This window comes from Glycine max, chromosome 17, assembly GCF_000004515.6.
Source record: "Glycine max cultivar Williams 82 chromosome 17, Glycine_max_v4.0, whole genome shotgun sequence".
NCBI lineage: Eukaryota > Viridiplantae > Streptophyta > Magnoliopsida > Fabales > Fabaceae > Glycine > Glycine max.
In genome coordinates, this window is record NC_038253.2 from 26,821,669 (window position 1) to 26,893,757 (window position 72,089).

Below are 72,089 nucleotides of genomic sequence, written 5' to 3' on the forward strand. Positions count from 1 at the left end.
GAATTGTCTGTTTGCTTGGCAGGTAGGGGGGTAATTCTTTGATTGCTCTATTCACACGAAACACCTACACCTTTTTTCACACACTTTGAGATAGTAGGCCCTATACCTGGGTCTGTTTGAGCCATAGGGAGTGGAGGTCGATCTGTGGTCATGCTGGGTCTCCGACTCGCTTGATAACAGTGAAGCCTCATCTAGAGTTTTCCTCTTTTGGAGATGCGTTGTCGCTAGTAGTCCCTACCGCCACAGTGTTGTTACCTAAGAGGACGATATCTCTAGAAACCGGTAAAGTTGTATGAAACCACCCTTAGGAGTTGTCACTAGATAGCAAACTTTTGTATCTCTTCCATTAGGTTCTTGGTTTAGGGACACGGAGCAAGCTCACCATGTTTTGTTTCCTTGATCGCATCATGCATCTCCTCATAACGTCATAGTGGACATATCATTCCTGTATCTACCATTTATCATATTCACGCATTGCATTTTGCATAAGTCATTACATTGTCATACATATTCGTTTAGCATGTTTTTGTTCCACCAATAACATACCTTCTGTTGTCGTTAGTTGCATGTTATGTTCACTCATGCATACTCCTGCCATATAGTTGCTCATGCCTTATGTTCTTTTCTTTGTTGTCAAAGTCACAATGAAGCGTGAAAATCTGCACCGCATTCTTAGTAGCATGTGTTGGGTATCATGGTAATAAACAAACCATGTTGAGGTTATACATTTCTTTCTTCCGACGATGATTGAAAGTTGCATGAACATGGTACCCAATGCATTGTTAATAAGAGATAGTGGTCTTTTGGGCGTCTTGTGTCAGTTTGATAATTATTTTTGTCATGCATAGCATAACCATACCCTGATCATTCATTATATCTTCTCTATGATAGGGTGTTGAATTATTGGCAATTGAAATTTTTATTCTTGCGAACATAAGGTCGAACCAAGCACATGCTTTTAAGAAAAGGTTTTCATCTAGTCAAGGTCAAGTATGGAAGTAACCAGCTTGCAAAAGTTGGGGCAGAAGATGGATCGATTTTACATAGCTTCTTTGGTTATTGCCAACACATGATTGAGCTAAATAATTTACAAAATTAGGGATTGTTGATGTCCATGTTTTATTTCTAGTTGCACTTTGACTCTGATAAGATGTGATGAATAATGTTATTTTAATGAAAATCTTAATTGATTCGACCCTATGTTCTACTGAATGTCCTATGTAAAATTTGCAATACTTCAACAATGTATCATTCACATACATCCATGCTTATTTTTCTTTTCACATTGGTTGCACTGCTCATTACATTCTTTCCTTGAAATCAGAATTGTGATCATTGTAATCAAAAGGAAAGAACGCGCTTTACAGCGCCCTTACCGAATGTGTGCCAAAGCTAGAGTGATGAGTGAAATAGAGAAGGTACATGAACAGATGAAGGCCGACATGGAGGCCATGAAAGAGCAAATGACCACAATGATGGAAGCCATGATGAGTATGAGAAAAATGATGGAGGTCAACACGGATACCGTCGTTGCCGCAAGTATCGCCACTGAGGTGGACCTGACTCACCCATATGGCCTCAATCAAGTAAATCGTCCAGTCTCGGATACGGTAGGTCAGGGAGGCGAAGCATTGGGAAGTATAGGCGGCCCCCATTTTGTGCAGGTCCAGAGCAAGCATTCCTTCCCACCATATGGCTTGCCTCCCAACTATACACCACCCAATGTTGCACACGCTCCCAATGAGAATGTCGATAACAACCCCAATCTGGTCATGCACAGGTCCCTCAACCCATGGGGGAGACACATGAAGTACCTTGAGACCACACTCTAGCCGACTTCGAGCCTCACCTCGGATATGCCATCGAGGGGCAGGCATTTTGTGGCATGCCCCTACCAAACACTTTGGGGGGGGGGGGGGGGGCTCAATATTTCCCACAACCACAACCTTTGCATTTTACGGTAGGAAGAGTGCCTCCTGCCATGGTGGAAAGGAAAAAATTTGATCATATAGAAGAAAGGTTGAGGGAGGGCCATTGAAGGTGGCAAAGATTATGCTTTTGTTGACATGGCAGAGCTGTGCCTAGTGCCTGGCGTCGTCATACATCCGAAGTTCATTGTGCCAGATTTTGACAAGTACAAGGGGACTACTTGTCCCAAGAATCACCTGATGATGTATTGCAAGAAAATGGGGGCATACGTGAAGGATGAAAAACTCTTGATGCACTTTTTTCAAGAGAGTCTGGCTGGGGCGGCTATCACTTGGTACACCAATCTGGAATCTTCCCGGGTCCATTCCTAGAAAGACCTAATGGTTGCCTTCCTCAGGTAGTATCAATACAATTCTGATATGGCCCCAGATAGAATGCAGCTGCAGAACATGTGTAAAAAGGAGCATGAATCTTTCAAAGAATACGCCCAAAGATAGAGGGATCTAGCGGCTCAAGTAGCTCCCCCAATGATGGAAAAGGAAATGATAACAATGATAGTAGACACATTACTTGTGTTATACTATGAGAAGATGGTGGGTTACATGCCTTCAAGTTTTGCAGATTTAGTGTTTGCCGGCGAGAGGAATGAAGTGGGTCTGAGAAGAGGCAAATTTGATTAAGTTGCCTTGATGAATAAGAAGCCTGGGGCAAATGGAGAGAATAAGAAGGAGGGAGAAACTCATGTTGTGACCATCGTTCCTACATGGCCAAATTTCCCACTAACTCAACAATTGTTGGACCTTGTGGCCTCAATAATCTTAAGAGGGATAGGCTTAGAATGCAGAAGAAGCAACAACAATCAATTTAATAATGTTCTATAAACATGCAAGGCAAAATTGATTGCAATAACATAAACAAGATAAGGGAAGAGAGAATGCAAACACAGTTTTATACTGGTTCGGCCACAACCCGTGCCTACGTCCAGTACTCAAGCAACCCACTTGAGATTTCCACTATCTTTGTAAAATCCATTACAAAGTCTGAACCACACAGGGACAACCCATCCCTTGTGTTCAGGAATCCTTTACAACAAGAGACTCACAGTCTCTTAACCAATCTCATTGAATAAGAAGAATGGAAGAAGAATTCTCTCTTCAAGAGAAGAATATTACAATGAAGATCATGTAAGAATCCTTATAGATTTTGCAAGTGTTTGGTCAAGGATTTCTTTTGAGAGAGCATTTGACAATGAAGTTCTTTTGGAATCTCTCTCATTGTCTTTTGAGAGGATAAGACATTTTGGACCAAAAATACTCTCTGTCTAAAATTCGTGCCCAAGTCACCTATTTATAGGCCTTTGATGACCATTCACAAATCTAATGAAAAGATGTGACTGTTGGCAGATTTTCTGAAAACTTTCCACTGGTAATCAATTACAATGTTTGTGTAATCGATTACACAGTTATAATTTTGAAGGGTTATGACTTTTGAATTTGAATTTCCAAAGTTTCGTTGCTGGTAATCGATTACAGACATATGGTAATCGATTACATGTTGAAAATTCAAATTCAAAACCTTTTTCAATAGCTATTTCTCAACCTTGTCTTCTGGTAATCGATTACACTTCCTGGTAATCGATTACCAGAGCCTTGCATGTCTTGAAAGCACTTTGTTTTAAGGCAAGGCTTGATCTTTAGTGAATCTTGAAACAAGGCTTTGTTTGTTGAAGCAATCTTGAATTATTCTTGAAGCAAATGCTTATCATTTGAAGCAGCCTTGTTAGATTCTTCTTTGACATCATCAAAATCATGTATACATACATTCACAACAATATCAATACTCAGCCAATATCAGTCCTTTTCATTACCTACCACCCTACCAACCAAGAACATCCAATCATCCACAAAGGTCACCCCTAAATCGGCCACAAAACCCGCTTGTTGTATATCCAAGGCCAAACACCACCCTTAATACGAACCAAAACACCAACCACGGGAGGAATTTTCCTAAAAGGAAGCCTGTAGAATTCACCCCAATTCCAGTGTCGTATGCTAACTTACTCCCATAGTTACTCAATAATGCAATAGTAGCCATAATCCCAACAAAGATTCCTCAACCTCCATTTTCCCAGGGATACAACTCGAATGCAACAAGTGCTTATCATGCAGGAGTTTTGGGGCATTCCATTGAGCATTGTATGACCCGGAAACATAAGGTGCAAAGTCTAATTGATGCAGGTTGGGTAAAATTCGAGGAGGACAATTGCTTGTGAATTCTGACGTTGTCGAGCAACACTATGCATGATGCATGGGGAAATTTGAAGGTTGTTGTTAGATGTCTCCAGTGACTCATTAGGATTTTCAAGTTTATGCCATTACTGTAAACAACAGTCATAATGCTAGTAATATGGATAAATTTGATGTCCTTGTCTCTCATTCTCTCTCAATTACATCTTTGCATATTTATTTAACATTCACTAGAATGTGAATGTACGTTGTTGGCTTGTTTGCTCAAGTGACTTGCGCTCTTGAGTTGATCTCCAAGTCTATTCAATCAGGAATTTCTCGTTCTACACGTTTGGTGGGGGTGCCAAGTTCAAAAAAAAGAGAAAAAAAGTTTGATTGACTATGTTTCAAATAAAAAATAATAAGTACATACATTCATGTGACCTCATTTTATCATTCTTAAAAGTTGTCTTTTTGAGAGAAAAGTGAGTTGTCAAGAACAAGAGTCATTTGACTTAATCTATCAATTGAAAATCCTTTAAATATTTCTTGTCCTTAAAATTTCTTTTTCGAGAACCTGCACAGTTTCTTTCATTTCTTCTTGCTACAAGGTCATGACAAATGACAACAACATATACCTCTGAACCCTACACCAGGGCAATGATAGACACCATGCATGAGCTTCAAGCGAACCTAGGGGCAGACAAGAAGTCCTCACCCGATAGGTTGAAAACCCAAAAGGGTGGCCTAGGAAAGTTAGGGAAATAAAAAAGGAAAAACAATCAAGGGCGTGTTATCAAAGGCTTTATCCCAAAATCCAAACTGTAAAAGTCCTTAGTCAAGATTTGAAATGACACATGGTCGTGTTTCTTCATCCCAAACACTTATTTATCCCTTGCTACCCCTTCCGAGCCAAAGCATATTTGTTTTCTTAAAAAAAAAACAACAACAAAAACCCTGAGTAGGAACCACCACCAAACCGGCGAGAAGGGCGATGCAAACAACACATGCATGAGGTTTACTAAGCTCTAGGGTGGGCAATAATGATGTAAAAAAAAGAGCAAAAAGAAAATCCACCAAATACGAATGAAGCAAAAAAAAAGAGACAAAAGATCTCTAGATTTTACAAGGAAGGCACAAAAGTGCAATAAGGATTAATGTATAAGATAAAAGGAGTAGAGCCCAACCCAAAAATTGAAATGAACAAAAGTACAAGCAATGCTCTCGAGGTTCTTACTCAATATAATCCTTAAACACTCTTTGAGCCTCTCTGATCCTTTCTTTCATAGCCCTATTACCCCTAACCACGTTACAAGCCCAATAAAGCCCTTATGGATCAAGGAATGACTAATTTTGCTTTTAAGTTTGTATTCTGGAATGGAACCCGAACGCGCTTGTGATTGTTGAAAAAATATATACATAGAAAAAAGAGAATCCTCGAAGTTTTGTACTTGCATATTTGAGAAGAAAACTCATTCGACCAGGAGCTCGTGAAAAATGCTCAAAAACAATTGTGATAGTAGGGTACATCTGATGTTAGTCGCTCATACAGACTCTTTAGGATTCCTTTTGAATCCAAGAGTGGCCTTTGTTGTATAAATTCTTTTGGGATCAGCCCATGTCATCAAGTTTTAGCGGGATCGATATACCCTTGGCATCACTCTATGACCTTAAATCGAGAAAGTTTCACTTGGTCATATACCAAAGTGGAACAATCCATTGCCATCCTTCAATGGTGCATGTGATTGGTCCCAAAGCCATATATTTTCTTGTTGTGCAAAATAATCAAAGATTTTAAACAAAAAGAAAGGGACAACCCCTAGGATCAATATTTCAGTTGATTGATTAAATGTCAAACGGCTCCATTGCCGTCACCCAAAACTGTCAAGTGATTAAATCAAAACATACACTCTAAGGGAGTCCCCGAGGAGATTTGCAAAAGATAGGATGAGGTTGCATGAGTTGTCACGCCTTTTAGAAAGAGACAGTCAATCTGTGTTTTTTTACACGCAAAAAAAAAGAAAAAAGAAAACAAAATTAAGATCACCAAAAGAGGAAAGAATGTCATGAACATTGCACAATTTTTCATTGCATTGCATTGTTGCGTACAAAACCTGCATTTACTTCATTTTAGGGCGAAGTTTGTATGTCCATGCATTCCAAAACTCATGTTTCACATCAGGCTATGAGTCCATATTAGTCACTACCCAAGACAATCCTACCCACCATGTAGTTGTAGTGGTAACTATTAATCTAAGTGAACATCCTCCATGGATGCTTCATGAACTACCCCTCAAAAATGGAAAACAATCCTACACTCAAAGTAGTCACTACCCAAGACCTATAAGTGATACATAATGTGTCTCTACGGTGATCAGTGGTATTCAGGGCTGATCTAACAGCAAAAAGTGGCCCCACCATGTAGCTGTAGCGGTAACTATTAATCTAAGTGAACATCCTCCATGGATGCTTCATGAACTACCCCTAAAATGGTGGTTGCAAGGGTAAGTCACCTACTCCTCAAACGCCATAAACAATAGGCAATAGCAACAAAAACTAAGACATACAATCTATATAACCATTATGTGTGGTTATCTAAACAAACAACATTATCCCATCCTAAGCGCGCAACTATCGCACTTATTTCACCATTGGGCACAATCACTGCCACCAATCCTTCCAGGTCTTGGTGGTCTTACAAAATCATGTGGATGATAGTCGGGAGCGATCACTACATATGAATACATCATACACCAACCTCTCATCTCCTAACTCAAAAACCATATTCTCGGAGCCCATCAAGAGTAGCAAAGTGAGGCTTGTGAGCTACCCATGCCAAATGAGTGCACCAAATGTCAGGTAGTCACCACTTTCTAATTCCTCTAGGTTCCTCGAACCTCTTCGCCCACTATTCCTCGATGCATCTCTATGCATCATCCACTTCCTCAATGTAACCTCATCTTCTCATAGAAGGCAATAGAACCAATGGTTCCTTAATCTCTATCCAATTCTCTTGAGTGTTGTTGTTACATTGCATGTGTAGCCTTCGTGTCATGTGCATCAATGGACACATACATGATAAGTGCCATATTTTAGTTATTTTTGGGATTAAAATGTTAGCATCTATATTTTGATTGTAATAGTTTTCTTATAAACTTCCCTTAAATCTAGTTGTTTTATATATATTGTAAATTTACTAATGTTTTCGTTTAAATATGGAAGATTTATCCATGATTTTGTACGTTTTGATGGTTGTTTGTTGGATCCAGAAACCAAGTTAAAAGGAAGGACAAAATGGTCATTTTCAAAGATTTCAGACAACCATTCGCCTAGGTTAGCAACCAACTCGCCTGGGCTAATCAAGTTTCCTAAGGCCTAAGCAACCAAATCGCTTGGGCCACCTACAACTCATCTGGGCGAGTGAGTACCTTCAGCATTAAGCAAGCAACTCACGTGGGTGAGTGCAACTCGCCTGAACGAGTTTGTCTGGGACTTTCTTTCCTTTTTCTATAAAAAGCCATGCAAAGGAAGGCTCAAGAAGTATAGAAGCAGTGGGGAAACCAGAAGAAGCACACAACAAGGAAGGAGTGAGAAAGTAGAGCCCGGGCGCTACAAAGTTGTGACCGTGGATCGCATCCTTCATCATTTCTCCTGTCGATCTTGTGCTCTACGCAATGATTAACTAGTTTCTTCAAAAGATTGGATGTAATCTTCATACTCTTATATATCTCGTTTGATATTTAATATATGTATGAATCCTTTCTACTAATTATTGTTGATTTCATTCTGTTTGTAATGCTTGATTCTATTTGATCACTAGTTTCGTAAAATTGGATTTTAAGTTTGGCTGGAAAGTACTCTTAGAATTTGAACTGAATGAATTTACTTTTTACATTACGTTGCTAGGAATAGAGCATAATGTTTTGATTGGAAATAACACTAGATTATGATTGTAATCTGGGATATTTATTTCATATGTAAGGGATCGATATTCGGTAAATATTCTTAGGATTTTCAAATGCGAGATATAATTGTCGGAGTTCACACTCTATCAATCTTACCATTCAATAATCATAATAGAATACAGGCACACATTTCATTAATTTTATCAACAAAGAATTATTACAATTTCAGAACATGCATTAATCATTAGATCTTGCATTTATTTCAGCAATATAATAGTAAATACATCATCAGTTCAAGAAAATAAAGAATTCTAAGATAATTTATACAAAGGCACATATTTCAAAGTTAAGTTATCTACTGTCTAAAATCACTCTTGTCACACCTTAATTTCGTTCGGGGACCATTGTTTGTCGGCATGCGACCTTCGTTTGACCACCTCAAAATGTTTAACACCCATCGTTGTGGAATCCGTAAAGTTCCAAGATGTTTCGGGAAGAAACCAGTCAAAAACATGAAAATGAAAGTGTATACCCTCGGAAAAATGGAGGTTGAGGAACCTTGGCTGGAGTTATAGCAACCATTGAATTATCAAGTAGATATGGGAGCAAGTTAGCATATGACACCAGAATTTGGGGTGAATCCTACAGGCTTTTTGCTGCAAAATTCCTTTTTGGGTGGTGTTTGGAATTGGATGATTTAGGGTTCTTGGTTGATAGGGTGGCGGGTAATGAGAAAGGTTGATATTGGCGGAGTATTGATATTGTGGAGCTGGTGGGAAATTTGGCCATGTAGGAACGGTAGTCACAACATGGGTTCCTCCCTCCTTCTCATTCTCTTCATTTGCCCCAGCTTTCTCATTCATCAAAGCAGGATAATCAAATTTGCCTCTTCTCATACCCACTTCGATCCTTTCACTGGCAAAAGCTAAATCCGCAAAGCTTGAAGGTGTGTAACCCACCATCTTTTCATAGTAGAACACTAGTAATGTGTCTACTATCATTGTTATCATCTCCCTTTCCGTCATTGGGGGCGCAACTTGAATTGCCATATCCCTCCACCTTTGGGCGTATCCTTTGAAGGATTCATGCTCCTTTTTGCACATGTTCTGTAGCTGCATTCTATTCGGAGCCATATCAGAATTGTATTGATACTGCCTAACGAAAGCAAGCATTAGGTCCTTCCAAGAATGGACTCGGGAAGATTCTAGATTAGTGTACCAGGTGACGGCTGCCCCAGTAAGACTTTCTTGGAAGAAATGCATCAACAATTTTTCATCTTTTGTGTATGCTCCCATTTTTTGACAGTATATCCTCAAGTGAGTTTTGGGGCAAGTCATCCCATTGTACTTATCGAAGTCCGGTACCTTGAACTTTAGAGGAATGACCATGTTGGGTACTAGGCACAAATCTTCCATGATAGCAAAAGCATAATCTCTATCTCCTTCAATGGCCCTGAGTGTTTCCTTTATCTGATCCAACTTTCCCTTATCAGCCATAGTAGGAGGGGCTCTTCCCACCGCAAAATGCAAGGGTTGTGGTTGTGGGCGAAACTGAGGGCCCTCCAAAGTGTTTGTGTCGCAGGGGTATACCACCAATTGCTTGCCCTTCAGTGGCATATCTGAGGCAAGGCTCAAAGTCCGCTAGATTGTGGTGGGGCATTTCATGTGACTCCCCCATGGGTTGAGAGACATGTGCATGATCAGTTTGAGGTTGTCGGCTTTCAATGAGTATGGGAGCAGAGTTATTGACATCCTCACTGGGAGTGTATGCCACATTGAGTGGTGTATAGTTGGGAGGCAAGCCATATGATGGGAAGGCGTGCTTGTTTTGAATTTGCACATAATAGGGGCCGCTCATACTTCCCAAATCTTTGCCTACCATAGCTAAGGTTGGATGATTCATTTGGTTGAGGCCAGATGGGGGCATTGGGTTCACCTTAGCAACAATGCTAGTAGCGGCAACTGCAACCGCATTGGCTTCCATTATCTTCTTCATGCTCATCATGGCCTCCATCACTGTGGCCATTTTCTCTTTCATGGCCTCCGTGTCGGCCTTCATCTGCTTTGGCACCTCCTCTACTTCACCCATTACTCTAGCTCTAGCACCGGTTCGGTAAGGGCGTCGTAAAGCGTGTTCTTTCCTTTTGATAACAATGATTAAGTTCGTTTTTTTTTTCAAGGAAAGAATGCAATGAGCAATGCAACCAATGAAAAGCATGGATGTATGCGAATGATGCACAGTTGAAGTATTGCAATTTTTTATGCAAGACATGGGGTTGAATCAATTTAGATTTTCAACATGGTCCATGACATCTTTGTCAAGGTGAAACTAGAAGTAACAAGGACATCAACAGTCCTAAATGTGTTTGGCAGTAGATGAAGCAGCGATGTAACTCGATCCATCTTTTGCCCCAATTTTTGCAAGATGGTTACTTCCATACTTCAACTTGACTTGATGAACCTTTTTCGTAAAAGCATGAGCTTGGTTCAACCCCATAACCCAAGGAATGGAAATTTCAATTGCCAATAATTTGACAACATTTCACAGAGATGAATGACTCGAGCATACTTAAGTTATGCATGGCAAATGTAATTATGAAATTGAGATGCCCGAAGAAACATCTTTTTTTAGTTAACCATGCATTAGGTACCATGTTCGATCATTTTGTTTTTAAGTGAAACGGGTTTATGATCCCAACATGGTTGGCTCATGGTACCGAACATATGCAACTAAGAATGCAGCGTGAATATTCATGCTTCCTTTTTTGTTTTTTTTTTTTTTGCAGAGGAAAATGCAAGGATCATGCATGAGTAAACATGAAAACAAATGGTATGCAAAAAACATGTTAGATGCAGATGCATGGTGATGAAGTGACTTATGCAAAATGCAATGCATGAATATGGTAAGTGACAAATGCAGGAACGATATGCCTATTACGATGCCATGAAGAGATGCTTATGCGATGCATGATATGAATGCATTTACGGACACGAGAGACCGAAAAATCATATCTTCTTACTTGCGCATTTGGGGGCGCAGTGCCCCATGTGTATAGTTAAGAAGGTGATATGGACCTTCCAGCTTCCCGTGACAAAAGACGAGACCAACATACAACGCATGCGTGACGACATGATGCAGATGCGCAAAAGTGCAACAGGGGGATGTACACAACATGGCAATATCCTCAAATAATCATACAACAAAGGCGTACATGACATTTAGGTTATATGCATGGCAGTGTTTAAAACGCACGCAGCGTGTTCACTTTGTGCCCTATTTTAGAGACCTAAACGGGAGGAACTAAAAGGCTTTTAGTGATAATTCCCAAGGTGGTCATATCTCTCTTGATGGTTTCTAGAGGTATCATCCCCTTTGAAAAACATATTGCGACAGTAGGGACTACCAGCAACAATATGTTATCAAAGAGAAAAACTCTAGATGAGGGTTCACTGTTATCAAGCAAGTCGGAGACCCAACATGACCACAGATTCACCTCCACTCCTTATGTTCCCATGGACCCGGGTATAGGGCCCCCTTTTCAACTCACCGTGTGTACAAATAGTGTTGGTGTTTGTGTGCATCAAATGAATAAATATCTATCTCATGCATACATTTCAAAAACACACTAAAAGCATCAAAGAGTTACATATAAGAACGTAAGAGAAATAAAAGGAAACCGACAAAAGAGGAAGTCATGATATTGCACGAGATTAGAAGGCCTAACTCTCTAAAAACAGTCCCCAGTGGAGTCGCCAATTGTCACAACCTACCCTTCGGCGGGAGGGCGACACGAGGCTCACGGGTGCATCTTCCATCGGAGGAAAATGTGCGAGGTCGCCACCAACATTTATTTGAGGAAAACGTCAGAAAAACCGGAAAGTGTGGTCTACGAACTTTAAGTGTGAAAGGTTCAAGAGTTGTTTTTACGCACGGGGAAGGTATAAGCACCCCACGCATCCGTCACAAGGGACGGCAGCCTTTAATCAAGTGTGCAAATATGACTTCAAAATGTTTTATTTTCCCTTTTTTATGTCTTTTTGTGTTTTTATGCTTTTTATGTTTTTTGTATTTTTTATCTTTTTGTGGTCGACAAGGGTGTTTCCCTCGCTCCTACGTATCCTCAATTGCGATGAGGAAATCAGACCTACATAGTTCTTTTAGAACTAAACGTTGGTTAAGTTGTTTTGATCTTTTTTCGCAAGATCGATTTTAACCGCACAAAAGTCGTTTAAGGCGTTGGACCATTTAAATGATCTTTTGATTCTTTTGAAAGGAGAAAAATATTAAGGTGTTGGACCATTAACGATCTCTTTGTTTTTGAAAGTAAAGAAACGTTAAGGCGTTGAACCATTAACGATCTCTTGGGGTGGTCGACAAAAGCGGAGCTTTTGCTCCTACGTATCCTCAATTGTGATGAGGAAATCAGACCTACGTAGTTCTTGCAAAAGTGGTAAAGTTATGGATTGATTTTATGCTTTTGAACAGGCCATGTGAACCGATAAAAGCAAAGAGGACCGTTTAAGGCATTGGACCTTAAAACGGTCTTTAGTGATTTTTGCGGACAAAGCTTGATTTGTGAGTTGATTTTAGCTTTAGTTTCACTTTGGTTATTAGTCAATTCATTCAAGGAAACTTTCAAAGAAAAACGTCCAATTGATTTTTCTTGATTATTTTATTATTATTATTATTTTCAAGATATTTTTATTATTTTATTATTATTTTACTTTTTTTGGTTTAATCGTGGTTATAGCGTGAACGATCGGTTAGATTTTGTTTTAACAGTGATTTAACGAGATTACAACACAAATGATCAGTTGAAATTCATATTATCATTTATTAGATGAGAAAACGACTTAAATAAACGGTAAAAAACTCGTTAAAGAAAAAGAAAAGAAAACTGAAAGTAAGCGAAATTAAAGTGAAAGTACACAAAACAAGTAGGAACCACTAAGGGTGCATAGAATGAATTGAAAGATTCAATTTTGGGAACATACCGGTTGAAGACTGAAGAACGACGAAGAACGAACGAAGAACGGTGAAGAATGATGAAGAACGATGAAGAATTTCCACAGAATCACTTACGGAAGTGTTACGGAAGCACTTCGACTCGATTTTTCTTCACGAAAACACATTTTTTCACCCAAAACAGCCGAAATGCATAGCCAAGGGGTCTGGGATATTTTTGAAACAGCCCCCTTCCCCTATTTATAGGGAAAAAGAGAGGTGCTTGCCGCCAAGAGGCTTCTTGAAGAAGATTTCTAAGCGCACCCCAATTACTAAGTTCACCCCCCTTTTCGTACTTTATGGAAAAGTTACGGAAGCCTTATGGAAGTGTTTCAGATTTGATTTTCATCTTTTTTATCTTCCCTTTCACCAATGTTAAGTGAAATATGTTTACCTAAGGTTTTCAGAAATTTTACGGAAGCCCCGGAAACCATTTTTCAACAACGTGGAGGAGCTTGCTGCCTAGTTTCTTCCTCCTTAAGCAACCCAATTTCCAAAATGCCCTGGAATGCCTATATTTGAATTGCTATTTACACCCCTATCTTGATAAGTTCACCCCCCATTTTTGTGTTTTTGGCCGTTATCTTTCCGAAATCTCATGAAACTTTACGGATTCCACTGTGATGAGTGTTAAGCCTTTCAAAGCGATCATCAATGGTCCTCGGATGAAATTAGAGTGTAACAGTTTATTTACACACACCCCACTTTGCTAAATACACTCCCGTTTTCGTGTTTTTGACCGGTTTCTTCTCGAAACATCTCGGAACTTTACAGATTCCACAACGATAGGTGTTAAACATTTTGAGGTGGTCAAGCGAAAGTCGCATGCCAACAAACAATGGTCCCCAGACGAAATTAGGGTATGACAAGTAGCAAGAAAGTAATGAGAAAGGAAAATGGATATGAAAGAACAAGGAATATTTAGAAAATAATGATTCAAATGGAAAAATTGAGTAAAATCATCGACATGTTCTAATACACGCGTCAATAGAATTTCAACCGCTAAAAATTTGAAAGTTGAAATGATTATCGTGCCCCAAAATAGATACATGGGAAGTAAGATCCAGAGAGACCTATAAAAAGGACTCTTACTCCATGCAACAAGTGGCTTTTACTCTAACACACTTCAAAATAACAAACACACATTCAAAGACAATTCTGGTGGGAATTTACTCCCAACTTTCTCATTAAACCACCATCTTTGAGTGTCTCACCGCCACACTAAAGTTTGGATTCCGATTGTACTCGAGTTCAAATCACATCATTGCTCATTCCTCAAATAGAAATAAAAATATTTATTCACATTGAAAAGTGAAAATTGTTGCCTTAATAAAAAAAGTGAAAATTATGGCTATAACATTCAACCACTTTTCAGTAATTCAATATTTTTATACAATAACAATAATTAAACATTTTCCATAAATGGTATGTGAAATAATCTCACCAACATTATTACCAACGAAATATTCTTGGTTGACCACACGATCAAATAAATAATTTTTAATATTCATACTTAGGAGACATTTGGTAGGAGGAAAGTTTTTCATTCTTGGGAATCATAATTCTTGGGAAACTCCTAGGAATCATACAAATTTGTTTGGTTAGTACTAATATGTTTTTTGAGAAAAATAAATTTTTTCATGTTTCGCTAATTATAACTTTCTTGGGTATATAAGATTTTTTTTACAAAAAGTACCTTTTATTAAAATTAATTTATTAATTTTTTAACTCAAATTATATTATAAATATGAGATTTAGCTAATTTAATTATAAGATTTAAATAAACTATATATTTAATAATATTTTAACTATAAATATTAAAAAAATAGAAAATAATGAAACAATTAGATGGTGCTTAATAGTAACAAGAACTAATTAATTAAGCAAATAAATGTTGCAAAAAATAATGAAGCAAATAAATATGTCAGGCTTTTTAGTAAACTAGAAAATTCTGGTTAAGTAAACTACCAAACTCATATTAATTTCATATTCAATAAATTAGGAAATACATATAACAAAATATACATTCATCATCTGAACTAATTTCATTTCATTTAGAAAACTAGCAAATTTAGATTAAGTGACTACTTTAGATTCCAAACAACCTATAAATTTCAAATGGAACACAAAAAAAAATTAATTTTAAAAAAATGTAGCTATTAAATAAGATATTTAAATGAAGCATTTAAAATATTACCAGGCTTTTCAACACTCCATAACCAACTTCTAGTACACATTAAAGCCTCTAAAGTAGTTTAGTGGAGTCGGCTACAATGAGGGCTTAATATATGACCACTAATGTTGAAAGGAGATTCAGAAGCAATGATAGAGATAGGAATGGCTAATATATCCTTCACAATTGTGTGAAGTGTTGGGTACTTGACACCATTCAACCTCCACCACAATAAAATGTCAAAATCAAGAGTTATTGGTAAAACATCCTCCTTTAAATAATGATCCAACTCTGATTTGACAATAATACTTGCTCTTTTTTCTTCATAATATACCTATCATACATAGATAATGAATCACTAGAAACTTCATTACCATACACATTTGGAGAAGAATGAGTAGAATCCTAATGCATTTTCATTTGATAATCAAAAACCAACTCATACCACAATTGTCAGATCTTCCTAACTTGTGAAAAATTATCTGTTGATTGAATATTTGAAGATTTAGCCCATTAGCCTTAAGTTTTGGTTTATGATTTTGCAATATCAAGCATGTTTCAATAGATGTGTCATTTGTATTGAATGTTTCAGACTAGGCATGTGTGGTAGATACTAGTCTAATATTAGTTTATCCATGCTTAGTAGAGTATCAAGTATGATTAAAGATAGATTGATCCATAATTTTCTTAGAGCAATATGAGTTCAACATAGTGTAATTGGTTACAAGTTTATGTAACCAGTTATAGTATGTTAGAACAAGTATTTGAACTTTCTTCTATTTGAAATTTAGCTAAGAACATGGAGATAATTGTTACAATATTTCATAATTGACTACAATGTTAGTTTAAAGAGAAGGAAGATTTTGTGCTTTGAGATAATCGATTACATTGTGTCTAACAAAATTAAGAAGCTCTCTAGAAGTCAAAATAATCAAATACAAAATATCATAATCGATTACTATTGATTCTCAGTAGTTAATTTTGGCCTTTGTTGAACGAGATACTCGATTACGACATTTATGGAAATGCATAACAAAGAGTATTTGATCGAATTAATCGGGTACATCTTTTGGTAATCGATTAAATATGTTTTGTCAGTTAAAATTATCAATACACCCACTTGTTCTTTCCATTAGTGACCATTGTTATGACCTTATCTTTTTAAAACACAATTTGAGAGTCATCTAAGGGATCTTTTATGCATTTCTTCAAGAGAGTCAAGTTGATCAAGGATCATTTATCAGTCATCATGAGTTGATCATCTATGGAAGAGCTTGTAGAATTTTTTATCTGCACATTAAAGGTATACTCAATCCAATTCTGATTTTTTTAGTAGATTTTAATCTTGGTTAGGGTTACCAAGGTATTTTGAGTTGATAGGTTTCAACTCTTGGAATTTCTCTTGTAGGGTTCAAGGGAAAAGTAGATTGTTAGGGAATCACTTATGCATAGTGTTTGTATTTTGGTTCTTTAATAGTAGAATGTTTCAAGGGATCTTAGAACAACTGGATGTAGGTCCTCTTGAGGACTGAACCAATATAAATTCTATGTGTGATTATTTCTTTCTCTAACCCTTAGTTTTGTGAATTAATCTTGATAGTGAAATTGTTATGTGTGGGCCATAAAACTTCTTATAGATGATCCTTACAGATTTTGAAAATTTCTCTTCTCTATTGTGTTTCTAAAAGGGAGTGGAAAGTTCAGTTGGAGAGTTGCTACAAATATCTTTAAAGCAAGATGATCCATAATTGATAGGGTATACTCATGCTAATAATTGCAAGGGCAAGCAATCTCTTTGCATTTTCTAGATCATAAATCCCCATGCTCAACTCTTGTTTACCTTGACTGACCTTAGGTGTAAGAAAATTTTTTCATTTTCCTTTCAACCAAAGCTTGTAATGCATAGAACCATCCTTATGCTGCCATAAGTGTTTTATTCAATTTTTGGGTTTTCCACCCAATAATTTTTTATAATATTTGCACTGGGCCTTGTCTTCTCCATTGATTGAGTTTTTGAAAATGCTTCCATATCTCACTTTTCAGTTTACTTCCTCCTTCATTTGTTGTATTCTTTGTCTTCATGTTAATGTTATCATCGTATTCATCATGTGGAGTTTGTGGTAAATCATTGGGAGTACTGGGAGGATCACTACATGGGGGGAAGGTCACGAGTTACTTTTGGAATTGGTTGTTGTACACTTTCCTATCAAATTCCCATCTCTGCCATTACTTTCTTGTAAAATAAAAAATATGTAATTTAGCATTCACCAAATTTTATTAATTAATATCTCGTTTGATCCAAATTTAGGATGGCAAATAAAAAGGTAGAAAAGTAGTTCAAAATCTATAATAAAAAGTGGAACAATTAGAAGGAAAAAAAAGTAGAAATCCAAAGTATATGCACAAGTAGTAAACAAACAACAATTGCTTTAATATGCAAAAGCAGTAAAAAAACATAAATCCAATACAAATGGAGCAAAATGAAAAATATTTATCAAACAATTAAGAGCACATTAGAATGCCACAACACCTTAATTTGTCGTCCATTGCCATTTTAGCTTGCTTGTTACTTTAATATCTTCCAAATTCCAATTTAGTTACAACATTTGCTTTTAGTCCCCATTGCAAAGACAAAACTTTGAGTGAATGACTTTCAATCAACTAGTATACTAACCTTGAGTCTTTGACTATAATAGTGTTCAACCAACTAGCATACCAAGAAAAGTTGTGTGTGAGGAAAGTGAGATGAATCTTAAAAAACCGTCAAACCAAAAAAGGAAGCTTTGTTAGTAGATGAAAAAAATTAAGAAAAAAATTAAGAGAAGTAACAACAAAGCATGAAATAAAAGAAAAATTAAAAGCATAAATTTTGAATAAAAGCAAAAATAAATATGGAATACAAGAAAAAAACCAGCTCTATTCTTTCGTGAAACTAAAAAACCATGAAACCAAAAAAGGAACCTTGAGTTTGAACACATAAATAGAAATGCACCTTGATGATGGAACCTTTGATGGAGGACATTGAGGCTAGGAACGTCGAAACCAAAAGAGCGGATGCCAGAAGAGGAGACATCAAGCCATCGAGGCTGAGAGGAGACATCGAAAGAGGACAACGAGTTTTCGAGGTTGAGAAGAGATGATAACAGAGGAAATTGGCCGTCAAAGCTGACTCTCTTCGTGAGTCATGACAATGATGACTAAGAGGTGATTGGGAAGGGATCTGAGTCTGAGAGGTCAGAGAGTAGAGTGAGATGCAGCACAAGCAATGCAGTGTGAGAGAAAGAAAAGGATTTAGGTTTAGGCTCTTTGTTTTGTATATAAATTAGGTTATAATAGTAATTTACTTGCATTACAGTAGCAACAAGGCACGTGCGGGGGCAGGGATCATATCACCCAAGCCAACTTCGAACACAACTTTCTTAATTGGGGAAAACCCGACCCTAACCCCGACCTCGATCAACTCAGTTACACACCCCGAAGTATCCTCAATTTATTTTTCTACACGTGTAAAATTGCATTATTAAAGACTAGATAGTGGAAATTATGTACTATGTTATTTAATTTATTCTCTGTATAATATTAATTGTATAAGTTCCGTGTTATTCATTTTTTTTGTAAATAATTATTTAGATAGTTGGTAGAAATTTGGAAATTGCCTAAGCAAAAATTTCATCTATAGCGAAATTGCACCAGACAAAGTGACAATGTAATTTAACTCTGTATGAGAGTGTTTTCTGTGTTAGGTTCACTATGGGTACATATATTCCTTAGGATATTAGCACAATAACCTAGGCAAATAGGATAGATTTACTAATTTTGGTAAAAAGTGAAAATATCCATTTTTGGCAAATCATATCCCTTCCATTTTTGGTAGTTTTGCAGAAAGCAAAACTACCCAATTGAAGCATGGCTGGTCATGTTGGAAATGGGCTGATTTCTAATCAATTTCATGTCAATTAGTCATTCCAAATTGCACTTAACAAATAGATAAGATTTCCACATCTAATTTTCTTTCGGTCCAAAGCTATAATCTTATCTTAGAATTGTTTTTAAAAGCCAAAACTTGGTCATTCTCTCCCATTTTTCTTGAGACATATTGAGAAGAAAGAAGACTTATTTTTTCTTCTTCTTCCAAGAGTCTACATTCGTTCTTGAGCTTGATAAGCTATTTCACCCTTCTTGCCTTACCCTTGTTCTTTCTTTTTCATCTTTCCTTCTTGCTCATGCATTGAGTTGCCTTTGAAGCATTGAAACTTGAGTCACAAAGAGCATTCATCTTGGGCAAAGCTTGGACATTTCTTGAGTTTCATCAAGAGGTAAGGGGTTCTCTCCAACTCTTGAACTCTATGTTTGTTGTTAAACTTCCTTGACAAAATGTCATCTTGAAATTTTCGTGCTTGCTGTCATGTTTTGGATGTGTGTGCTGAGCTGTTTTCCTTGAATATTTTATGCCAAAAATGAGTTATTTTCATGTTAAAACATAGTGTTAACCTTAAATTTCACTTAAATAAGAGTTTCCTAGCTAAAATTATGAATAAAACAAGTGTAAGGACCTCTGTAGAATGAAAATCTGTCACGAATTTACCCTGAATGTTACAACAGTATGAACTATTTTTCTTAGAGTTTTGACCTCAAAAATGAATTTTTTAGATTTGAAAATGTAGGGTAGCATATAAGATTTATGAAAATCCGATTCCCAGAGCACCTACAACATTGAAAATAAGCTAGGAGCAAAACTTTGTAAAACTGAGCGACAGAGTGATTTTAGACAGTTGACAGATTAACATTGGAATTTGTGCCTTTGGGTAAATTACCTTAGAATTATTTATTTATGGAATTGTTGATTTATTTGCTATTATATTTCTGAGATAACTGCAAGATCTAATGATTGATGCATGTTTTGGAATTGTGATGATTCTCTGTTGATAAAATTAATGAAATGCATACACGTATATTTATTATTAGTTGTTGAATCACTACAACAAATCTGTTAAATAATGGAGGTTATTTTTTCGTTTAGTGGAGGTTTTTACCCTCCACAAAATAAATTACGGAGGTTTTCAAAAACCTCCGCAGTTCTATTCGCTACAAGCAATTAGCGGCGGTTTTCGAAAACCACTGGTATCGAGAATATTTTACAGAGGTTTTTTTGTAGAGGTTTTAAACCTACGCTAACTGTGAAGGTTTTTTAAAGGAGCTTTTAAACCTACGCTAACTGTGGAGGTTTATTGGAAGAGGTTTTTATACCTACACTAAATATGGAGGTTTTTTGTAGGAGGTTTTAAACCTATGCTAAATGCGGAGGTTTATTAAAAGAGGTTTTAAAACTATACTATGGAGGGGTTTTTTTTTTTTAAATCATGCTAGCAATAGATGTTTTACAATTGATTTTCAAATTCTCCTTATTTTCTTGTATATAATGATTTTGTATACTCATTTTAGTTTCATAATCTACATGTATTATAATTTTTCATTTTCTTATGATATCAATAAAAAAATGTAATATAAAAACTCATAATGAGGACGTAGAAATTATATTTCAATAACCAAAATAATAGCATATAGTTAAAAGATTTATAATTCAAATTTCTATTGTAAATCAAAGTATGACATAAAATCCATAACAAAGTAATATTAGTCTTGTACTAAACTTTAAATCCAAAATACATTATAAGCAAACTAAGGGTTGCTAGCACCAGAAGATCCTCTTGCATCCAAAGGTGTATTAGGAACACTTGAAGCATCATTTGGCTGAAATAAGAAAAGAAAAAACACTTAGTCACATATACTATATACAAGGGTGTATCACACATACTAAATCATAATGACCATCAATAAAAATAATCAATTCTAAACAATTGTTTTGATATTCTAAACTTATGCATGGTTATTACCTTGGTCATGTATGTTTACTTAAAGACCTAACTTGAGATAAAGAGTATTAAGAGCTAGCCAAAATGAATAAAATTCTACCTTAATATTGTTGATTAACTATAAAATCTACCTACAAAACTGTAAATTAATTAGCTTAATAAACAAACGTACCAATTACAAAATATATTTCCTTACCAATATGCGTGAATAAATTAATAAACTATAGACATATGTAAAACATTTTTAAGAGTACATTGTGTATTATACTAACAAGTTTTAGGATAACTCACATATACATAATGATGTATTCATATTAATTTCTTACATGTGTTTGATCAAGAGTGAAATAACTAGCTAATTCTTCAGGGATCCTTCCTTCCTTCATTATCATGTAGGCCTTAAAAGCTGATTCTAAATTGTTGTATTTCTCTTGCCATTGGTTTGAAGATGGAAAGGCAAGAAGAGCTCAGACTAGAAGCTCGAAGTCTTGTGTTCCTGAATGTATTAGAAGGAACAACTCCTAATCCCATGCATCGCACTCTCCCAGAGTGCTCTAACCCTAACACTCTACCAATAACATCAAGAGGAGAAACTTCAGATTCATCAACTATGCTTTGAGTCAATCCTACTTCAATTTGTTCCTGCAAACATGTAATAAAATGAAATATAAAAGTTTTAAGATTAAGCACAATCCTTGAAAACAATGTTACTAAACAAAAACATACCGCTATAGTCTTTGCTGCTTCATTTACAAATGATCCATCTTTCCTTTTATGAGTTTCAATATATAATTGTCCACGACTTGGTAGCTTCCCAGTTTCTAACAACTAAGATAAATAAAGAGTAAGTAAACATTGAACTTCTTTAATTAGTAAAAGTTAACATTTAGTGTCATTACCAACTCATTTCTTCTTCTATGATTAGCTTTGGATCCACCAGTGTGTGGAATAACTTGCTTGCTTCGAATTTCTTTATTTCTCCTACAAAGTTCCTATATGCAAAGCAATTTCAAGTTTACAACTTGTAATAGTAATCATAAAATTAGCTATAAAAACAATTCAATAATTAAAACAATCTAATTGTACCAATGTTGATGGTTTATGACGATAATGAACAAAACGAGCCCATTGATCTTTATCTATGCCTATCGGCACATTTTTTATGATTTCATCTCTTGTTTTGGTTGGATCGTTGAATTCATTCCATAAGCTTTGCCTATATGCTGCCCATTTTCTTCCCATACTCAATTTGCAATACCGTTTTGCACCAGCTTCATTAATCTTAAAATAAAATCGAGGCTAAAAAGAAAAGACAAATTTATCAAATATCATATGCAAAATTTTATATATATATATATGAAAAATAGTAAAGATAAGGTTTCTAAGTGGTGTAGATATAAAAATTTATATATAACTAATTGACATACCTTTAAAATTGTTTCAAAGCAATCATCAAAATAAGCTTTAGGTACGCCTGAAGGTTCATACCATCTATCATAATCCATAGGAAATAATTTGCAATCAGCTGCTAGTATTCCAAGAAATCCTGTAAGCAAGGCTTGTGCTTCACCAATTGCTTGGCCTTGGTCATCAAAATTCACAATGATGCGTAACTCCCTAGGAAAACTATTGACTCCCCTAACTTTCACCTTAATCTTCTTGATCGTTTCTTCAGAGTCTTTAACAATAAAAGAATTTCTCAATATGAAAATGTAATATACTTCATATGGTGATAATTACAAAAATAAAAATAAAATACAATACTTGTATACCTATTGCCTCAACAGTCCAACAGTGTGTAGACTCACGCCCAACATGACGTCTAGTTGTTTCATCTTCTTGTGGATCTTCAGATGTTGATACATGAGAAAGAGGGACATTACCAGTTGGGACTTCAAGAGCTTGTGTGGAATCACTTGGTGGGGAAGAAATTTCAGGATTCATTGCTGGAACTTCAAATGTTGATACATGAGAAAGAGAGACATTACCAGTTGGGACTTCAGGAGCTTGTGTGGAATCACTTGGTGAGAGACATTGTGGTTGAGGTGCTGATTTTTGTGGATTTCTAAAACGCTTCACCTTTGGCATGACTACATATTCATGACAACAATATTAAGAGAAAAATAAATAAAGAATAATAAAATTTAAGATGACATACTATCAAAATTAATACAAGATTAAAATAATTAATAAATGAAATAATAACAACATTTATAAGTCAATCAACTATATCATATTTAGACAAGTGTGAATTTCTTACTATTTTAGGAGTTACAATTCAATCAACTATATCATCATTTAGATGGTTTGTAGCCAATTGTACATATTGATCATCAAGCCTAGAAAATTGTTCAAGTTGTTGCTCTTGGTATGGCTCATTTTCATATGCATTTTCTTCTACTTCTTCTCCCATGTCATATAAATCTCTTGGCTTTATTTGTACAACAACACTCCATCCTTCATTGACTACATCATCTACATAATACACCACTTGTGCTTGAGATGCTTCAATGTATGGTTCATGTTCTTCATGATCACCAATATGAATCAATCTATCAAAGTTAACACAATTAAAATTCCAACAATCCTTTTTATACCCTCTATCTCGTGTAGTATCATCTCATTTACATTTAAAAAGAATAACAGAGAATCAACCATAGTAGTTAATCTCAATGATATCTTCCAACTTCCCATAATAAGGTAAATCTGCTGGCCTTAAGTTGCCATCAATGCTACTTGAAACACATGATGTGTTAGATGTTAAGAAAACACCACTATTTTGTGTTTTTAATCCTTCTTCTCGAGCCTAGGTTCAAAATTTGAACCCATTAATATTATATGCAGTAAATCTTGTTGCATTGTCCAAGGGTCTTCGTGCTAAAAACTTTAGATTAGTAGACATTTCATTCATTGTATCTGGATTCATAATCTAAAAAAATTGGAAGTTAGAGTTTGAAACAAAGACGGTAAAAAAATCTCTATCCACTAAATGACTACTCACCCACTTTCTAAACCAATCAACAAACTCTTTATTGACTTTTTTCTCTATCTTTGTAGACGAAGGTCTTCTTCCTCTTGAACTCCTTTTTATGAATTCTCTAAATTCACTACATAAATTAATTATTATAATCAATACACATGACTATTATTTATAAGTAGTATAACAATAAAAGTTTATGTCACTTTACTTACTCCACAAATGGTGTGACTATAGTGCAATTAAGGAGCGTATATCGATGAGCTTGCAATTTTTGCATTGGAGTTAAAGTGAACATTGAACAAGCTCCTACTGTTTTTCCAATTTGTGGGAAGATAGAGGACACAAAAAAAGTCTCATTATCAATTGGGTTATCACAAACACATTTAGGTCTATTGAACCTTGTCTCGATATCTTCAATGTACCGAGAACAAAAGGTAAGAGACTCTTCAGCTAAATACCCCTCAGCTATGGATCCTTCAGGTTTTGCCTTGTTTCTCACAAAGGATTTTAAGTGACCTAATTCCCTATAGAAATAACTAACAATTAAAGAGTGTACAAGTAAGATATTTGTAATATAACATCATAAATTTAAATTATTTAAATCTTTACCTCTCTACTGGATACATATATCGATAATGCACTGGGCCTCCAAGTTTTGCTTCCTCTATAAGATGAACAGTTAAATGAACCATAACTGTGAAGAATGATGGAGGGAATAACATTTCTAAGTGGCATAGTGTAACCACAATGCGATCTTGGAGCAACTGAAGTTCTGGAAGATTTAAAGTTTTACCACAAAGTATTCTAAAAAAAGAACAGAACTCCACTAAAACAGAAGTCACATGGTCTGGCAACAAGTTACGAATTGCTAGTGGTAGCAATTGTTCCATAAAAATATGGCAATCGTGACTTTTTAACCCAGATATTTTATTAAGTTTCTCATCAATACATCTGGAAATGTTACTTGAGTAACCATCTGGTACTGTAATAGTCTTCAAAGTTTTCAAAAATAACTTTTTGGTACCACGTGTTAGTGAGAACAAAGCAAGGTGATACTTTCCATTATCATCTGGCCAAAGATTAAGCCTTAAGCCCATTTCTTTTAAGTCTTTTTGAGCATTAATGTTGTCTTTTGATTTATCCTTCTTAGGGAGCAATGTATACATGACATTGTCGCATACATTTTTTTCAATATGCATAAAATCTAGATTATGTCGTAACAAGTTAGACTCCCAATATGGAAGTTCAAAGAATATGCTTCTTTTATTCCACTGTGTGACTTCTTGTCTAGATCTTTTTCTTGTTCCATTTTGAATAGCTCCAATTCCAAATGTAGTATTAATATGTTCCACTTGTCGAAAAATGTCAGATCCAGATAATTTTAATGGTGGGTTTCGTTCTTCTATGCTTCCATCAAAGCGAACACGGTTCAATCTAAATTTATGGTTTCTACTTAGAAAATGACGATGCCCCATAAAACACCACTTGTTACAATTTCGAAGGCAACAAGGTTCCGCATCTAAATTGCAAGTTGGGCAAGCCAATCCTATGTGTATGTTCCAACCAGATAAGATGCCTAAGCCAGGAAAGTCACTAATTGTCCACATAAGAGCTGCTCGCATTCTAAAATTTTCATTTAAGGATGAGTCATAGGTGTCCACACCACTCCATAACTCACGTAACTCCTCTATAAGGGGCTTTAGGTACACATCTATGTTATTTCCAAGAGATTGTTTGCCTGGAATGATCATTGATAGAATGAAGGAAGTGTGGTTCATACATATCCAAGGTGGAAGATTATATGGAATTAAGAAAACTGGCCAGATGCTATAGGTAGAACTCAAGGTCCTAGCAGGATTAAAACCATCAGTAGCAAGGCCTAAGCGAACATTTCGAGGATCTGAAGAAAACTTAGGATGGATTAAATCAAATGTCTTCCATGCCTCTCCATCTCTTGGATGCCTTAACAACCCATCTTTATTGTCTTCCAAAACATGCCATCTCATATCTTTTGCAGTCTTATGACATGTGAACAATCTTTGCAATCTTGGTTTCAATGGAAAGTAACGTAAAACCTTTGCAGCTATTTTCTTCTTCTTGTTGGGTTTCCATCTAGATGTACCACAATGCTTACAAGCATCCAAACTTTTTTCATAATCTCCCAAATAAACATGCAGTGTTTTGGACAAGCATCTATCTTTTTATAATTAAGACCAAGCTTGTTAATAATTTTCTTTGCCTCATAAATAGAAGGAGGAAACTTTTCTTTTTCAAATGTGTCATTTAACAAATCCAATATCATAGTCATTGCCTTGTTGCTTAATCCACACAAAACTTTTATATGATATAATTTGATTATAAATTCAAGTTTTGTGTACTTGCTTCCTTCATACAATGTTTGACTCCCATCGTTTAGAAGCTCATAAAAGCCATTATGATCTTCTCTTGGTTCATCATTTACTATTTCATCTTCATTTAATGGTTGTGATGCACCTACATTAGGGTCATGTTGCCTATATTGTTCAAATGCGTCATTGATCATCATTTCCATTGGGTTTTGAGGTTGAACACCACTATCTTGGAAAACATCTTCCACTTGAGAAGATTCTAATGCTTGCTTTTCACCATGAAGATCCCATATAACATAGTTTTGAGGAAATGGTTTATATAGCAAGTGATCTTCAACTATGTCTCTAGTTTGCCATTTCATAAATCCACATTTTGGACATGGACATCGAATCGTTTCTCCTACAGCTCCATTCTTAAAAGAAAAATCTAAGAATTTACTCAAACCAATGGAGTAATCAATTGAGTTTCAGGCCTTTGAAATCCATGACTTATCCATTACAAAAGATACCTAAACAAAATTATAACATAAATTAAGGAGTAATCAATTGAGTTTCAGGCCTTTGAAATCCATGACTTATCCATTACAAAAGATACCTAAACAAAATTATAACATAAATTAAGAAGAAAAACTATAATAATTATTCTAACTAAAAAGAATAATTGGTGGGGGAAGAAGCATAACCTAAGATTCAATACCAATTTTTATGTTACAGCTACTACCATATATGTTATAAAATAAGAATAGGTATTTAGAATAAAAACCAATGGAACCAACAAAAAAAATGAATTACAAAAAATTATAATAAATTACACTTGTTAGCTAACTAGTAGAGGTCGTAACATAAAAATACTATCATGAAAATGTAATGTACGTTGTAAACATAAAAATAAAGATTACAATGTTTAATCAAAATAAGAGAGAGATGAAGTACCTTTGAACTTTCAGTAATTGAAAGCAGGGGAATGTGTCTTTTGCTATTGCCTAACCAATTTCAGCACCTCTCAAGAACTTCAGCTACAAGCTTTAAAAAAAATAAGGAGATTAAGTTAGTATCATATACGACAAGTTAGAATATATTTCCATTGAGCTGGCATATATGTACTAAATAAATTCATTAAGGCAACAAAATGGAACGGCCCACCAAACCACACACATGAGCTGGTGGACCAAACCCTAAGTAAGGAGTGGGGCCTGTTATAGCTACAGATGCTTGAGTCATTATGTGGGTATGCTTCCTAAGAAACTTTGTTTTCTTTATATGAATATATTAATATACCTTCCTTCCAACCAATGAAATCATGTATAAAATCAAACTCTGTTTTGTAACATAGCTACTTAAAAGTTAAATAACTATTAATTTTACTTTGTTGACAAGCCTCTTGTGTGGCAATTTTATTTCACAGGGGTAACACCTTTTTAGAGAAAGTTGATAATTAACTTCAACAGATGGACAACATATTAGAAAAAAGTTTGTTGTTATCCCCCTAAATAAGTTAGCTTATTTTAGGTTCATAACCTTTTTTTAGTTTAATTTTGATACACTACTTGTATATTTGTTTTTACACCATCGACATATTAGAAATTAATATAAATATAATTTCAATTATATGACAATTCAGAATTAGATGAATATTGCAATTCTTTTACACTATTGATATATTCTAATTAAAAAAAAAAACTCACTATATATATTATTTGAAAAACTCACTTTTCTCTCTCAACCTATGTTCAATGACTGAATCATTAAAAAATTAAGCATATACTATATTTTTTAACACATGAAAAGAGATGGGGGAGGCTGACACGGTGTCAACTATAGAAAACAAAGCCAACCAAAATCTGCAACAAACTCGCCCTAGTTTCCAAAGAGGAGAAATCCAATTATGTAGCATCTATTTGAAGGTAAAAGTGGAGCCCATTGAAGAATTTCATCATACACCGAGTACAATAGGGAGAAAGGGGCAAAGTGTAAAATATCCAAAATGAAAAAAAAAGTTTTGAATTAAAGAAAAAAATTATTAATAAATCATTTATCTGAATCATATCAATTTACTTAAATTAAATTTTAAATTTAACTCTTGTAAATGAAAAAAAATAGTATCTACATTTCCACATCTCTTTTATAAAAGGAATCTATGGCTACCTTGGTGAATGTTGTGCTTTGGCCCTCCAACAAATTGCTTTTGCTTTAGTCAAGTCTCCACTACACTACACCATAAGTTTTTCAGTGTCTCTCATTTGGCCCTACTGCTTAGTCTTCTCAACTTTCATCACTAGACTTGGCCATCCTAACACTCCAATTAGGCATTACCAATAACTTACCATTTCGTGAAGGAAATATTCCAGTTTGCTAAATAACAGAACACCTCAACTGGCTTTATAGTCAACCCCACATTTTACATGCTTTCTCTCCCGTTTGCACCTCACTATTGTTGTCTTCACTCATTGAGTCAAATAATTCATCTCGGGTATACCAAATTCTAATTTTAATAATAATAAATAAAGTATTTTTTCACGAGATGAATTCTGTGTCCATCACAATATGTGGGGAAGGGATGTACGACTGAGTGGCCCCCACCCACTCCAATTGATAATCACAATAGATTAGAAAAGACTGTATTGGTGTGGGTCCAACCCCAAATGGGTAAATTGCCTCACTCACTCTCTGAACCGCACTGCACCGCACCACACAAACATCCATGATTTCCCTCGCATACACATTGCAAAACAAGGGAAAGAAATACCAAAGTAAAATCTTCGACGGTGATCGATGATGCCCATACACACACATGCCAAAAGATAAGACATATTAAAATAAAATAAAAATAGTGCTTCCGAAGATAACTGAGCAATACAGATAGGAATCGAGCTAACATCCCATTCTCTCTCTCTCTCTCTCTCTCTCTCTATTTTTTTGAACTATTCTGAAATGATTTTTATTTCTTTTTGCAACATATAAACGAAAGTTAAAGCAATACCTGGCCTTATTTTCTCTTTGAATCCTTCGAATCTCTTCGTCTTGTTGTATACCCTGCAAGCAAAACACATGCTTGTATCAAGTGTGTATTGATTTTGTCCAAATATATACATAAAAAAAAGAAAAAAGAAAACGAAGATGATGATTCGATTAATTAAAACAAAAATAAGAAAAGAGCAAGGGACCTTTGAACAAAGAGAGGAAGTACCTTTGAAGAGATGGGTTTTGGGAAGCGAGAGAAGAAAAGAAAAATCAAAGCTTGGAATGAGAAACCGAGAGAAATTTTAGGGGTAATCTGAAGAGAGGGGTTTTGGGAATATTTAATGAAGAGAAATAGGAAGTTGTGACTGAAATAAGGGTTTTGTGATTTTTTTGAGAGGGAATTTTTTTTTGAGGGGTTTTGTGATTTTTTGAGAGGGAATTTTTTTTTTGCCGGGAAAAAACATGATTTATTTTATTTTAAAGAGAAAAGAGTGGAAAAATAATATTTAATTAGCAGAGGTTATAAACCTCCGCAAATTAAGCACAAAAAATTGTAGTTTTTAATAAATTAAGGAGGTTTCTAAAACCTTTGCAAAATAACCTCCATTATTTAACATTTTTTTTGTAGTGAATACTAAGATTGGCAGAGTGTGAAATCTGACAATTATATCTTTGGCATATTAATTTATTTTGTATTATATATATATATTGCTTGTTGTGTTTGCTTAGATAGCTATAATTATAGTCATTATGTTGTCCAATTGTTTTGTGTGACAAGTGGTTTTACCGCTTAAGGGGCCATGATTGGTTCCCTGAGAGTAGTACATAGGCCTGAGCCTCGTCTCTCTTTCTTGTTTGTTTGCTTATATGTGTTCGTTGATGCATGTGGCACGAGGGCTCTGCATGTGATGTAGCGGTAACAATCAAGAGGATTTGATGTGATCCTTACTAGGAGCAGATCGCTTGATACAAGTTACAGAGTTTTGGATGACACCACTTATAGAGAGGGAAGATAAGTCAGGGTAGACGCCACACTGATTACCTTGATAAGTCCGAGATTTGTTCAGCGAGGAACCTAGAGAGAAGTTCTCACAAAATTTTATCAAATGCCAAAAGTGCTTCTATTGAAAATGAAATCCATACATATAGTGTATCTGAACGAAAAAAATAGAAATAAACATGAGCCTTCAAACCAGTTTGGGCCAAAATTGCAACAAAAAAATTATAAATAAAAAACAAAACATATTTGGCATGAGCCTTCAAATTAGTTTAGGCCTTCTGCAACAATTAATATTCTTAGTAGTGCCTCTGCCTCTAGGCCTTCATCCTTCTCCACTTAGGCCTTGTTAAGTATGCCTGCTACCATTTGTTGGAGGGTATCCACTAACTGTTTGGTCCTACTCCTGGTCATAGGTTCCTGTATTTGGGAAATTTTAGGATTCTCATCATTCCCTCCTTCTTGGAAAGCATTTGCCCTCAAATGTTCAGAATCATCACCTATAACAAATGGACTCAAGTCAGAAACATTAAATGAAGAACTTACTCCATACTCACCTGAAATATCGATCCTGTAAGTATTGTCATTGATCGTCTCTAGTACTTGGAAAGGTCTGTCTCCTCTAGGTTGAAGTTTGGACTTCCTTTGTTTAGGGAACCTCTCCTTTCTTATGTGTACCCAAACCTAATCACCTAGTTCAAGTGCCACTTCCTTCCTATTCTTGTTGGCTTGCTTGGCATAGTTTTCATTCTTCTTTGCAATTTGAGCCTTCACCTGCTCATGCAATCTTTTCACATACTCAACTTTAGCTAGTGCATCCTTATGCTTAAAATAAGAAATGTTAGGCAATGGTAACAAATCAAGAGGAGTCAAGGGGTTAAAACCATACACTACTTCGAATGGAGAGTGTGGTGTAGTGCTATGTACAGCCCTATTATATGCAAATATAGCATGAGGCAGACATTCTTCCCAACTCTTTATATTCTTTTTAATCATAGCTCTAAGAAGAGAAGACAAAGTTCGGTGATCGAGGCCGTACCCGAATCAAATAAACATGAAAATGCAGTAACTAGGAAGTGATCCTAGGTCGTTTCCCAACGAGCAGTGACAAGCCAAATGTTCATAATATACTTGCAGTAACAGTAACGATGGGGGGGGGGGGGTTTGGTTGTTTGGTAATTAAAGAGCAGACAAATAAAATGGAATACGAAACTACTAATATTAAAAACGGGTTGTTTCCTCTGATTCAGAAGCCACTCTCTTATCCTGAGTTATAGAGAATTCGTCCCTAACAGTCAACCACTTAATCCAACCCTATTTCAATTTACTAAGCGAAAATCAACTTAGGGTTTTCAATACGTGATTAGGCACCACATACACCAGTTAGCCCTTCGTCCATTAAGCATGAACGCAAGTTAGGCTCAGAGGCAATTAATCGAACACGAAGCGTGCACTGATTAATATTCACGAAATTGGGATAACTGGTGAAGGGAAAACTGCCAGGAAACCGCATTACAAACGAAACCTCAAAGAGAGTTGGGCTTCGTCCTCAAAAGGAAACAACACCAGAAAATCTAGCCTTCCATGGATTCAAACAGAAAACGCAAATGAAACATGAAGCAGAAACGTAAATGAACAAGAACGTAAATGAACAGAAACGTAAATGAACAGAAACGTAAATGAAAGTAGAAGAAGAAGCAAGAATGAACTCGTAATTAGAAGCAGAAAACGGAAATTTGCATTAAGAACGAAAACTGTAACAAGGGCACAGAAAAACGTGAAAACCTAAAACCAAAGCTCTGAATAATGAAAATAGCATAGCAGAATAGAATGCCCTCTTCAAGTCCACAACCAAAATCCGGATTAAGCCCAATGTTTCATTAATTCCTGAAATTAGATTAAAAACATCAAATTAGCTAAATGAGCCCAAATAATAAAACTGCCTAATTAATTGACAATTAAGACCAATCAATAATTAAAATGGTGCAAAAAGGGTTTAGAAAATAGAAGAAAATGATGGCACATCAAAACCCCCCATACTTAGCCTTTTGCACTCCTGGGCAAAATGAAACAAAGAACAAAATCCAAGGATATGAAAGGGAGACAAACAAAAACATTCACATATTTCTCAATGAACATCAAGGAATGAAAGGAATGGGTAACATCTAACATAAGGAGATCCAAAAAGTCAAGACATTCATGAAAATCATCCAAGCAACCCAATCATGGCAAAATAGTTAATCAGCTCAAGAATGAAAAGTGATAAAGCCTCACAAGATATACACTCTATCTCTCAAGTGTCTAGGCTACTATTTACCCTCAAAGCACCCATGAAAGCAAACACCACATAAACTTGGCAAGATTCTAAAATTGACAATCAACCCATAAACACAAGCACATGAGGATCAAAAGGTCTTTTAAGGTTGTAATGGGGCCAAGGACAAGGTATGGAGAAATATGGAATAAGTGGCTAAATCCCAAAGGAATAGAGGAGCAAAGGGGAATAAGTGCATATTAAAAAAAAATAAAAAGAAGTAAAGATAAAAATTAAACATGAAGAGTAGAACCAAGAGTTTCATCATTCTTGTGCCATTTAAGACCTTATTCACTCAACTTTATTGCTTTTCTTTTTTTTTTTTCGATTTTTTTTTTCGATTATTTTTTTTACTCTTTGGCCTTTGAGAAACAACATTTCATTCAGCATGTCCAACATTTAACCACTATATAATGTACATCAAGTATGGCCCAAAATACATCATGAAGCATAGCCAACAAAACAAGTTGTCCAATGAAACAAAAACCCCCCACACTTATTCCCAAAACAATTCCAAAGCTCCAAAATTCCTTAAGGATATGGTAATATCATGGTTTTTCACTTAAGGCTTGTAGTGAGCTTCAAAACAAGGAAAGGGAAACAAGGCTCAAAAGGGCTATCAAAGGAATTAATTCAAGGTAAGTCCATTTGGCTAGAAGCTTATAAGAACAACATTGCCTTAATCATTTCCAAATATGCATGTGAATTAGGACGCATCAACAAGAATCAAGCCAAGGCTATTGTGCAAGCAATCAATGGGGCAAAACACACCAAATGATTATAATGATGGATGGCTCAAATTCTCACAAAGGTAAAATCATCACTTTCAAATTGAGCTTTCAAAACTATCATGACATGTATAGAAGAATCAAGGATTTCAAGTCACAAAATGTCAAGAACTTTTATTTTCAAAACAATTACCCATTTCTTGAACATATCCTATAATTCAAAGAAAAACATGCAAAGTCGTACGTGCACATGAAATTGACCCAAAATATTAAACTGAAAATCCGACGAAACTAACAACATTAACAAATTAACACAACTAACAAATTAACAAAACCAACAAAACTAGCAAAACCAAAGAACACTCCCCCCCATACTTAAACAACACATTGTCCTCAATGTAGCACAATTAAAAGATTAAAAACAATTAAATCATCAAAGAGAATCGAACAAGTGTAATAAAATCAAAGAAGGAGATAGGAAAAGAAAAACTCCCTAAGTCATGGTGGAGGAAGAGTAGGGTGGAGTAAGGAAGTCTCTTCCACCACTACGTCCACTAAAGAAGGGTTCGTGAGGAATGGCTTAAGTCGATGTCCATTGACCTTGAAGCTCTTGTTTGTGGAGTCGCTTTTGATCTCAACTGTACCATAAGGAAAAACATTAGTAACAACAAAAGGACCAATCCACTTAGACCTCAACTTACCACTCATGAGTCCAAGCCTAGAATTATACAATAACACTTTTTGCCCAACCACGAAGTCTTTTTTAACTATCATGTTATCATGGAACTTCTTGGTCTTTTCTTTGTAGAACTTGGCATTCTCGTAGGCTTCTAGGCGGATTTCATCTAACTCACTCAGTTGCAACTTCCTTTCCTCGCCAGTCTTCACTGCCCAGTATGCTTTGTGCTCAATTTCCACTGGAAGATGACATGCCTTTCCAAAGACAACCCGATAAGGAGACATTCCTATGGGTGCTTTGTAGGCAGTCCGATGTGCCCAGAGAGCATCATCAAGCCTGGTACTCCAATCTTTCCTGCTTGGCTGCACAATCTTCTCTAGAATTCTCTTGATTTCCCTGTTAGAAATTTCTGCCTGTCCATTAGTCTGGGGGTGGTATGGTGTGGATACCCTGTGTACCACCCCGTACTTTTTAAGCAGGGCATGCATTGTCCTGTTGCAAAAATGGGTTCCTTGATCACTAACAATTGCTTTAGGTACTCCAAACCTACAAAACAGATTAGACCTGACAAAGTCTGCGACAACTTTAGCATCATTAGTTCTAGTGGGCTTGGCTTCTGTGGCGTCCCTAAATTAATGACTGGTTTAATAGAAATAATTTAAATAACAAAAACCATGGTAAATTTTTTTTTTCTTCTTTTTCTTTTTCATTTCTTTCTCTTTTCACCATAACTAGGGTTAGAAGGAAAATCCTCACTATAAAGTCCTGAATGGCCCGTTCACAACTCTATTCGGAGTCATTTCTTTCTTACCGCTCATAATTCTCTAAATTATTTTGCTGTTTCAAAAGGAAGAATGTACCAGCCATTACTTTAGGTCGTCACATGAAAATAAGAGAATAAAATACGGTCGATAAACTCTTTTACAAATAAAGTTGCTAATGCTTTCTTTTCAAATAACGAGATCGATTATAAATGCATATATCATTTAAAGCTGTCCAAAATATGAGAGTTTTACAAAATACAGTGTCATCCAGAGCAAAGGTGTCCATAGCGGTGGCTTCAGCCACATGTATACAATCATCAAATGCCTATACATCAGGTCTACCCATACAAAAACAAAAGAGTAAACCTAACAGTTAGTCCTAGATACACCCACCCTCAAAATATACAAAACAAATCCAAAAAGCTGTCCACTAGGACGAAGAGCCTCCGCTGATCGCCATCTCCCTCGGGCCACTATCCTCCGTAGAGTCTGCCTCAGATGCCGACATGACTTCCTCGGGAGAATCCACCTCGAGAAGTGGATCCTCATCACCCTCTAGAAAGTCAAGGGCATCCACAGCAGGCTCAGGAGGTAGCTCCTCCAGGTCCTCCTCAGGGTCTTCCTCGGATGACGTTACCTCGATCACTTGAACGGGCTCCACTAGACGATATGGTGTAGGTGTGGGTAGTATCCACTCCACCGTGCGCTGAAGCGTCCGTGCAGGTTCATCTGGATGCACCAAAGAAGTAGCCGTGAATCGAATGGTGCCCCGAAATCGGCACCTCGTGTTGCCTTCGAGGGTCTCCCAAGCTCCCTCTAGGCACTCCATCTCTACTCGATCACGGATTAGCTGCGCCGCCATCACGATCTACAAGAAAGAAGAGAAAGGGGTAGACTCTTTCACAAGAATCTAACTACGCTGCACACAATGCATCTCATAACCACTACATGACGTTAAAAGGAGTATCTTGAGGCTTTTCATCTCTGGTAATCGATTACACAACCTTGGTAATCGATTACCAGAGGCTAAACTTGAATTACACAACCTCAGGACATGAAATATGCAATAATACACTGTGTAATCGATTACACATGCCTGGTAATCGATTACCAGTGACCCATTCCTCTGTGTAATCGATTACACAGGCTGGTAATCGATTACCAGAGGCTCCCTAAGTTTCCTGACTTCGTTTTCAAGCCTGGTAATCGATTACACCCCTTGGTAATCGATTACCAGAGACCATCTTAGCCTCCTGTCCTCAATTTTAAGCCTTGTAATCGATTACCCACCCTTGGTAATCGATTACCAGAGGCCACCATCCACATATTACACAAAATTCACAGCTGGCCAGCCACCACAAGCCTCCTTGCTTTGTGGTCTTGTTTTCCTTTTATCTGTTGACTGCCAGGAGCTCGCCTGTTTAGGTACATCACAGGTTCTCACTGACCGACTATGCCCGGGTTGGGTCGGGATTGGTCAAGCTTGGTTTTGGGCAATAGCACCCCACCTGACGTCCCCAAGGTCTCCTGACCCCCGCGACATATCTCCAGGTACCACTCTGTGGTCAACAATAAAAGCAGGAAGTTTCACCCTTCAACACTTCCTCATCTCAAGCTTGTAGAATTATGGGGTACCCATCACATGTGGTACTAGGTGGCGGTCGGGCGATGGTGCACAACAAGCTTTCCACATCCACAATGCGCGCATAAACCCACCATCCCCTGTTGCCCACCTCCAACTGAGCTCACGTACTCCCACGTAGCCCATATCCTCGTTTCTCTCAACACCGGGTCCCCATCAATCCTCTCAAGCTTCCACAACATCCAAGCAAAACAACATTCAAACAGCACAAGCTATCACAGCCAAGCAAAACAGAGCAAAGGCAGAAAACTCTGCTCAACACATCAACCAAAATCACAGCTTTTCTCACGTAAAGACCACAGTAACAATTCCTTCGATCCAATTCGTTACCCGTTGGATCGACTCCAAAATTTTACTGGAAGTCTATAGTGTATAAGCCTACATTTTGACCGTTGGGATCTACTAGCAAACATCCAGAACTCATTCTGCACTAGACTTTCCACAGCCAACCACACACAAGCATTTTTCTGCACTTGTGCAAAATTCTGTTGCACAATTTCACAGCAAAAATTCTGCATAAGTGCAGATTTCGAAAATCACCCTTCCTCTCATCCAATCTTGCCCAAATCAAATCCTACAAGTCCCAAATCATGTATCAAACATGTCTAAACCAAAGCCAAGCTTCAAACCACAGCAACACAAAATCTAGGTGTCCAAAACCCCTCAATTCAATGGCTTTTCTAGGTTTGAAAGGTGGAATTTAGAATGAGGTAAATTTGGAGCAAATTCTCACCTCACACAAGTCTATAACATCAATCTAAACTTGCTCAAACTGGATTTACACCTAAATTTCCACCGAATCAAAATTTGACTCCTCAACACCCAATTTTGCCCTAGAAATGGCTCTTGGTTCACTTTGGTCATTTGTTTTTCTCTCTAGCTCAGCCTAACCTTTCTCACATGTCCTAAATGACATTTCAAGCTAGTATTAACTCACTTTAACCTCCATTTACCACAGAATTCAGACTTAGCCTTCCAACTCTCAAAGTCTCACTATTTTTCCACTCATAACATCACATTCTCACTTTCTAACCCTAGGTTAGTTCTACCCTTTGTCTCTAACAGATTTCTATCAGCAATTTCAGCATATAAACATCACAAACATCATCACAAAAACCCTAAAACAGAATGGGTATGTCTAATTCACCCAAACATGGCAATTTCAACAAGCTTTCAACAAATGCCTTCACAAATAATCATCACACAGCAGAAAACTAACAAAACCACCCATCATATCTCCCAAAACCCCATACCCACGAAATTTAAGAGAGAAAGAAGTCCACCCAAACCTGAAATTTCGAAGTCCCACTCGTAGCCACGCACTTCACGACTCCAAAAATGCTCTCCTTTCACGATTTGGGGCAGAAATGGTGGCCAAAGGTTGAAGCTTTGCTTGAAGCTTCAATGGAGAATGAAGAAGAAGAAAGCTACGTGAGAGAGGGAGAGAAAAGGCTTCTGAATTTCTGCTTTGGCTGAGTGAGGAGAGAGAAAAGCTTTTTGGTTTTAAATAAAAGGTTTTCCTCTTTTTTTATTATTTTATTCAAGCTCTGCCACATGTCCCTATTTGATTGGAGCAAAAAGGGCCCACTTTCTCTTTTTGACTGTGACCCATACTCAGTCACAAAAGTGAGAAAAATCTGACCTTTGAAACGCTACAATCCTGCCTCGGTTTGCGTGCCGTTTCTCTGATTCCAGTTTCTCGCGTTTCTCTGCGTCCGTCGGGGCCAGTTTTCGAAAGCAAGCAATATATATATCAAAACGCTCAGAATAAAACCCCGAGCGTGGTTCAGAGGTTGGTTTCGTCAAATTCCAAGTTGCACGCAAAACGATGATTTTTAAACTAATTAATTAAGAATTAACCCATAACCTCTCAGTTATGGATTTCTCTTCCTTAATTAGTCCAACCCGCGTATCTTGCCCCCCACTATTCCTACTTCTACCAAGAACATATAGGCATAGACACTGAATAATACTTATATATATAATCATTCAAAATACATCGTTTCCAAAAATTCCGGGTAGAAATTTCCAGGATGTTACAATACTCCCACCCTTTTAGGAATTTCGTCCCCGAAATTAACTACTCTATGAACAAACTTGGGTACAATTCTCTCATCCTATCCTCCAACTCCCATGTAGAATCACCCTCATCGGTTCCCCACTGCACCTTCACCAACGCGATCTCCTTTCCTCTCAATTTCCTGCTCTCTGACACTGCTCACAAGTGCTGCAGATCTTCCACGCATCTTTAAAGATGGTGGGCCAATAAAAACCACAATCAAGCACTTTGCGAGCTGTCCTTTGAATACCCAGATGACCTCCCGGTGCGGAAGAATGACAGAATTGCAGGACTGAGTCAGTCTCTTGATCTGGAATGCACCGTCTAATGACCTGATCACTGCACAATTTCCACAAGTAGGGGTCATCCCAAATAAAATGCTTAGCATCACTTTTAATCTTATCTTTTTGGGCCTTAGATGCTAAGGGAGGAAAAATAGAGGCAACTAAATAATTGACAATGTTAGCAAACCAGGGAGTAGAAAGAGAGTCAGAAATACTATACAATATATACAAATGATCATCCGGGAAATCATCCCGAATAGGTGAATCTGCATCAGAGACACGTTCGATCCGACTCAAATGATCAGCAACTAGATTTTGTGCTCCCCTCCTATCACGGATCTCCAAGTCAAACTCTTGGAGCCAGAGCATCCATCGGATCAACCTAGGCTTAGAATCAGCCTTCTTCAACAAGTACTTTAGAGCTGCATGGTCAGTATAAACAATAATGCGAGTACCAAGCAAATAAGATCGAAATTTTTCAAGAGCAAAAACTATGGCTAGAAGCTCTTTCTCAGTAGTAGTATAATTTGCTTGGGCAGCATCTAAAGTCCTAGAAGCATAATATATCACCCTGGGCAATTTATCAATTTTCTGAGCAAGGACAGCCCCCAATGCAAAATTTGATGCATTACACATAAGCTCAAAAGGGGCTGTCCAATCGGGTGCCTGGATGATGGGGGTGGTAGTCAACGCTCTTTTGAGGCAATCAAAAGCCTCTTTGCATCTGTCATTAAAGTCAAACTCCACCTCCTTTTGCAACAAGTTGGACAGTGGAAGGGCTACTTTGCTAAAATCCCTTATAAAGCGCCTGTAGAATCCTGCATGACCAAGAAAAGATCGCACCTCTCGCACACAAGAGGGGTAAGGCAATTGTGAAATAACAGAAATTTTTGCAGGATCTACTTCAATGCCCTTATTGGAAATAATGTGGCCTAAAACTATACCTTGCTCAACCATAAAATGACATTTTTCAAAATTTAGAACAAGGTTAGTTTCAACGCATCTATTCAAAACTTTTTCCAAACTATTCAAACAACCATCAAAAGAGGATCCATATACAGTGAAATCATCCATAAACACCTCTATGCAATTTTCTAAAAAATCACTGAAAATACTAATCATGCACCGCTGGAAGGTACCAGGGGCATTGCACAGGCCGAAAGGCATCCTCCTATAAGCAAAAGTGCCGAAGGGGCAGGTGAATGTGGTCTTTTCCTGATCCTCAGGAGCAATAGTAATTTGCATATAACCAGAAAAACCATCAAGGAAACAGTAGTGGGATTTACCTGCCAGGCGTTCAAGCATCTGGTCAATGAATGGTAGGGGAAAATGGTCCTTTTTGGTAACCTGGTTCAGCCTCCTATAGTCAATGCAGACTCTCCAACTGTTCTGCACCCGAGTAGGAATCAACTCCTCCTTCTCATTTCTGATCACTGTGAGGCCAGTCTTTTTCGGGACTACCTGGACGAGACTCACCCATTGGCTGTCGGAGATAGGATAAATGATTCCAGCTTACAAAAGCTTGGTTATCTCCTTCTTCACTACATCAAGAATCACCGGGTTGAGTCTTCTCTGTGGCTGTCTTACTGGTTTAGCTCCATCCTCTAAATTTATTCGATGCATACATGTGGATGGGCTAATACCAGGAATGTCCGCCAGGGTCCAGCCTATAGCCTTCTTATGCTTCTTGAGAACTGACAACAACTTCTCCTCTTGCTCATCAGCAAGGGAGGCAGATATAATCACTGGAAAACTCTTGCTATCATCCAAGTAAGCGTATTTTAAATTTGATGGCAGAGGCTTCAATTCTGGTGTGGTCGGCTGGACAGTGGTAGAAGGAGATGGTTTCTCAGCCTTTACCTCATAAAGAAAGTCAGAGGTATGTGTACTTCCTGAAACATGGTTAGTCCTATCTGACTCTATAAAATCAATCTCAAGAGGTAAAACACCACCACCAGGCATGCAATCAATATCACTCTCAGATTCACTCTCAGCATCAAATTCAAACATATGATCAAGTACAATTTCAGACTCAATGCATGAAGAGTGAGAGGCATGCAGATTAGAATAAAGATCAGTCATGTATTCATCAACAACATGGTCAATTATTTCAGCACGAAATACAGAAAGATCTTCAGATGGGTATTTCATAGCATCCAGAATATTAAAATGAACAGTTATATCACCAAACTCCATGGACAGTGTGCCTGCATAAACATCTATCTTAGTTCTAGCAGTTTTCATAAAGGGTCTGCCTAGAATGATGGGAACTGATCCTTGAGAAAATCCATCTTCCATATTTAAAATATAAAAATCAACAGGGAAAATCAGCTCACCAACTCTAACTAAGACATCCTCTATGAAACCAACAGGATAGGCAACACTTCTATTAGCTAAATGAATTACCACATCAATTGACTGCAAGGGACCTAGAGATAGAGAATTAAAAATCGACAGAGGCATAACACTAACAGAGGCTCCTAAATCTAGCATGGCATTGTCAAACTTACTATTCCCTATAATACAAGGTATGCTGAATGTACCTGGATCTTTGCATTTTTCAGGAATTTGAGGAACAGATTTACCAATCAATGCGGAGACATTTCTGCCCATGCTAATTCGTTCACTTCCTTTAAGCTTCCGCTTATTAGTGCACAGTGTCATACCCTAATTTCGTCCGGGGACCTTTGCTTGATAACATGCGGCCTTTCTTTGGTCCTTGTAAGGTGCTTGACACCCATCATTAGGCAATTTGTGAAATTCCAGGACATGCCGAAAAACCAAAAAAATATTAATGCACAATCCGTAAGTTTCCGTGACACACCGAAAATTAAATGGAAGCATCGTTGCATAATTAAGCGAGATTCCGTAAACATTCCGTAAGTCAAAAAGGGGATGATTATGTAATCCGGAAGGTTCCGTAACATTACGGAAAGAAAATAAGTATCGTTACGAAATTCGTAAGTTTCCGTAACTTTACGAAAAAAGAATCACAAAAAAAAAATCAGAGGGGGGTGTACTTAGTAAAAATGGGGGTGCAAATAGCACCCAGGCCCACTTGGGCCCTCCAGAATATTCCTCCAGAAGGCTGTTGCTTCTGGAGGAAGCAACCTGGCTCGCCTGGGCGAGCTGGGCGGCAACCACCTCCCCTATTTTGCTATAAATAGGGGAGGAAGTGAAGAAGAAAAGGGTTCAGCCCCTTTGGCACTTCTCTCTCTTTCGAATTTGCTTGGAAAAATTGTTTTCGTGAAGAAAATCTAAGCCGAGGCGCTTCCGAAACGTTTCCGTAACGTTTTCCGTGAAGAAATTCGCAAAGGTTTCAACCGTTCTTCGACGTTCTTCATTCGTTCTTCATCGTTCTTCGATCTTCAACGGGTAAGTACCTCGAACCAAGCTTTTCGATTCATTCTATGTACCCACGGTGGTCCACATTGTGTTTTGTGTATTTTTATTCCCGTTTTGTTTACTTTTTATACCCCCTCTTGACGTGCTTAAGCCATTTTACTTAAGTCATTTCTCGCTTAACTTAAAAATAAAATAAATTTCCACCGAACGTTTGAATTGTATTATCCGTTAACTTCGGTTAAAATGAATTCCGACCGTTCGGTCGTGCCGTAACCACGTTGGAAATCAAAAAGAGGTAAAAAATAATATAATAATAAAAAAACATCTTTTAGTAAAATAAAGCGGAAAATCAATCGGACGTTTTCTCTTTGGGATTTCTCATTCTTAATCGAATTGATTAATAACTAAAGTGAAACTAAAGGCTAAAATCAATTCGCCTAGTCAAGCTCGTCCATAAAAATAGGCTTTTGAAGTTTGTCATTTCAATTTCTCACTAAGTAAAATGGATCATTTTTAAGGTCCAACGCCTTAAAATGATCACCACTTAAGTAAAAAAGAATCACTTGACAAAAAGCAAGAACTACGTAGGTTTGAGTTCCTCATTGAGGATACGTAGGAGCAAAAGCCCCGCTTTTGTCGACCACCCCAAGAGATCGTTAATGATCCAATGCCTTAACGTTTCTCTCCTTTCAAAAACAAGAGGTCGTTAATGGTCCAACGCCTTAACGTTTCTCCCCTTTCAAAATCAAAAGACCGTTTAATGGTTCAACACCTTAAATGACCTTTTGTTCAATAAAAACATATTTTGCAAAAAAGACAAAAACAACTTAACCAAACACTTTGTTCCGAAAGAACTACGTAGGTCTGATTTTCTCATCCCAAATTGAGGAATACGTAGGAGCAAAGGGAAACACCCTTGTCGACCACAAAAAAGAAAAAAATATAAAAAGGGTATAAAGGATATAAGGACATAAAAGGGAACGTAAAAATCAAAGTCATGTTTGCACATTCGATTAAAGGCTGCCGTCCCTTGGGACGGACGTGTGGGGTGCTAATACCTTCCCCGTGTGTAAATACAACTCCCGAACCTTTCACTTAAAAGTTCGTAGATCGTGTCTTTTCCGGTTTTTCCGACGTTTTCCTCAAATAAACGTTGGTGGCGACTCCGCGCGTATTCCTTTCGTGGAACACGCATCCCGCGAGTCACGCGTCGCCCTCCCGCCGAAAGGTAGGTTGCGACAGTTGGCGACTCCACTGGGGACTGTTTTTAGAGAGTTAGGCCATTTAATCTTGTGCAATGTTTTACCATGACTTACTCCTTTGTTTGTTTTCCTTCATTATGTTCTTGTATATATAACTCTTTGATGCTTTTAGTGCATTTTTTGTATGCTTGAGGTAAATATTTATTCATTTGATGCACACAAACACTAACACTATTTGCACACACAGTGAGTTGAAAAAGGGCCCCTATACCCGGGTTCGTGGGAACATAAGGAGTGGAGGTGAATCCGTGATCATGCTAGGTCTCCGACTTGCTTGATTACAGTGAACCCTCATCTAAAGTTTTTTTCTTTGAAAACTTATTGTTGCTAGTAGTCCCTACTGCTACAATATGTTCTTCAAAGAGGATAATACCTCTAGAAACTATCAAAAGAGATATGACTACCTTGGGGGTTATCGCTAAATGCCTAGTTAGTTCTCTCCCTTATAGGTCCCTTAAATAGGGGCACGGAGCAAACACGCTGCGTGCCATTTTTCACACTGCCATGCATAAGTATCATATACCCTTTTGCTTATGTTCAGTAAATATTGTCATGCTATGTACATTCCCGCATTGCGTCTTTTGCATATGCATCACATATGGGTTCTGTCTTGATCCCCTCTATAGACAAATCAACGGAGGGTCCAGGTCACCGTTTTAAATACATACGTTGGGGCACTTTGCTACCCCTAGACGTTGTGTCTAAGAAGGAGACAATGTCCCGGGCACCCGCATTCTTAAATTACATCTGTGTCATATGCATTTCTTCATGCATTCATCCATTCCACCCATGATAGATGTCGGAGTTTTGATTCGGACTAGATTTTATTTCACTTTAGTAAAACATGGGATCAAGTCAAAAGCCTTCGCTTAAAAAGAGGTTCTGTCAAGTCAAAATCAAGAGCTTAGAGGTCACTAGTTTACGAGAGTTGGGGCAATTAATGGGTCAACTTCAACTACAAGCCTTCCGCAAAGCCTATGGTAAGATTTGGGACCTAGCTAGGGTAGAAGTCTCCATGGAACCGATTGCATCCCTTTCCCAGTATTATGACCAGCCCCTAAGGTGCTTCACATTTGAGGACTTCCAGCTAGTGCCGACTTGAAAGAGTTTGAAGAAATCCTGGGATGCCCACTGGGAGGAAGGAAGCCATATCTTTTCTCTGGGTTCTATCCCTCCACGACAAGAGTTTCCAAGGTAGTGAAAACCTCAGCACAAGAGTTGGACCGTGTAAAGCAAAACAGAAATGGAGTAGTCGGAGTACCAAGGAAGTGTTTGGAGGAAAAGGGCAAAGGCCTTGGCAAAATCAAGGCGAATGGGCTTCTTTTATTGACATCTTGGCGCTTTTGATCTTTGGAGTTGTCCTCTTTCCGAATATGGAAGGGTTGGTGGACCTAGCAGTGATCGACGCTTTTCTCGCCTATCATAACCACAAAGAAAGCCCGGTCGTCGCCATTTTGGCCATGTATGACACGTTCAACCGGGGATGTAAAAAGAGTAACGCAAGAATTGTTTGTTGTGCACTGGCTCTCTAAGTGTGGCTGGTTTCACACCTTTTTCTCCAAGAAGGTAGGCCCGTCTATCCGCTACAAGGTCACCGCTCGTGCATCGAAAAAGGAAAGGCGAATTGGGACCAACTCTTGGCTAGCATGGAGAGGCGTCTGTTAATTGGTTCCCTCGCTGGAAGGAAGGAAGAATCAGGATTCTATCTTCATGCGAAGGATGTCCAAATGTCCCTTGATGGAACAAGGGGTTGTATTAATTATAATCCCGTCCTCGTCATAAGATAGCTTGGCTACCCCATGAGAGGAGTGCCATCATACGAAAGCATCACGCCTTTCATCGCATGGGGTTTCAGTGACCACAACGCGAGGGTATTCCAAGGAGTTCGCAAGGCATGGGATGCAGCGTGAAGAAAGGACAGAGAGCTTAGGGGAAGCAGTAATGGGATCATCGGCGGCTATCATATGTGGCTGAGAGTCCGAACACAAGGATTGGATTGGCTCCCAAATCTAAAGACTGTGAGAGACGATGAGGTTAAAGCTTCGGAAGAAAGTGATGAGGTATAAGCCCCAAAGGCAGAGCTTGAAAGAGCCCGGGTATTCGAAGAGAAGTTCAAGTCCATAGCCATCAAAGTCTGAAGAGAGTATGATGAACTAAAGGACGTCAATATGGCCACCGATGAAGCCTTGGAATGAGAAACCAAGAAGGCCCGAAAGGAAGAACACGACCAAAACAAGTTTTGAGGGGCTTTATAGGGCAGCAATAGTGAGCTCAAGCTCCGAAGAGGTGAAAGGAATCATCACGGGTCAAAGGCATGATTTGGAAGGACGAGCTAAAGGCTTGCCTTAGGTCGAAAAGAAATTTGTCCCAATAGTTAAAGTGAGACTGAAGGGAATATGTGGGCCATCATCGATGAGTGCAAAGAGAAGCTAAATCTAGCGGCGACTCACGAGCAAAGGCTAGAGGGTGAGTACGCCAAGATATCAGCAGAAGGGGAAGCAAGGGAAAGGGTAATTGATTCATTGCACCAAGAGGCAACAATGAGGATGGACCGATTTGCTCTTACTTTGAACAGGAGTCAAGAACTTCCCCGATTGCTAGCCAAGGCCAAAGCAATGGCGGACACCTACTCCGCTCCCGAGGAGATCCACGGACTTCTCAGCTATTGTCAACATATGATAGACTTAATGGACCATGTGATTAGAAACCGCTAGGAAGTTTGTATTGTCACTCAGATCTTGACTAGTTATAACTTTTTGAAAAAAATGAGTTTATCCCACGTTTTTACTCCAAAAATCAGTGTGAATCAAGTCACTCCCGCATTTTATCTCTAGCATGCATTGTATGTTGGTCTCGTCCTTTGTCACGGGAAGCCGGAAGGTCCATATCACCTTCTTAACTGTACACATAGGGCACTGCGCCCTCAAATGCGCAAGTAAGAAGAGATAATTTTTCGGGCTCTTGTGTCCGTAAATGCATTCATATCATGCATCGCATAAACATCTCTTCATGGCATCATAATGAACATATCGTTCCTGCATTTGTCTGTTATCATATTACAGCCTCACATTTTGCATGAGTCATGGCATCATCATGCATATGCGTTCAACAAACTTTTTGATCTGCAAAATTGGATACCATTTGTTTTCATGTTTGCTCATCCTTGCGTTTTCCTCTACAAAACAAAACAAAAAAGGGGAAGCGTGAAACTTCACACTACATTCTTAGTTGCATGTGTTAGGCACGATGAGCCAACCATGTTGGGATCATAAACCCATTTCTAAAAAAAAAACACACAACAACAAAACAAAATAATTGAACATGGTACCTAATGCATGGTTAACTAGGAAATGGTGTTTCTTCGGGCATCTCAATTTCATAATTACATTTTCCATGCATAGCTTAAAGTATGCCCGAGTCATTCATCCCTATGAGATGTTGTTGAAGTATTGGCGATCAGAATTGCCATTCCTTGGATTATAGGGTTGAACCAAGCTCATGCTTTTATAAAAAGGTTCATCAAGTCAAGTTGAAATGTGGAAGTAACCGTCTTGCAAAATTGGGGCAAAAGATGAATCGAGTCACATCACTGCTTCGTCTACTGCCAAACATATTTAGGATTGTTGATGTCCTTGTTACTTCCAGTTTCACCTTGACAAAGATGTCATGGACCATGTTGAAAATCTAAATTGATTCAACCCCATATCCTGTGTAAAAATTCGCAATACTTCAACTGTACGTCATTCGCATACATCCATGCTTTTCATTGGTTGCATTGCTCATTGCATTCTTTCCTTGAAAAATAACATAAAATGAACTTAATCATTGTTATAAAAAAGAAAAGGACACGCTTTACGGTGCCCTTACCGAACTCATGCTAGAGCTAGAGTAATGGTTGAAGCAGAGGAGGTGCAAGAGAAGATGAAGGCCGACATGGAGGCCATGAAAGAGCAAATGGCCACAATGATGGAGGCCATGATGAGCATGAAGAAGATAATGGAAGCCAATGTGGTTATAGTTGCCGCTACTGGCGCTGTCGCTAAGGTGAACCCGATGCTCCCATCTGGCCTCAAGCAAATGAATTGTCCAACCTCAAATATGGTAGGCAAAGATTTGGGAAGTACGGATGACCCCATGATGTGCAAATTCAAAACAAGCACGCCTTCCCGCCATATGGCTTGCCTCCCAAACTATACACCACCCAATGCGGCGTACATTCCCAATGAGGATGTCAAAAACTCCACTCCTATACCCATTGAGAGCCAGCAACCCCAAACTGATCATGCACATGTCTCTTAAACCATGGAAGAGACACATGAAATTCCCCACCATAATCTAGCCGACTTCGAGCCTTGGCTCGGATATGCCACTGAAGGGCAAGCAGTTGGTGGTATACCCTTTGAAAACACTTTGGAGGGCCCTCAGTTTCGCCCACAACCACAACCATTGCATTTTGCGGTGGGAAGAGCCCCTCCTGCTATGGCCGAAAAGGGAAAGGCGGATCATCTAAAGGAAAGGCTCAGGGCCATTGAAGGAGGTGAAGATTATGCCTTTGCTAACCTAGAAAAGTTGTTCCTAATACCCAAACATGGTCATTCCCAAGTTCAAGGTGCTGGACTTTGACAAGTACAAGGGGACTACTTGTCTCAAGAACCATCTAAAGATGTATTGTCAGAAGATGGGGGAATACGCAAAAGATGAGGAATTGCTGATACATTCCTTCCAAGAAGGTCTTACTGGGGTAGCTGTTACCTGGTACACTAACTTGGAACCTTCCCGAGTCCATTCTTGGAAGGACCTAATGGTTGCCTTTGTTAGGCAGTATCAGTACAATTTTGATATGGTTCCGGATAGGATGCAACTACAGAACATGTGCAAAAAAGGGGACGGATCTTTCAAAGAACACGGCCAAAAGGTGGAGGGATCTGGCGGCCCAGGTGGTACCCCCAATAATGGAAAGGGAGACGATAATCGTGATGGTAGACACATTATCGGTACTCTACTATGAAAAGATGGTGGGCTGCACACCCTCAAAGCTTTGCAGATTTGGTCTTCGCCAGTGAAAGGATCAATGTGGGTCCGAAAAGAGGCAAATTTGATCATCCTACTAGGATGACTGAGAAAACTGGGGCAAATAAAGAGGGTGAGGATGAGGGAGAAACCCATGCTGTGACTGCCATTCCTGTACGGCCAAGTTTCCCACCAACCCAACAATATCTTTACTCAGCCAATAACAAACCTTCTCCTTACCCACCACCCAGTTATCCACAAAGGCCATCCCTAAATCTACCACAAAGTCTGTCTACCGCACTTCCAATGACGAACACCACCTTTAGAACAAACCAAAAACACCAACCAAGAAGTGAATTTTGCAGCGAGAAAGCCTGTAGAATTCACCCCAATTCCAGTGTCCTATGCTGACTTGCTCCCATATCTACTTGATAATTCAATGGTAGCCATAACCCTAGCCAAGGTTCATCAACCTCCATTTCTCCGAGAATACGACTCGAACGCAATGTGTGCTTGTCACGGAGAAGCCCCGGGGCGTTCCATTGAGCATGGTAGGGCTCTAAAGCGTCAGGTGCAAGGTCTAATTGATGCGGGCTGGCTGAAATTTGAGGAAAATTGCGTGTAAATCCTGACATTGACAAGAGATGCCACACATGGGGCAATTTTGAAAGCTGTTGTTAGGTGTCCCTAATGACTCATCAGGGTTTCCAAGTTTATGCCATTATTGTAAACCACAGCTACAATGTTAAATGAAATGGATAAAGTTGATATCTTTGTCCCTCATCCTCTCACAAACGCATGTTTGCTTATTCAACTTTCATCGGAATGTGGGTGCAAGCCATTGGTCTGTTTGCTCAAGCGACCTGCGCTCCTGAGTGTTGACTTCCAAGACTGTTCAATCAGAGATTACTCGTCTTGCACGTTGGTGGGGGTGCCGTAAAACAACGAGTAAAGTTCAAAACAAATAAGTTTCAAAATAAAATAAAATAAAAGTGTTCAAAAAGAAAAAAAAAACATTTGATTGGCTATGCTTTCAAGACGTTCATGTGACCTCATTTTATCATCCTGGAAAGTTTGTCTTTTTAGAGAGAAGTGAGTTATCAAGAATAGGATGTTGGACAAATGGCCTCAGTTACCTTGAGAAGAAGAGGGGATTGAATTAAGATACGAATATTATTCCCCAATTAAACTTTCACTCTCTCTTTTCGGATTAACAATGCACATAGGGACAACTCTTCCCTTGTGTTCAAGAATCCCCTACAACAAGAGACCCACGGTCTCTTAATCCCTTTTCAGAAATAAGAAGTAGAGAAGAAGAGGTCTCTCTTAAAAGAGGTAGATTGTAAAATGAAGATCAATCAAAAATTCCTTATTGAATATGCAAGTGGTTGACCAAGGAATCTTTTTGAGAGGATAAGACATTTCAGTTCAGAAATACTCTTGATCTTTCGAGAGGATAAAACTGTTTGGGCAATAAAAACTCTCTTTAAAACATTTGAATGGCCGTTCATAAAACATTTGAATAGATATGTCTCTTGGAAATTATTTTCTGAAAATCCCCTCTGGTAATCAATTACAAGACTTATGTAATCGATTACAGGTTTTAAAAATTTGAATTAAAACATTTTCAACTACTGGTAATCGATTACCAGAGAGCAAATCTCAATTTGAAATGATAGAATTCTTTGGTCAAACCTTTTGTTTGTTTCAATTTGGAAACTTCTTCCTAAAGATTCTAAGAGATCAAACTTGATCATATATCTTGACTTTCTTGGATTCTTGTCTTGAATAAAACTTAGAAGCATTTGATCCTTTAGCATCATCAAGACATCAAAACATGTTGCTTCTACATAGGAGTCATTTGACTTAATCCATCAACTGAAAGATCCTTCAACTATTTCTCGTCCTTGGAAAATTCTTTTTGCAAGAATCAACTGCTTCTTTCATTCTTCCTCACTACGAGGTCGTGAAAACAAGACAACACTTGGTACCTCTAAGCCCTACACTGGGGCAACGAAAGGCACCATGCAAAAACCTCAAGCGAACCTAGGGGCAGATTAGAAGTTTTCACCCAATAGGTTCCCTCCTACAAGGGCATGACGAATGACAATGATTGGTACCTCAAAGCCTTACACTGGGGCAATGAGGGGCACCGTGCATGAGCCTCAAGTGAACATAGGGGCCGATCAAAAGTTCTCACCCATCGATGTTTTTAACAAAAAAAAGGGGGGGACAAACCCTAGGATTTCAATGGATTGATCAAACATCAAACGACTCCATTGCCGTCACTCCAAAATGGTCAAGTGACTAAATCAAACAGAACACACACTCTGAGGGAGTTCCCGGAGAGATTTGCAAAAAAGGATAGGATGAGGTTGCATGAATTATCACCTCTTTCAAAAGGACAGTCAATCTGTGTTTTCCAAAAAAATTAAATCAAAATCAAAATCACAAAATAGGGAAAGAATGTCATGAACATTGTACAACTTTCCATTACATTGCATTGTTTCATATGAAGTCCGCATTTACCAAATTTCACGACAAAGGTTGCATGCATCTGCATCCCTAAAAATCATGTTAACTGCATAGATTTCCTACATCTAATGTCCAAATCTTGTGGATTTGGGATGACCGGCCCTCTCGATGAGTCGATCTCTTGCTTTCTCATAAGGGTGGACCCTTGGGTACTTGTACCTATCACCTTGAGAGGACTACATGTCCTCGCCATCAGAGGACTGCATGTCCTCAACTTGAGAGGACTACATGTCCTCGCCATCAGAGGACCTCATGTCCTCGCCTTGAGAGGGCTGCACGCCCTCACCTCCAGAGGACTACATGTCCTCGCCTTGAGAGGGCTACACGCCCTCACCTTGGGTACTAGTTACCCTCACCGTTGAGAGGACTACACGTCCTCGCCTTGAGAGGACTACACGTCCTCACCATCAGAGGGCTGCACGCCCTCACCATCAGAGGACTACACGTCCTCGCCTTGAGAGGGCTACACGCCCTCACCTTGGGTACTAGTTACCCTCACTGTTGAGAGGACTACACGTCCTCGCCTTGAGAGGGCTACACGCCCTCACCTTGGGTACTAGTTACCCTCACCGTTGAGAGGACTACACGTCCTCGCCTTGAGAGGACTACACGTCCTCACCATCAGAGGGCTGCACGCCCTCACCTCCAGAGGACTACATGTCCTCGCCTTGAGAGGGCTACACGCCCTCACCTTGGGTACTAGTTACCCTCACCGTCATAGGACTACACGTCCTCGCCTTGAGAGGACTACACGTCCTCACCATCAGAGGGCTGCACGCCCTCACCTCCAGAGGACTACATGTCCTCGCCTTGAGAGGGCTACACGCCCTCACCTTGGGTACTAGTTACCCTCACCGTCAGAGGGCTACACGCCTTCACCTTTAGAGGACTACACGCCCTCACCTTGAGAGGACTACACGCCCTCACCTCCAGAGGACTATACATCCCCCGCCTTGAGAGGGTTGCACGCCCTCACCTTTAGAGGGCTACGTGTCCTCATTTTCAGTGTGCTCCACATCCGCACCTTAAGAGAATTTAAGGTCCTCTATCCTTAAATGCTTAACCAAGACTTGCACTCCTGGTTAAGGGACCAGCAGTTTCCTTTTAAAGGTTCCTGGGCCACCCCCTGATATTGGAGGACGGCCAACTGTGCGAGCACAACCAGAGAGGGAGGCTATCACACAGCTACTATGCATACCGGGGCAAGATTTCACCCGTGCCGCTGCAAAGAGACGAGTGCGGATCATGCGCACCAACATGACCACTCTTACACAGATATAGATGACATTGCTACTTAGCAACATTCTGCCCAGCGACCGCAATGCCAATCTCCCCCTGCAAAAGTATCAGTTGGTCTGTGTCATCCCGACATGGGTAAGTATGCATATGGTTCAACTGATTTCTGATACCATCTATTGTTTGCAGGGATCGCACCCACAAAGACACCCAGTGGACCTGAAGAAGTCCAACAGGGCCCTGGGGTTTCCAGCTCTGGTTACGGGCCTCTGTCGGCCCTACAGGGCGCCCGTTCCCCCCAACAAGTTCATGTCGTCATGGCATAGTTCTAGGGAGTGCCTGTCGCCCCCAGCAAGGTCATCAGGTCCCCCCTACCAATCGAGCTTTCATCAAGAAGTACTGCGCACCCAGGCAGGCGCAGGGCGAAACACTACAGCAGCATTGGGATGGCCGGTAGCGGGCAATAGACACACCGCCACCACCTCTAGAGTTCACCTCAGCTCATCCGCAAAAAGGTTAGAGCGTTGCCTACGACACATGGCCGACCAACAGGCGACCAAGTCCAAAGCCAAAGGTAAGCAAAGTACTAGGTCCATGACCTACAAGCCATCATGCGTCCAGCTCAAGACGTTAAAGAAGCGCTACTAGGAGGCAACCTAGTACCTTTTGAATCTATGCTTGTTATTTGATCACTTTTCATAGTAGGACACACCTAGTTGCTCATGATCCAAGGGATTTAAATAAAATGAGCACAAGCTCGGAAGGTAGTCATACCTCACAAAATATATATATATGTATGTTTAGGTAGTGAAAATACCTTAGATATGCATGTATGTAAACAAAAAAACACTTCACAAAATATATATATGTATGTTTAGGTAGAAAGATACCTTTAGATATGCATGTATGTAAACAAAAAAAACACTTCACAAAATATATATATATGTATGTTTAGGTAGAAAGATACCTTAGATATGCATGTATGTAAACAAAAAAATACTTCACAAAATATATATTTGTATGTTTCGGTAGAGAGATACCTTAGATGTGCGTGTATGTAGCAAAAAAATACCTCACAAAACATATATATGTATGTTTAGGTGGCAAGATACCTTGGATATGCATGTATATAGCAAAAATACCTCACAAAAATATGCACATGTTTAGGTAGCCAAATACCTCATGAAAAAAAAAAACAAAAACAAAAACAAAAACAAACCAGAAAAAGAAATAAACAAATGATAAAAAGGAAAGAGAGAGAAAATAAGAAAAAAGAGCAAGTAAGAAAAAAAGAGAGGAAAAAGAAAAGAAAAATAAGTTGTCTAGCTGAAAAACCAACATGCTTTTGAAAAGAGATGACTTCCAACTTTTCTTTGAAAAAATTCATTGATCATAACCAATTTTTGAAAAAAATGTGTTTACACCTGAAGGGCGAATGCTGTGAAAATTTTCCCGGACGCCCAAAATGGACTCGGATGAATGCACAAATTGATAGAAGAACATATTTTGGAAACATTAGGTTGACTAAAATAGAGGAAATGAATCCTGAGCCCTAGCATCACATGACCATAAAAATTTGACACTTGAGTGTCCGCATAGGTGCATGCATGACCAGTTTTGCATAAAATTTCCAAATCATCATTTTTGCATTTGTGTCATGGAAATAATGTGGGGCACCCCTTTTATCCTTGAGCCAAACCAAACCCCGACATGTATCATGTCTAGCCATTCTACAAGTCTTGAGCCAAAATCCTGACTCACCATAAACCTTGACCCAGGGTGAGAATGTCAATTCTTACCCTCGGAGGCAAAAAGAAGGAAAGGAAATTTCCAATCAAAGAAAGAAAAAAAGAGGAAAGGAAATTTCCAATCAAAGAGAAAGAAAAGAAGAGGAAAGGAAATTCCCAATCAAAGAGGGGGAGAAAGAAAAAAGAAAAGAAAGAAAAGTCCCAACCAAAGAATGGGAGAAAGTAAAAAAGAAGGAAAGAAAGTTCCTGATCAAGGAAACTAGAAGAAATATGCAGAAAGGTCTTTTTGACCAGACAATATCTGAACAATATAGAATTGTCACCAAATGAACAAAAGAAAGAAAAGGAAATCATAACCTAAAAGTGGTCTTCTCCCTTTGATTACCAACCAAAATCCTGTGCATCGGTGACTTGTTCGCCCCGCACTAAACAAAAACAGAAAAAAGAAAAAGCCAAAAACACACAAAAGCCGAAAAACCCACTAAAAGAACCTATTCCCAAGGGAAGTCCTATTGATCCATGATCACGCATGTAATTTTTTATTTGATAGGGAATAATTTGCAAAGTCAAGTCATGACATATCTATGGTTCGGAATTAGGATGAAACACTTACCTGTGCGAGATTGATACACTTTGAGTGGATTTCTTCTATTTTTGTCGAACCCAGTGTTTCCTCTGAATGGTCATTTAGAAACGAAATGCTAACATCCAAAATCTCATTTATGGTTATGGGGATTCCATCAGCAGACTCTCCTTCCCTGGTAGACACATTGTTTGTCACTCAAAAAGGCATATGCTGCTCTAATCAGTTGGAATATTTGTCTATTTACTAAAGCATGTTTGCATTTTTAGTGAAGAAAACACCGAGACTTTTTCAAGTCTCACAAGTTATCCAGAACTACGTAGGTCTGAGTTCCTCATTGGAGGATACGTAGGAGCAAGAGCCTCGCTTTTGTCGACCGCACCGCTTTTTGTTACCATGATCCAAGAGCTGGTAGCCCACGGAGATACCTTACGGTTATCCGCACCTCGTCATTCAGTGACCCCAAGTGTGATTGATGAGCAGAGGCCAATGTGGTCATCTGCGCCCTTTCCGGAGATGTCAGCATCTTCCAGTGGAGACTTTCTCAAGTCTCACAAGTTATTTAGAACTACGTAGGTCTGAGTTCCTCATTGGAGGATACGTAGGAGCAAGAGCCTTGCTTTTGTCGGCCGCCCCACAAGCTCTGTCATACTGACCCTGAGGTCATGTGACATGTACCCTTTTGTCATCCAGAGGCGGCGGGCCCGATGATACGCGGAGATACCTTACGGTTATCCGCACCCTTTTGTCATCCAGAGGCGGCGGGCCCGATGACAAGCAGAGACAAAATTTGGTCATTCTGCACCCTTCTGTCATCCAGAGGCGGCGGGCCCGATGATATGCGGAGATACCTTACGGTTATCCGCACCCTTTTGTCATCCAGAGGCGGCGGGCCCGATGACAAGCAGAGACAAAATTTGGTCATTCTGCACCCTTGTGTCATCCAGAGGCGGCGGGCCCGATGATACGCGGAAATACCCGAGTGGTTATCCGTGTAAACATTCTTTTGCTATCTGTAAGACAGAACGCTTGATAGCACGCAGAGACTGACATAGTCTTCTGCACCTTTTGTTCCTCCGGGAACAGCAAGTCATTTACATGCGGAAATTTTATGGTCACCCGTGACTCTCGTCAACCGAGAGGAGCGAAATTAGTGTCATACACTGATTTTTGTCCGGGGACCTTTGCTTGATGACATGCGACCTTTCTTTGGTCCTTGTGAGGTGCTTGGCACCCATCATTAGGCAATTTGTGAAATTCCAGGAACGACAAGTCATGGTGACCCGCGACTCTCGTCAACCGAGAGAAGCGAAATTAGTGTCACACACTGATTTTCGTCCGGGGACCTTTGCTTGATGACATGCGACCTTTCTTTGGTCCTTGTGAGGTGCTTGGCACCCATCATTAGGCAATTTGTGAAATTCCGGGAACGACAAGTCATGGTCACCCGCGACTCTCGTCAACCGAGAGGAGCGAAATTAGTGTCATACCCTAATTTTCGTCCGGGGACCTTTGCTTGATGACATGCGACCTTTCTTTGGTCCTTGTGAGGTGCTTGGCACCCATCATTAGGCAATTTGTGAAATTCTGGGAACAACAAGTCATTTGCATGTGGAGATTTTATGGTCACCCGCGACTCTCGTCGAATCGAGAGGAACGAAATTAGTGTCTTATCTTTACTTTCCTTTTATCTCCAATAAAAGACAAGTAAAGAGGGGCAACTGTCATACCCTAATTTCGTCCGGGGACCTTTGCTTGATGACATGCGACCTTTCTTTGGTCCTTGTAAGGTGCTTGGCACCCATCATTAGGCAATTTGTGAAATTCCAGGACATGCCGAAAAACCAAAAAAATATTGATGCACAATCCGTAAGTTTCCGTGACACACCGGAAATCAAATGGAAGCATCGTTGCATAATTAAGCGAGATTCCGTAAACATTCCGTAAGTCAGAAAGGGGATGATTATGTAATCCGCAAGGTTCCATAACATTACGGAAAGAAAATAAGTATCGTTACGAAATTCGTAAGTTTCCGTAACTTTACGAAAAAAGAATCACAAAAAAAAAAAAGCAGAGGGGGGTGTACTTAGTAAAAATGGGGGTGCAAATAGCACCCAGGCCCACTTGGGCCCTCCAGAATATTCCTCCAGAAGGTTGTTGCTTCTGGAGGAAGCAACCTGGCTCGCCTGGGCGAGCTGGGCAGCAACCACCTCCCCTATTTTGCTATAAATAGGGGAGGAAGTGAAGAAGAAAAGGGTTCAGCCCCTTTGGCACTTCTCTCTCTTTCGAATTTGCTTGGAAAAATTCCGTGAAGAAAATCTAAGCCGAGGCGCTTCCGAAACGTTTCCGTAACGTTTTCCGTGAATAAATTCGCAAAGGTTTCAACCGTTCTTCGACGTTCTTCATTCGTTCTTCATCGTTCTTCGATCTTCAATGGGTAAGTACCTCGAACCAAGCTTTTCGATTCATTCTATGTACCCACGGTGGTCCACATTGTGTTTTGTGTATTTTTATTCCCGTTTTGTTTACTTTTTATACCCCCTCTTGACGTGCTTAAGCCATTTTACTTAAGTCATTTCTCGCTTAACTTAAAAATAAAATAAATTTCCACCGAACGTTTGAATTGTATTATCCGTTAACTTCGGTTAAAATGAATTCCGACCGTTCGGTCGTGCCGTAACCACGTTGGAAATCAAAAAGAGGTAAAAAATAATATAATAATCAAAAAACATCTTTTAGTAAAATAAAGCGGAAAATCAATCGGACGTTTTCTCTTTGGGATTTCTCATTCTTAATCGAATTGATTAATAACTAAAGTGAAACTAAAGGCTAAAATCAATTCGCCTAGTCAAGCTCGTCCATAAAAATAGGCTTTTGAAGTTTGTCATTTCAATTTCTCACTAAGTAAAATGGATCATTTTTAAGGTCCAACGCCTTAAAATGATCACCACTTAAGTAAAAAAGAATCACTTGACAAAAAGCAAGAACTATGTAGGTTTGAGTTCCTCATTGAGGATACGTAGGAGCAAAAGCCCCGCTTTTGTCGACCACCCCAAGAGATCGTTAATGGTCCAATGCCTTAACGTTTCTCTCCTTTCAAAAACAAGAGGTCGTTAATGGTCCAACGCCTTAACGTTTCTCCCCTTTCAAAATCAAAAGACCGTTTAATGGTTCAACACCTTAAATGACCTTTTGTTCAATAAAAACATATTTTGCAAAAAAGACAAAAACAACTTAACCAAACACTTTGTTCCGAAAGAACTACGTAGGTCTGATTTTCTCATCCCAAATTGAGGAATACGTAGGAGCAAAGGGAAACACCCTTGTCGACCACAAAAAAGAAAAAAATATAAAAAGGGTATAAAGGATATAAGGACATAAAAGGGAACGTAAAAATCAAAGTCATGTTTGCACATTCGATTAAAGGCTGCCGTCCCTTGGGACGGACGTGTGGGGTGCTAATACCTTCCCCGTGCGTAAATACAACTCCCGAACCTTTCACTTAAAAGTTCGTAGATCGTTTCTTTTCCGGTTATTCCGACGTTTTCCTCAAATAAACGTTGGTGGCGACTCCGCGCGTATTCCTTTCGTGGAACACGCATCCCGCGAGTCACGCGTCGCCCTCTCACCGAAGGGTAGGTTGCGACACACAGCTCCTTCAAGAATTTGGCATATCTTGGAATTTGCTTTATTGCATCCAATAGAGGTATGTTTACCTCTACTTTTCTGAACGTTTCCAAGATCTCTTTCTCTGCCTCTTCCATTTTTTTGTTGGAAACTGCTCTTGGAGGGAATGGAAGAGGGGGAATGTGCTACTTCTGCAAATCAGAATTACCTGTGGAAGAAGATTCACCTGCACAGAAATTGTTAGGTAGATTTTTGTCATCACCTTTTTCTGGAATAGAGTGAAGTTTGGCAGGTTCATTTGCAGATGAGGAAGGTGCTACGGGTTGAGGTCCTTGACACTGCTTTCCCAACCTCAATGAAATGGCACTGACATTTTTGGGGTTTTGGACAGCTTGAGAAGGCAGCTTGTCAGAATTCTGGGACTGTTGTTGATTCAATTGAGTAGCTAATTGTCCCATCTGATTGGTTAAGCTCTGAATGGAGGCTCTGGTCTCTTGCTGAAACTGCATGTTCTGCATAGTCATTTGCCTCACAAGTTCTTCGAGGGAAGGTTGTGGAGGGGCCTCAACTGTTGGTTGTTTCTGGGGTTGTTGCTGTTGTTGGATTGGTGGAGGAATGTATGGTCTGCTTGGGCCAACAGCATTTTGGAAGGAAGGAGCAGGCTGCTGTTGTTGTTGCTGAGGGCTGGACCATCTGAGGTTAGGGTGATTCCTCCATCCAGGGTTGTATCTGTTGCTGGAAAGGTCATAATTGCTCTGCTGTGGTTGATTTTGCTGCTGGGGTTGAGGAGGTCTATTGTAAATATTTGCAGCATAAGCATCAGGCTGCTCAATTGCTCCAGGTTGCTGCATGGAAGGGCAAAGGTCTGTATGGTGGTCAGCAGAGGAGCACAAACCACAAACCCTTGCGACAGGTACAGATTTCTGATTCAAGGCCAGCTGAGTTACCAAGTTGACCAACGCATCCAGTTTGCCTTCAAGCTTCTTAGTTTCAGATGATGCAGATGGGTTTGTAGCTACCTCATGCACTCCTCTAATGACTATGGCATCATTTCTGGCGCTAAACTGCTGGGAGTTGGAGGCCATCTTCTCAATTAAATTTCTGGCTTCAGCAGGAGTCATGTCTCCAAGGGCTCCACCACTGGCAGCATCTATCATACTTCTCTCCATATTACTGAGTCCTTCATAAAAATATTGGAGAAGAAGCTGTTCTGAAATCTGATGGTGGGGGCCACTGGCACATAGTTTCTTAATCTCTCCCAGTACTCATACAGGCTCTCTCCACTGAGTTGTCTAATACCTGAGATATCCTTCCTGATGGCTGTGGTCCTGGAAGCAGGGAAAATTTTTTCTAAGAATACTCTCTTAAGGTCATCCCAGCTCGTGATGGACCTTGGAGCAAGGTAATACAGCCAGTCCTTTGCCACTCCCTCTAATGAATGAGGAAAAGCCTTCAGAAATATGTGATCCTCTTGGACATCTGGGGGTTTCATGGTGGAGCAGACAATGTGAAATTCTTTCAAATGTTTGTGCGGGTCTTCACCTGCAAGGCCATGAAACTTTGGAAGCAAATGAATCAGTCCAGTCTTAAGAACATATGGGACATCCTCATCAGGGTATTGGATGCACAAGCTTTCATAGGTGAAATCAGGTGCAGCCATTTCCCTTAGAGTCCTCTCACGAGGTGGAGGTTGTGCCATGTTCTCAGAATGTGCAAAATCAGAATGCTCAAAATTATAATGCTCAAGATCAGGATGTTCAAAATCACCAATAACAGAATGCACAGATTCACCAGTTATGGAATGCTCAGAATGATCAAAAGGTATAAAATGATGCCTAACTAATCTATGAAATGTCCTATCTATCTCAGGATCAAAGGGTTGTAAGTCAGATGGATTGCCTCTAGTCATACACTACATTCAGCATGCACACAACTAGTTGCCTTGTCATGTAAATAAAGGTGTAGGTTTGAACTACAGCTACCCTCAAATGATATCCAAATGACTTGAAATTTTGTGAGCAACCTTATAAAATGATGAGAAGATAGCACAAAAAATTTCAGACAAAAATTCAAAGTCTAACTATGAAAGCTAAAATTGGTAGGTTAAGAAAAATAAGTGAATAAAACTTGAAAAATAAAAAACTTTTGACAGAATCGCTTTTTTTTTACGATGGAGACCTCAGCCGGCCTATGGCGGGCTGCCATGGCGTAGGAAATTTTTTTCTACCCGAAATGCATATATAATAATTGCAATTCTGATAACCGGAGCAAAAGTTATGGCCGTTTGAAGTTTTGACAAACACAAAATTTGCTAGTTTTTTGGAACTTTCAAATCTGACCAAACTAAAGACTCTAGCTATTTTTCCCACAAAATATGGATTAAAAGAAGTTACCACAAAAAAATTCAGCCAAAAATAACAACCCTAGCTACTAAAACAAAAAATCCCAATTAATTCAGCATGGGTGGTCGCTAAAATCCGTCTCTAATTGATTTCTACTACTACTCTGTTTTTCCGCAAGCTGATTTCTACTACTACTCTGTTTTCAAGCACAATCTTCACAGCAAAACACCCAAGACTGAAACAGGGGAAACGCTTAATGGTAAAACTGAAACAGAACACACATTAAACAAAATACCAGGACACTAATCAACACTAACACACATACTAACACAATACTAACAATTAAACATAAAACACGAAAGGATTAAACACACAGCACTAGCTAGCTATTATGAACCTTTGGACACTGCTCCCCGGCAACGGCGCCAAATTTGATCGAGGCCGTACCCGAATCAAATAAACATGAAAATGCAGTAACTAGGAAGTGATCCTAGGTCGTTTCCCAACGAGCAGTGACAAGCCAAATGTTCATAATATACTTGCAGTAACAGTAACGATGGGGGGGGGGGGGGTTTGGTTGTTTGGTAATTAAAGAGCAGACAAATAAAATGGAATACGAAACTGCTAATATTAAAAACGGGTTGTTTCCTCTGATTCAGAAGCCACTCTCTTATCCTGAGTTATGGAGAATTCGTCCCTAACAGTCAACCACTTAATCCAACCCTATTTCAATTTACTAAGCGAAAATCAACTTAGGGTTTTCAATACGTGATTAGGCACCACATACACCAGTTAGCCCTTCGTCCATTAAGCATGAACGCAAGTTAGGCTCAGAGGCAATTAATCGAACACAAAGCGTGCACTGATTAATATTCACGAAATTGGGATAACTGGTGAAGGGAAAACTGCCAGGAAACCGCATTACAAACGAAACCTCAAAGAGAGTTGGGCTTCGTCCTCAAAAGGAAACAACACCAGAAAATCTAGCCTTCCATGGATTCAAACAGAAAACGCAAATGAAACATGAAGCAGAAACGTAAATGAACAAGAACGTAAATGAACAAAAACGTAAATGAACAGAAACGTAAATGAAAGTAGAAGAAGAAGCAAGAATGAACTCGTAATTAGAAGCAGAAAACGAAAATTTGCATTAAGAACGAAAACTGTAACAAGGGCACAGAAAAACGTGAAAACCTAAAACCAAAGCTCTGAATAATGAAAATAGCATAGCAGAATAGAATGCCCTCTTCAAGTCCACAACCAAAATCCGGATTAAGCCCAATGTTTCATTAATTCCTGAAATTAGATTAAAAACATCAAATTAGCTAAATGAGCCCAAATAATAAAACTGCCTAATTAATTGACAATTAAGACCAATCAATAATTAAAATGGTGCAAAAAGGGTTTAGAAAATAGAAGAAAATGATGGCACATCATTCGGTTTACTACCTCAGTTTGGCCATTGGTTTAAGGATGGCAGGTAGGGGAAAAGAGCAGCTTTGTTCCAACCTTACCCCATAATGTTCTCCAAAAATGACTAAGGAACTTGGTGTCTCGGTCTGAAACAATGCTTCTTGGTAGTCCATGGAGACGCACCACTTCATTGAAAAATAAATCAGCAACATGGCACGCATCATCATTCTTTTTACAAGGTATGAAATGTGCCATTTTTGAGAACCTGTCAACCACAACAAAAATAGAGTCCTTACCATTCCTTGTTCAAGGCAAACCTAAAACAAAATCCATAAATAAATCAGTCCAAGGATATTCAGGAACAGGCAAAGGAGAGTAAAGACCGTGAGGCATGACCCTAGACTTTGAGTGCCTACAAACAATGCACTGTTCACAAAAATTATGCACATCATGTTTCATATGTGGCCAATAGAAATGCTCCTGCAACATGTCTAAAGTCTTTTGAACCCCAAAATGCCCCATTAATCCCCCCGCATGGGCTTCTTTCACAAGCAATCTCCTCATGGATCCTTTAGGCACACACAATCATTTTTCTTTGAACAAATAGTCATTATGCTGGAAGAACCCATTTTGAGAAGTATGTACACATGAAAAATATTGAGAAGCAAAATCTGGATCATGGTCATACAATTCTTTAATGTGCTCAAACCCAATGAATTTAGTTTCAAGAGTAGAGAATAAGGCATACCTTCTTGAAAGTGCGTTAGCAACTACATTGGACTTACCTTTCTTATACTTAATGACATATTGGAATTATTCAAGAAACTCTACCCACCTGGCATGTCTCTTGCTTAGTTTTCCTCGACCCTTAAGATGCTTCAAGGATTCATGCTCACTATGTATCAAAAATTGTTTGGGTAGAAGGTAATGCTGCCAATTTTGTAATGCCCTTACCAATGCGTACAACTCCTTGTCATATGTGCAATAATTAAGGATAGCCTCATTCAGTTTTTCTCTAAAGTAGGCAATGGGATTTCCCTCTTGCATTAAAATAACCCCTATCCTAACCCCATACGCATCACACTCAATTTCTAATGTGGACATCAAAGCCCAAGCCTATGACAACCACCAATCCAAGGCCCATGACCAGATGGAAACCGAGGACCCAATACAAGGCATAGGAGGACCCATGACAAGAGCAAGAGTTTAAAAGGCCCAAGAAGCTTTGGAAAATATGGTGATTATTCTGAGGGTTGTTCAAATGCAGGGAGAGGCCCAACACTTGGAGTCCCACAAGGGAGAGTTACTAGTCCTATGTGTTGATTAAAAAAATATCAATAATAAAGTGCTTCCAGCTGGTTTTGAGCCCTTGACCTCAAACTAAACTATGCCTGCTTTAACCACTAAGACATATTAGCTATGTTTGTAATGTTGGGATTTTGCATTTCTCTTATTTTTGTTGTTGAGAACTAATCCGCATAAATCTTTGGAATTGAATGAAAATAGACAGCATTGTTGTTTTGTCAAAAAGTGTGAGCATTGTCTCTGCTAGGGTTCTTCCTTGAACAAACTGATCTTATCAGGAATTCACTCAATTCTTGTGGCGATCCTCTAGGCTTATCAAACCTCGTTGTTTGTGGCGCCTCTTGATTTTCTATCTTCCATGTTTTTGTTCCTATATGCATTTTCGTAGTCTCCAAAATTGTGCCTTCAGCCCAAATTTTCTCAGGTTTGCTCATCACGTTTTACGATTCTGTTTTTAGTATTTCTTGATCCTAAATTGCAGTTCAGAGCGTCATCTTTCTCCTAATTTTGGAATCACTCAAATCCGAGTTTTGTAGACTGAGATACGATTGAAAACTAAAACTCATTCAAGGTTGTTGTTGGTGCGCGAATTCCATCCTAAAAGATCCGATTTGAACCAAGCATATGCTTATCTTCATCATTTGGTACCAGAGCTCAGTTCTAGGGTTGGAATTGAGTTACCTTTTTCTCTATTCTCTTAATCAATTCTATTCATACTCTGCTTTTGACACAACCCTAATTTCTGTTTGCTAAAATTTGGATTGTGCAATTTGGTTGTTTGCTATCTTCAATTTATTGTTCTTGTCATACTCTGCTGCATAATTGTTCTTGGTGTTGATTTTTGTTGAGTGTTAAACATGAGCTTGTCTTGTGGGGAATTCTAATCTAGTGAATCAGTTGCTGCAACTTAAAAGTTTGATTGCAAGGTTACGAATTTCATTATTAGAAGTAGTTTGTCGTATAAAAAAATTGCACAACTTGTGGCTGTTGTATATTAAATTCATTAGAAAAAAAAGAAAAAAAAAACAAAGAGTACAGCAGCTGTAGTCATTAAATTTCCTTGCACCCCACTTGTTTGATAAAATTCCTAAGTGTCAAGTGTCTTCTCTAATGCTTGTTTTCCATAGATTTTGTTCTTGTTTGTTGGTAGTGAAAATGTTCTTTGCTACTTCCCTTTTGGTTGGTGTTCAAAATTTTGTGTCAAGCCTTGTGATTGTTACCCTTGAAAGTGATTCTTGATCATAGATTATTGATTCTTGTAAGAACCTTAAGTCAGAGAGCGAGTGGAAAAAGGCTAGAGATTACATTTGCTGAAAAGCCTAATTGTGTGAAACACTTGAGTGAAACACTTTGGTGAGGTCTTCTTACTTCAGTTTTTGTTCATGGCTGAGAGAGGGACCTCCATCCCCTACTAGAGATCATAGGATGTTGTTAGATGCCTTAACTCAAAGGATGAACCAAGTTTTGAGGGAGCATACGGAGGGAATTTGTGAGAGGCTTGAGAGTTTAGAAAACCAAAATTTGAATAGGGAGAATGACCAACATGAAGATAGGGATAGACATGAGAGGCATGAAGAGAGAAGAAGGAGAGGGAATGAGGAAGAACCAAAAGGAAACCGAGATGAGGGAGGAAGAGTTACCATTCCACCATTTAGGGGTAAAATGATCCTGAAGCCTATATTGAGTGGGAGTTGAAGGTAGAACAGATTTTCTCTTGTCACACCTTAACTGAAGAGAGGAAGATTAAGCTAGCTACCTGGGAATTCACTGACTATGCCTTAGTTTGGGGGGATCAATTCCAAAGGGAGAAAAGGAGGTAGAGAGAGCCTATGTTGGAAACTTGGGAGGAGTTGAAAAGAATGTTGAGAAGGAGGTATGTTCCATCTCACTACCATAGAGAGTTTCTCAATAAGCTCCAAAGAATGACCCAAGGGAGTAAGAGTGTAGATGAGTTCTATAAAGACCTTGAAATAGCCTTGATTTGAGCCAGTGTTGAGGAGGATAGGGAGGCAACCATGGCAAGGTTTCTTAATGGACTGAATGAAGATATTAGGGATGTGGTGGAGCTACAAAATTATGTGGAGATAGAGGATATAGTCCATCATGCTATGAAAGTGGAGCAGCAATTAAAGAGAAAAAGTGTGAGGAAGATTTCGTCTAATTTTGATAACTCTAGATGGAAGGAGGGGTTTAAGAAAGAGGGAACTTCATCCAATAGGACCCTAAGGGCTGCACCACAGCCCACCCAAAATCGGGACAAGGAAGTGGCCAACAATTCTCGGTCTAGAGACATAAAGTGCTTTAAGTGTTTGGGTATGTTGGATCAAGTGGCCTCAGAATAATTAAGAAGGGGGGGGGTTGAATTAATTATTCCTAAACCTTTATTGATTAAAAAATTTACTTTTCTAAGGCTTTTACTATGTTGTTAAGTGAATAAAGAGTAGAAGAGAAACTTAACCAAAAGTAAAAGCGGAAATTAAAATGCACAGTGGAAATTAAAAGAGTAGGGAAGAAGGAGACAAACACACAAGAGTTTTTATACTGGTTCGACAACAACCCGTGCCTACATCCAGTCCCCAAGCGACCTGCGGTCCTTGAGATTTCTTTTCAACCTTGTAAAAATCCTTTTACAAGCAAAGATCCACAAGGGATGTACCCTCCCTTGTTCTCTTTGAACAACCTAATGGACGTACCCTCCACTAGAACTGATCCACAAGAGATGTACCCTCTCTTGTTCTCAGTCAACAACCCAAGTAGATGTACCCTCTACTTGTACCACAAAGGATGTACCCTCCAATGTGTTAAGACAAAGATCTCAGGCGGTAAAACCTTTGAAACTTTGTGAATGGGGATACAAAAGAATTCTCAGGCAGTTAGTCCTTTGAAATCTTTTGTATATGGGAAAGGGAAGAATCAAAAGAATTCTCGAACTGTGTCGTTTTGAATTCTTTGACAAGGGAGAAGGGAGACACAAAAGAATTCAGGCGGTTAGTCCTTCGTTCTTTTGGAAAAGGGAGAAGAGAGACACAAAAAAAATTCAGGTGATTAGTCCTTGGTGAATTCTTTTTGGCAAAGGGAGAAGATAATGAAAAAGAAGAATAGCACATGTTTTCAAGGTTTGGAAAACCAGAAAAATTTGAAAGGCTTTTGGCAAAAGGAAGAAGAAGAAGAAGTTCAAAGAGACTCAGAAATCAATGTGAAAGAATTGCTTGTGTAAAGAATGAATTGGAAAAGATTGATAGATTGATTTTAAATGCAAAACAAAACCTTGCTTTTATAGACTCTTCAAGTCTGGTCAAGAGAACCATTAGAAGAGTTATGACCTTTAGAAAAACTTAAAACCAATTTGAAAAAGTAAAAAACTATTTGAAGAGTTACATCTTTTGATTTGTTCAGAAACTATCACTGGTAATCGATTACCAAATCAGTGTAATCGATTACACAAAGCTTTTTTGTGAAAGGATGTGACTCTTCACATTTGAATTTGAATTTCAACGTTCAAGCACACTGGTAATCGATTACCAAAACATTGTAATCGATTACAGCATTTTGAAATCAATTAAAACGTTGTAAATTCAGTTGAAAACTTTTTCAAATCCATTTTGCTACTGGTAATCGATTACAATAATCTGGTAATCGATTACCAGAGAGTAAAAACTCTTTGGTAAAAAGGTTTTGAGAAAAATCCATGTGCTACTCAGTTTTTGAAAAAACTTTTTCATACTTATCTTGATTAAGTCTTCTCTTGATTCTTGAATCTTGAGTCTTGAATCTTGATTCTTGAAATCAAATTTTCTCTTTGAACCTTGAAGTGTTCTTGATTCAATCTTGAACTTATTCTATGATTCTTGAGATCATCATCTTTGTTATCATGAATTGTTCTTGATCTTTGAGCTTTTTGTCATCACCTTTGTTATCATCAAAACTTCTTTGAATCAATCTTGATTCATCATGAAGCTTGCTTCTACAATCTCCCCCTTTTTGATGATGACAACTTCTGAAATCACGAAGCACACACACACACACACACACTTTTCCTAGTCGATCACTCTCATAAATTTCCATTCTCCCCCTTTGTTTTTGAATTTATGCTTCTCTTAAAATTAAGTTGATTACTCATGTGACTTCTTGATTTAATCCCTATTTCTCTCCCCCTTTGGCATCAACAAAAAGCCAAAGTGCGTAACAAATTTGAAGCATGCAAATACAACTAAGCATCCACACAACATTCATGAAAAATATAAACCAAATCATGAAGCAAGAACTATGAGGCAAGAACCACGAATATAAAATCCACGTAGTCAAATAACATAATTAATATTTGTTCAAACATACTATGCAAATAAAGAAATAGTAAATTGTTCAAATATCATCATAATATAGATTATTTGGATAAGTCACTGACATCTATTAGTCCTAATTCTCTTCTAATGTTGTAGAAGGTATCTTTACTCAGTGGTTTTGTAAAGATGTCTGCAAGTTGATTTTTAGTATCTACAAATTCTAAAACAACATCACCTTTTAGAACATGATCTCTAATAAAATGATGCCTAATTTCTATATGCTTGGTTCTAGAGTGAAGAACTGGATTTTTAGATATGTTTATGGCACTTATGTTATCACATTTTATGGGTATGTGATCTAATACTATTCCATAATCAGATAGTTGTTGTTTCATCCACAAAATCTGTGCACAACAACTACTGGCAGAAATATATTATGCTTCTGCTGTGGATAATGCTACACTATTTTGTTTCTTGCTATTCCAAGAAATAAGTGCAGACCCTATGAATTGACATGTACCACTAGTACTTTTCCTATCTGTTTTTGATCCAGCAAAATCTGAATCTGAGTATCCTACTAGATTGCATAAAGAATTCTTAGGGTACCATAATCCTAAACTAGTTGTTCCTAATAGATATCTTATGATGCTTTTTACTGCCATTAAATGTGAAAACTTTGGATTTGATTGAAATCTTGCACACATGCATACACTAAACATAATATTTGGCCTACTTGCAGATAAGTAAAGTAGAGATCCAATCATACCTCTGTATTGCTTTGGATCAACAGGTTGACCGGATTCATCTTTGTCAAGATAACAACTTGTATTCATAGGAGTAGCCAAGTGTTTTGAGTTTTCCATTCCAAATCTCTTAATGAGTTCTTTGCAATACTTTGTTTGATTGACAAAGATTCCATCATTTGTTTGTTTGATTTGTAGTCCAAGAAACTAATTTAACTCACCCATCATGGACATCTCAAACACTCTTTGCATATCAATAGAAAACTCCTTGCACAAAGATTCATTAGTAGATCCAAAAATTATATCATCAACATAAATTGGTACCAAGATATCATTATCCTTCTTTTTTATGAATAAGGTGGTATCTACTTTCCCTCTAGTAAAATTATTTTCTAATAGGAATTTACTTAATCTTTGATACCAATCCCAAGGTGCTTGTTTTAAGCCATAAAGTGCCTTCTTTAATCTATAGACATGGTCTAGTTTTTGTGAGTCTTCAAACCCAAGAGGTTGTTCCACATATAACTCCTCCTGAATTAGACCATTTAAGAAAGCACTCTTGACATCCATTTGATATAGTTTAAAATTCATAATAGATGCATATGCTAACAACATCCTAATGGCTTTTAATCTAGCTACAGGTGCAAAAGTTTCTTCATAGTCTATACCTTCTTCTTGGTTATATCCTTTTGCTACAAGTCTAGCCTTATTCCTAATTACTATACCATTTTCATCCAATTTATTTATAAATACCCACTTAGTTCCAATGATTGAATAAGCTAAAGGTTTTTCTACTAATTCTCATACATCATGATGTGAACCTTACGGGGCAGATCGCTAGATACAGGCTGTAGAGTTTTTTGGATGACGCCACTTCCAGTGAAGGAAGATAAGTCAGGGTAGACGCCACTTCTGGTGAAGGAAGATAAGTCAGGGTAGACGCCACAAGGATTACCTTGATAAGTCTGAGATTGGTTCAACAAGGAACCCAGAGAGAAGCTCTCACCAAATTTTATCAAATGCCAAAAGTGTTTTTTTATTGAAAACAAAAACCAATACTTATAGTATATTTGAACAAAAGATAAAAATAGACATGGGCCTTCTAAACAGTTTGGGCCAAAATTACAATAAATAAAAAGTATAACTAAAAAACATATTTAACTTGGGCCTTCAAATTAGTTTGGGCCTTCAGCAACAATTAATATTCTTGATAGTGTCTCTGCCTCTGGGCCTTCATCCTTCTCCACTTAGGCCTTCATCCTTCTCTACTCAGGGGCTTTGTCCTCCTCTACTTGGGCCTTCGCCCTTCTCCACTTGGGTCTTTAGCCTGTATTTGGCCAGTTTAAGGATTCTCATCATTCCCTCCTTCTTGGAACAGTTGCCCTCAAATGTCCAAGATCATCATCGGGTTCAAGTACCACTTCCTTCCTTTTCTTGTTGGCTTGCTTGGTATAGCTTTCATTCTTCTTTGCAATTTGCACATTCACTTGTTCATACAATCTTTTCACATACTCAACTTTGGCATGTGCATCCTTACGTTGAGTCTCTTGGGGATTGCTTTTGTAAGTTGGCCTGTTAGGTAATGAAGCTCCGGGGAGGAGATCAACTTGATGTTCTATGCCTCTTGAAGGTGGCAATCCATGAGGAATCTCCTTAGGAAAGACATTTTTAAATTTCTGCAATAAGGGTTGAACACTAGGAGAAATAGAAATAGTAAACTCATTAGAATTATCAGTAGAAATTTTACTGTCTTTGTAATACTGTAGATTGAGTGGTTCATGAGCAGGTAACACTTTCCTCACTTCACTCGCCTATGCAAAATAATTAAATTTTCTCTCATGTGTATCACTCTCTCTCTTATGTGTATCACTCTTTTCCTCGGGTGTATCACTCTTCTTTTTCATATTCCTTTGTGGTGCCTCACTATTTTCTTTCTCTTGTTCTCTCTTTTCTCTCATACTGATTTGGTCATCACACACTTCTCTAGGGGATAGAGGTTTAAGAGTAAACAAGGAAGATTTGGCTATTCGTCTGTAGATCTCTTCTTTGTTACGGTTCAACAAACGTTGCATTTGTGTAGTCATTGTGCCCAGAAATAAGCGCTGAGATTCGTCCAGTTGATGATATACACCATTGTCATACCCTAATTTCGTCCAGGGACTATTGCTTGATGGCATGCAACCTTTGATTGGCCGCTTCGAAGTACTTGACACCCTTTGTTGCACAATATGTGAAGTCCCGAGACGCGCCGGAAATCAAAAGGAAGCGTCGTTACGAAATCCGTGAAATTCCATAATGTGACGGAAACCAAAAGGAAGTATTGTTACGCAATCTGTGAGTTTCCGTAACTTCTTCGAAAGCTAAAAAAAGAGTAAATACATGATCCGTAAGGTTCTGTAGCCTTACGAAAAGAAAATAAGTATCGTTACGAAATTCGTAAAGTTTCGTAACGTTACGGAAAAAGAATCACAAAAAAAAAAGCAAAGGGGGGTGCATTTAGTAAAAAAGGGTGTAAATAGCAATCAGGCCCACTTGGGCCTTCCAGTTTCTTCCTCCAGAAGGCGGTTGCTTCTGGAGGAAGCAACCTGGCTCGCCTGGGCGAGCTGGGTGGCAAGCTCCTCCCCTATTTTGCTATAAATAGGGGGAGGAATGAAGAAGGAAGGGGTTCAGCCTTCTTGGCACTTCGTATTCTCTTAAAATTGCTGAGGAAAATTGTTTCCGTGAAGAAAATCCAAGCCGAGGCGCTTCCGTAACGTTTCCGTGGGTAATTACGCAAAGATTTTCAACCGTTCTTGGACATTCATCATTCGTTCTTCATTTTTATCGGTCTTCAACTGGTAAGTACCCCAAACCGAGCTTTTCAATTCATTCTATGTACCCGTGGTGGTCCCCATTTATTTCATGTACTTTTATTCTCGTTTTCATTTACTTTCCGTACCCCCTTTTGACGTGCTTCAGTCATTTATTTAAGTCATTTCTCGGGAGGGTACGTAGGAGCAAGAGCCTCGCTTTTGTCGACCTCAAAAATAAAAAGGGAAATAAAAGTTAAGATAACACAATTTCACAATTCTAAAAAATAGGTTGTTGTCCTTTGAGACAAACGTGAGAGGTGCTAATACCTTCCTCAAACATAAATACAACTCCCGAACTTAGAATTTTTGTTTTGGCCGGTTTCCTTCAGTTTCTCTGACGTTTTCCACAAATAAACGTTGGTGGCGACTCCGCGCATCTTTCCTCCTTTGGAAAACGCACCGTGAGCCTCGCCTCGCACGCCCACAAAAGGGCATGTTGCGACGGTTGGCGACTCCATTGGGGACTGTTTTTTGTGAGTTAGGCCTATTTTAAGGAATTGTGGAATTGTGAAACTTTGTGTGTGCATTTGTTGAACTGTGTAAAATGTAATAACTGTTGTATTTTCACATTTTTACACTGCATTCTAAGCACCCACGGGTTTGAGTAAAAAAGGGGCCCTATACCCGGGTTCATGGGAATCTAAGGAGTGGAGGTGAATCTATGATCATGCTAGGTCTCCGACTTGCTTGATAATAGTGAAACCTCCTCTAGAGCTTTCTCTCTTTATAATATGTTGTCGCTGGTATTCCATACCGCCACAATATTATTATCTTGAGTGATGATTCCTCTAGAAAACAACCGTGTGAGCTATGAATCGTTGGGAGTAGTTATTAGAGACCCCTAAATATTATCCTATAGGTCCCTAAAATAGGGGCACGAAGCGAACACGCTGCGTGCCTTTTAAACACTGTCATGCATATAACCTAAATGTCATGTTTG

At 38.5% G+C, this 72,089-nt stretch overlaps 2 long non-coding RNA genes across 2 annotated transcripts; both read right to left on the minus strand.

Annotated features, from left to right (window-relative positions):
- Positions 1-21,685: 21,685 nt before the first annotated feature.
- On the minus strand, positions 21,686-22,326 carry LOC102664124 (uncharacterized). Its single transcript, XR_005889372.1, has 4 exons — positions 22,196-22,326; positions 22,009-22,101; positions 21,836-21,937; positions 21,686-21,751 (listed from the first exon to the last, which is right to left on the minus strand). It is a non-coding gene; the product is annotated as an uncharacterized lncRNA (long non-coding RNA).
- Positions 22,327-27,389: 5,063 nt separating this feature from the next.
- LOC106796756 (uncharacterized) lies at positions 27,390-30,558 on the minus strand. The gene is made up of 3 exons (XR_001385740.3): positions 29,602-30,558; positions 29,418-29,470; positions 27,390-27,460 (listed from the first exon to the last, which is right to left on the minus strand). It is a non-coding gene; the product is annotated as an uncharacterized lncRNA (long non-coding RNA).
- Positions 30,559-72,089: the final 41,531 nt, after the last annotated feature.